The following is a 60,948-nucleotide window of genomic DNA, read 5'->3' as shown; positions in this document are numbered from 1 at the left end:
CACAGCTCCTTCCCTCTCAGGTCCCCCTCATTAGGCTTGTGCCCTTGGGAGAGTCTAGGCCACCTGCCGTGAAGTGCGCGACTTCCCTGATGTCATTTCACGGGATGTTCTGGGTCAAGGTGACCCTCCCCTTTTAACATGGTACTGTAGGTCACAGACTCCTCAGAACTAAGGCAGCCACATCTTGAGGATCTCCACAGGCACTTGAGGGTGCCACCAGCCATGGGAGAGCCACAGCCCCCCCTGAGAGCCACGACCTGGGCCTCTGGGAACATGTCCAGTGACTCGCAGCTCAGAGCATCCCCTTCTGTAACCTGCTCTGTATCAGGCTGCTAGACCAGGGGAAGGAAAACCTCTCCAGCTTCTCACAGCTCCTCTTCCCGACCTATCACTCCTAGGAGTTTACAGAGCTTTTACTTGCTGAGAAATGTAAAATCAGACACAGTTGAAAACACTGCTGTCAACAGCAAACAGCGCATCACTGTAGAATGAGTCTTTTCCTTTGGTGATTGGTCACTGTGGATGCAGGAAGCAGGTGTGAGGAGCATGGCCCGGGGATGAACAGGTAGACTCTGCAGGTGTTCCAGGTTGCTTGGTGATCCGTGATGCGCCTGTCCCTGGCAGCTATACATAGCCAGCAAAGCTTCTTACTAGAGAAACCTCTTTCCTCACCCTCTACCAGTCCCATCCGTCACCCCAAAGACTCGCTGTAAATCCCCTGGGAGTTACTGCGTCTCGGATCAGAGAGCCACCAGCTGGCCCCGGGCCTGACGGCAACCCCACCGCTGCCGCTCTCCATCCTTCCTTGTCTGTACTGGGGGAGCACGATCAGTGCTCAGCCATGGTCGACATGGGGGGCCTGGACAACCTGATCGCCAACACGGCCTACCTGCAGGCTCGGAAGTCCTCAGACGCCGACAGCAAGGAGCTGCAGCGCCGGCGCCGGAGCCTGATGCTGCCCGGGCCGCAGAGCTGCGAGCAGCTCCGCCAGGCCCTGGCCACCAACTTCCACAGTCTTTGCGAGCAGCAGCCTATCGGCCGCCGCCTCTTCCGGGACTTCCTGGCCACGGTGCCCGCGTACCAGGAGGCCAGGGGCTTTCTGGAGGAGGTGCAGAGCTGGGAGCTGGCCGAAGAGGGCCCCACCAAGGGCAGCGCGCTGCAGGGGCTGGTGACCACTTGCGCCGCCGCCCCTGTCCCGGGGCGTCCACACCCCTTCTTCAGCCCAGCTCTGGTCACCAAGTGCCAAGCGGCCACCACCGAGGACGAGCGAGCATCCCTGGTGGAGCTGGCCAAGGCCGAGGTCATGGCCTTCCTGCAGGACCAGCCCTTCCGGGAGTTCCTGGCCAGCCCCTTCTATGACAAGTTTCTGCAGTGGAAAGTCTTCGAGATGCAGCCAGTGTCAGACAAGTACTTCGAAGAGTTCCGGGTGCTGGGGAAAGGTGGTTTCGGGGAGGTAAGTGCGAGGAGCCAGGCTGAAAGATGAGATAGACGGCATAATAGAGTTCTGTTTGGCTTCTTTTTGTCTTCTTTTTAATCTCAAGGGATCTTAGAACTAATTTCAGTGCCACATGTGGAGAAAGCGTTCCTAGCTTGCTCTCACTTCTTTCTGGTTGCTGGGTGAAATAAAGTGAGAATGCCATAGGGAAAACAAACAAGATGTGGAACTGGCCTGGAATCGTGATCATGGGGTTTCCAGGAGGCAGGAACACTCTGAAATGCCCCTTTGGTGAATGATATCAAGATATCAATACAATGGGAGAGTTCCCTTCCCCTTTGCTTGTGCTCATGGAGGTAATTTGAGAAAAACTTCAGGTATCTAAGAAAACAATCATCTTGAATTAGAGTCTATAAATCTGTTTTGCACCACTGCTGTGTTCAGCTTTCTTAAGAAGAAAAAAAATTCTTTGAGATGAAATTTGCATAAGATTAGCCGTTAACCATTTCCAGGTGTACAATTTAATAGCATCTAATACATTACAATGTTATGCAACCATCATCTCTAGTTCCATTTTCAATACTCCTGTGCCCATGAACAGCTACTTCCCCACCCCAACCCCCAAGCTCCTGGCAGCCTCTGGGCTACTTTCTGCCTCTATGGGCTTGCCTATTCTGATGTTTCATGGAGATGGAGTCATACAATATGTGAGCTTTTGTCTCTGGATTCTTTCGCTGAAAAGTGTACTTTGCTGAGTCGTGTTTTGGAGGTTCATTCACCTTGTAGTGTGGATCAATACTTCATTCCTTTTTCAGGCTGAGTAACAGTCCATTGTATGGGAATACTACATTTCATGTATTCATTTATCTATTGATGGACAGTCGGGTTGTTTCTGCCTTTTGGCTATTGCGAATAGTGCTGCTGTAAATATTTATGTACATGTATTTGTTTGAATACCTGCTTTCATTTCTGTTTCATATGCGCCGAGGAGTGGAATTGCTGGGTCTTATCTTAGGGCAATTCTATGTTTCACTTTTTGGGAAATCACCCATTTCTTCATGTTTTAAGTTCCTGCCAGCAATGCATGAGGGCTTCCCTGGTGGTTCAATGGTAAAGAATCCATCTACCAATGCAGGAGACATGGGTTTGATCCCTGGATTGGGAAGATCCCCTGGAGAAGGAAGTGGCATTCCAGTATTCTTGCCTGGAAAATCCCATGGACAGAGGAATCTAGTGAGCCGCAGTCCATGGTGTTGCAAAGAATCGGGCACAACTTAGCAACTAAACAACAACAAGCAATGCATGAGTGTTTCAATTTCTCCACACTCTGGCCAACACTTGTTATTTCTTTTTTTTTTTTTAATGGCCCATTTAGTATGCGTCACATGATACCTCACTGTGGTCGAAGCTCTTTCTCCAAGAACCCTCTCACTCACAGCTTTCCTTTCCTCAGAAGCCTGCCATCTTGCCACCTTGATTGACTGGTTTCTGCCCCTCCATCCTCTGTATCCTCCACTTCCTTCCTCTCTCCACTGCTGTCTATTTCTACCTCTTCTTTTCCCTTTCCTTCTCTCCTTAAGGTATGTGCTGTCCAGGTGAAAAACACCGGTAAGATGTATGCCTGTAAGAAACTGGACAAGAAGCGATTGAAGAAGAAAAACGGTGAGAAAATGGCTCTCTTGGAAAAGGAAATCTTGGAGAGGGTCAGCAGCCCGTTCATTGTCTCTCTGGCATATGCCTTTGAAAGCAAGTCCCATCTCTGCCTGGTGATGAGCCTGATGAATGGTGGAGACCTCAAGTTCCACATCTACAGCGTGGGTGAACCAGGCCTGGACATGAGCAGGGTGGTCTTCTACTCGGCCCAGATGACCTGTGGCGTGCTGCACCTCCACTCCCTCGGCATCGTCTATCGGGACATGAAACCCGAGAACGTGCTTCTGGATGACCTTGGCAACTGCAGACTGTCCGACCTGGGGCTGGCCGTGGAGATCCAGGATGGTAAACCCATCACCCAGAGGGTGAGTGAGCCTCCACTGGCCCAAAGGTGGGCCACAGAGTCGGAGAGGAAGGGAGAAAGCTGTCCTTTCCCAGGGCAGACAGAGCCTTGGACTTAATGCTTCTAATTTTCTTGTTCCTAAACCCCTTGTGCTGTCATTTGCCTCAAGTGGTGTAAGAGGATTAGCTTAACTGGCTCTTTGAGGTCTACTTTGCTCTCCTCTCATTGGAAGCAGAGGGCAGCCTTCTCTGTGAATTGGAGGTGATCTGTGCCTTCACCATAGATGGCAAGAGCTGAATCCATAGCCAGGAGCTAGGTATGTCCCACCCATAACCACCTCCCTGGTGCCATGTTCCTGAGTCGGTAGAGCCTTGGTTTCCTCTTCGGGAAAATTTTAGGGGCTGGACCCTAAAATTCCAGGACTCTAAAAGGTAAAATTTAATAGGATAATAAATAGAAGAAAACCCAACACTTAGCACATTAAATATCTCCCTTTCCTGTTGAGTCCACATGGAGAAATGTTTTACATTGGACAAAGGTGAAATTTTAAATGAAAAGATATATACAAGTCAACAAAGGCAACTGATGTTTATTTTGATCAGTTTGGTCCAAAGAGACTTGCAGAGAATTCTTTGATTAAAAAAGGGATTATAAGAATTAATCAATTATGTTAAGTGATCAATACAAAAATCTCTCGAATTCTGACAGGTCTTTACTGTTGAGTTTCTGTGCACAAAGATGGGAGAAGTCCCAGGAAGATAAAGGCTCAAGTCAGGTTCTTAAATATGCACTTAAAACTTTGTTTCTACACAGTCTCCAGCTTGCAAGGCGGAGAGGACAATCAGGCAAGGAAGTGAGAAAAATCATGGCAAGTATGGGAAACTGCAGGTGATTTTATGTGGCTGTAATGGAAGGAATGTTGACAAGAGGTGTAGGGCTCAGATCATGCAAAGGCATTGGAATTCTTTTCTTGTGAGGGACACGAAGCTATTGAAGGAATTTTTAAAAAGGAATAACATGATCATTTTTTTTAAACACCAGTTTGATCGTAGATGGGAGGCAGGGGAGCTAGCATATGCAGTGGAGGAGGAAGAAATGATGGCGCCTGTGTAAGACATTAGGATTGATGACATTGACACTGAAGTCGCTCAGTTGTGTCCGACTCTTTGCGACCTCATGGACTGTAGCCTACCAGGCTCCTCCGTCCATGGAATTTTCCAGGCAAGAGTACTGGAGTGGGTTGCCATTTCCTTCTCCAGGAGATGTGGGCAGACGCTTTACCGTCTGAGCCACCAGAGAAGTCAGTAATTCAGAGCTGCTGGAAAGAAACTTGTTGGGATTTCAGGACCAGCTGGGTATGAGGGTGAGGAACGGGGAAGGTCCCTAGCTCCAGTGACTAGAAGGAAGAAAACAGTTATGGGAAAGCTGGAAAGTTGAATTGTGAGTGTAGTATATACAAGGCTCTTCTATGACAGGCAGGTGCTGTGACGAAAGGTCTGAGTTAGACATTGGAATTTGGAGTCATCATGGCTTGGGAAGCAGCAGACACCACTGGGTTGTTTGAGAAACAGTGGAGGAAGAGGACCAAGAAACAGCAACGTGTAGGGGGTGTGGAAGAAGAGGGATGTTGAAGAGGTTAAAGAAGTAACCTCTTCAACCTCTGTTGAAGATGAAAATGGCAGAGTCATTGGAGCTGTATCAGTTAAGTGTTGATTTCACTAGCGATAATAGAAAACCCAAATAACAGTGGATTAAACAAGAGAAAGGGTTCTTTTTCTTATGTAACAAATAGTGTAGGGATAAGGATGACTGATATTAGTTCTGCAGCTATGGGATAACGGCAGAAATCACATCTCTGTGATTTTGCCCTTTTCCGTGTGTTGCAGAATGGCTGCTCTAGCCCCAACCATCAAGTCTAGGCGGAGAAAGGAGGAAGGGTCAGGAGTAAATAGGGATGCCCACAGCAACTGAATATATCTCCTTCTAAGGAACTTCCCCTAGAAGGCCCATCTGACAGCTTCCATTTAAATCTCATTGACTAGGACATTCATCTGGCCACCCTACCTGCAGGGGCAGCTGATAAATGACTTTTTTTGTTTTTGCTTTTTTGAGAGGGAGAGAGGAGTTCTAGTTACTAAGGAAGGAGAGCAAGTAACTACTAAGGGATGTGGAGCAAGTAACTGGCGGCCTCTGCCACAGAAGCCAAAGAAAAAGAGGATTTAAGGGAGGAGTGAGGTCTGCACTGCCAAGTGCTGCCAAGGGGTCACGCAGACTGTAGGGTCTGACAATCTGGAAACCACAGTGTCCTCAGGAAGAGAGATTTTCAAGGTCAAAACTCAGATGGCAGAGGTTGGATTGACCTGGAAGTAAAGAGTGAGATGAAGGAAGGAGCAGGATGGAGTTTTAAGAAGGAAGACTGGAGATTTAGATGCTGAGACTAGAAGCAGAAGAGAGGACTTCCCTGTCAGTCCAGCGGTTAAGATTCTGCACTTCCAAGGACAAGGGGGCCTGGGTTCGATCCCTGGTAAGGGAACTAGGATTCTACATGCCTTATGACCTAAAACAAAAAATAGTGGGGAAAATAAAAAAGAATCTGGAAAGAAATTGCTGGTCGTGTAGGAAGGAAAGAGGCTGAACGACAATGGAGAAATCGAGAAGGCGGTGGAGAAGGATGGAGAACTTCAGTATCACTATCTCCTAAGTAGAGGTGGAGGAAGCAAGAATATGTGGAGGAAGCAAGAATATGGGGAGGAAGCAGAGTGTTTGCCTCCTTGGGACTTTACTATGAAAAGAGAAACATCATGAATACATGTCTATCAGTGCACAAAAAATCAGAAGCGTATTACTTCAGTATATTATTTTGAATTTGTATTGCTGATTATGCAGAGAGGAAGTGTTCCTTCTGAGCGTCCCATGTGCATGCCTCATGCTGACTGGTGGCACCATCTCCACGTGAAGGATGCTGAAGGATGAGGAGACACATAGCTCAGTCTCTTATAAATCCCTTCTCAATCTTCCTCCAGCTCTGTTCATGGGCCAAGAGAATATTTAAGGACAGTTCCTCCTGCATCCAGCTTTCTGGCTCTTTTGGAACCTGCAGGAAGCTTTTCATGCCTCCTCAATATTGTCCACTATAACGGAGGCAGTTGATGGAGTTTAGGGCTTCCCGGGTGGTGTTAGTGGTAAAGAACCTGCCTGCCAGTGCAGGAGACATAAGAGATGTGGGTTCAACCTGGGTTAGAAAGATCCCCTGGAGGAGGGCATGAAAACTCCAGTATTCTTGCCAGGAGAATCCCATGGACAGAGGAGCCTGGCAGGCTAGGATCCATAGGGTTGCACAGAGTCAGACACAACTGAAGCAACTTAGCATGTGTGCACACAATGCCTAGAAGCCTCTCACCCTTTTGCCTTTTCTGAATCCCTCTTTGTCCCAAGAGACCAGACTTCTGGGTTTAGACCACTTGCCCCATCCAAGAAAGTTTATGCCCTGGTCCTTGGACCTGCCTCTGAAGCCCAGGGGGATTTTCAGGAAGGATGGAGGGGAAAACAGGGGTCAGAGAGAAGGTTTAGAAAGCCACAGAAAGAAAGAAAAAAGAAAAGCGTTCCTCCTTCACTGTTTACTCCTCTACATAGCTAAGTGAAACTTCTCAGTATCCTACTTACTGTAGTTCCCACACAATAACGGGGCCCCCAAGTGGATTTTAAATCATTATACTCACAATCCATTTCACAGAAGAAATGAAAAGGAACATATTTTATACAGCTTCTGTAACTAACTAATGTTTTGACCTCAAGAAACCATGTAAAGAATTACTGGGTCTTCCCTGGTGGTGCAGTTGCTAAGACTCTGCACTCCCAATGCAGGGAGCCCAGGTTTGAGCCCTAGTCAGGGAACTAGGTCCCACATGTCACAGCTGAAGATCCTGCAAGCCACAGTGAAGATCGATGATGCCACATGCCCCAACTAGAACATGGTGCAGCCAAATAAAAACAACGTTTTTAAGTACAGATCTCACCATATTCCCAGAGTATGATCAGCTGAATGAAGGTAGAACTGTAAGGAAAAGTCCTGCTAAATTTTTGCATAAATGTAAGGAAACCCGCAAGAACATTTCAACACCGATTGGATCCTATCAAAGGAAGGAAAGCATGTATCATTTTGCCTTACAGGGAAATTGCATTTGTGAGATAATTCTATAACGTGGTTTAAAAAGACTTTGAACAACACTTGTGCAGAGCTGAAGGAGCAAACTGAAATGGTGAGGCATGCAGCGTAAGAAGTGAAGCGAGTGCCGTGGACCTCAGAACAGCGTGTGCACTTCTATCTAAGGAGGGAAACCACTCCTCGTGTCCAGTGGCCACACTGTGCGAACAGAGATCCAAAGCTCTGGCTCTTTTTTCTTTAATATTTATTCACTCATTTATTTATTTTGGGCTGCACCAGGTCTTTGTTTGCTGCACACAGGCTTTCTCTAGTTGCAGTGAGGGGGGCCACTTTCTAGTTGCAGTGCTCAGGCTTCTCGTTGCTGTGGCTTTTCTTGTTGTGAAGCAGGGACTCTGAGCTCACAGGCTTCGGTACTCACGGTGCACAGGTTTAGCTGCTCTGTAGCATGTGGGATCCTAGTTCCCAGGCCAGGAATTGAACCTGTGTCCCCTGCATTAACAGGCGAGTTCTCATCCACTGGGTCACCAGAGAAGTCCCCTGACTTTTTAAAAGAGAAACTGACACCTGTGAATTTTTAAGAAGTCTCTTGCTTTTAAAATGGGGACATTTCATTAAAAAGAATGCATTTGAGTCAGTTCTAATAAGGTGGCTGAAACTGGAGCCTATTATACACAGTGAAGTAAGTCAGAAAGAAAAATACCAATACAGTATGCTAACGCATATATATGGAATTTAGAAGATGGTAATGATGACCCTATATGCGAGACAGCAAAAGAGACACAGATATGAAGAACAGTCTTTTGGACTCTGTGGGAGAAGGTGAGGGTGGGATGATTTGAGAGAATAGCATTGGAACATTTATATTATCATATGTGAAACAGATCGCCAGTCCAGGTTCGATGCATGAGACAGGGTGCTCAGGGCTGGTGCACTGGGATGACTCAGAGGGATGCGATGGGGAGGGAGGTGGGAGGGGGTTTCAGGATGGGGAACACATGTACACCTGTGGCGCATTCATGTCAATGTATGGCAAAAACTACTACAATATTGTAAAGTAATTAGCCTCCAGTTAAAATAAATTAATTAATTTTTAAAATAGATAAATAAAATGAGGACAATTAATTCAAAATGAACCCAAATCATAAACTAACAACAACAACAAAATCCTGGTGAGATTAATCACACTAGCTGCCATCTGTATTCACGGAGTTTGTTATCACATTATCCATGTTTGACAATCTCTGAATATAAAGTTCAATATAGATGCTCTGAAGGCCACTATATCTTAAAGGCAAGAAAAGAATGTGATATGCACCTAGTATTGAAGATTTTTTTCAACAAGAAAATGGCATGACCAGAGTGATTCTTCTTTTTTAAAAAGTTTTATTGAAGTATATTTGATTTACAATGTTGTGTTAATTTCTACTGTATAGCAAAGATGTGTGTGTGTGTGTGTTCTTTTTCATATTCATTTCCAGTGTGGTTTATCATCAGATACTGAGTATAGTTCCCTGTGCTATAGTTTATCCATCCTATATGTACTAATTTGCATTTGGTAATCGCAAATTCCCAGTCCTCCTTTCCCCCACCTCACCCTCTTGGCAAACACAAGTCTATTCTCTGTGACTGTGAGTCTGTTTCTGCTTTGTAGAAACATTCATTTATGTCGTATTTTAGATTCCACACATAAGTGATATCAAATGCTATGGTATCTATCTTTCTCTTTCTGACCTTTTTCACTTAACATGGTGATCTCTGGGTCCGTTCATGTTGCTGCAGGCAGCCTTATTTCATTCTTCTTTACGGCTGAGTAATATTCCATTGTGTATTTATACCACATCTTTTTTATCCATTCGTCTGTCAGTGGGCATTTATGTTTCTCCCATGTCTTGGCTACTGTGAATAATGCTGCTGTGAATATAGGGGCATGTATCTTTTCAACTTATAGCTTTGTCTGGGTATACAGAGAGATTCTTTAAGAAGATGATTAACAGCATATATGATGGATTGAAGTATGTTGAATCACTGTAATAATCCCCACATGAGGTAATGAGAATTGAAGTATGGCCTGGGCTCTGAACAGCCTTACTTCCAGAGTTCAGCTCTCTGGCTTCACCTAAGTTCCATCAAGACCCACACGTGTGTTTATTTCTCTTAAATCATGGCTGTCTTCAGTGGAAGGGGGAGATTATTGGGGGAATGGAGCCACTTCTAGAAGGTGATGCCCTTTGTCTAGGGGGTCCCCTTTGTTGCGGGTAACTGGACAATGATTTAGGAAGGAAAGGTGAGGATAGTTCTGCCCGAGTCTGAGAAAGACTGAGGCAGACATACAATGAGAGGCAAGGATGCTTAAGAGCACTGGCTGGAATGCAGAAACCCTGGCTTCCGGTCCCAGACCTATCCCTCACTCACGGAGTCAGCCATCTCAAGCAGGCCCCAGGACATCCTTAATCGAAAAGATTTCATGAATCTATGAGATACTCTTTGAATTATTTATAGGAAAAGACTCATAAACTCAGAAGATGAACATATGGCCTACATTTTACTATGACTTACTGGGCTATCAATCAGGGTTCTTAAGGAACAAAGCGAAGTTACTTAAGAAAATGAAATTAATGGTTTTCATAACTGAGAAGCCTAGCAGTTTGGCCTGATCCAGGGTCTGAGCAGTGTCACTGAAAGCTCTCCCTCTGTGTCCCAGCTCTGCCCTCCTCGATATTGGTCTCACTTTCACTCTCAGGGGCTCCTACGTGGAGGCCACTGGCAGCTCCATGCATATCCTAGCAACCAAACAATCTCATAGAAAGGGAACAGTTCTTTACAAAAGGTCCTTCAAATTCCCAGGGAAGACTCTCAATGGACAACTCAAGTTACATGCCCAATCATATCCAAGTCCACCGGCCAGGACTAGGTCTCTGTTCTCAGGAGCCAGGGAGAAGTTCTGTCCTATATAAATATCAGAGACAGAGGAAAGTGTTCTTCAATGGAAAACAGGGATGGAGGGACTGCCCTGGTGGCCCATTGGTTAAGACTCTGCACTTCCAATGCAGGGATCTTGGGTTTGATCCCTGGTTGGGGAATGGAGATCCCACATGCTGCACCACAAGGCCAAAAGAAAACAAGAAAATAGGGATGGAAGAGAATGGGAATGGAATTCAGATAGACAGAAGCAGTGGATGCCCCTAATAACTGCACGATGGTTTGGAAACTTTCTGACCTCTTAATTAAGTGATGACGGCATCTAGATAGAGCCTTTGCAAAAAGATGTTACAAGGTAGGGGCTATTATTAGCTCCATTTTACAGATGGAGAAGTTGAGACTCAGGTTAAGTTACCCATCCAAAGTCACATTGCTCGTATGTGAGATGAACCCAGTTATGCCAGATTCAAGAGCACTTACAGTTTTGACTCCACCTTGTCAAATTCACAGCCAGGGCAGAATGTTGCCTCTGGTTTGTAATGCTGTAAAATACCCTCCACTGAATAAAACTCAGAATGAGTGTGTGTGATGACGTATAACTTCCTGAGTCTGGTCTGACATGTACACCAATCTCAGGCCTAGTTGAACCTCTGATGGAGTTAAGACTTTGGAAAAGGAGCCCAACCTTTACAGGGAAACGTGTGACTAATATTTCAGAGTCAGCCTCCCACAGCCCAACACAATATCATTAACCGTGGTCCCAGCCACTGTCAGTATTCACCTATAATAAATGTGATAAGCACTCCAGCCTGTTTTCAGCTGACATTCACATGCACACATTAAAACTAACTCTTGGCAGTTTTAGAGATACGAGGTAAATATAATAGGAAAATCAGGCGGTGGGGCTTGTGCTAGGACTTTTCAAGTTCAATGTTGTATGTGGAGAACAATGACCTTCAGATTTTAAGGAACATGAGTCAATCCTTAAAACTTGCTATTTTGTCAGGAATTAGAATGAAATTAGCACAGTGACCCAAAAGCTCGTGACATGTTTGGTTGCCTTGCCCTACCTCTGATCAGTTCTTCACACTCAGAAGGATGATGGGTGACAGAGTTCCAGCATTACGTTTATTTTCTTAATATTTATTTATTTGGCTGCATCTTAGTTGCTGCATGTGGGATCTTTATTGAGTCATGTGAGATCTTTCAGAGAAGGCAGTGGCACCCCACTCCAGTACTCTTGCCAGGAAAATCCCATGGACGGAGGAGCCTGGTAGGCTGCAGTCCATGGGGTTGCTAAGAATCAGACATGACTGAGCGACTTCACTTTCACTTTTCACTTTCATGCATTGGAGAAGGAAACAGCAACCCACTCCAGTGTTCTTGCCTGGAGAATCCCAGGGATGGGGGGGCTTGGTCGGCTGCTGTCTATGGGGTTGCACAGAGTCAGACATGACTGAAGCAGCTTAGCAGCAGTGAAATCTTTTGTTCAGGTGCATGGACTCTCTAGTTGTGGCATGTAAGCTCAGTAGTTGTGGTGAATGGGCTTAGTTGCTCTGTGGCACATGGGATCTTAGTTCTCCTACCAGGGATCACCTGCATTGCAAGCTGGATTGTTAACCACTGGACCACCAGGGAAGCCCTAGCTATCATATTTATTTTGAAGCTCTTATTGTGTTGAATAAAATGCTAGGGACACACTAAATAAGTCATTTTTTTTTTAATTTTTATTTTTACTTTATTTTACTTTACAATACTGTATGGGTTTTGCCATACATTGACATGAATCCACCACAGGTGTACATGAGTTCCCAAACAAGAACCCCCCCTCCCACCTCCTACCCCATATCATCTCTCTGGATCATCCCCGTGCACCAGCCCCAAGCATGCTGTATCCTGCATCGGACATAGACTGGCGATTCGTTTCTTACATGATAGTATACATGTTATCATCCCACCCTCTCCCTCTCCCTCAGAGTCCAAAAGTCTGCTCTACACATCTGTGTCTCTTTTGCTGTCTCGCATACAGGGTCATCATTACCATCTTTCTAAATTCCATATATATGTGTTAGTATACTGTATTGGTGTTTTTCTTTCTGGCTTACTTCACTCTGTATAATCAGCTCCAGTTTCATCCACCTCATTAGAACTGATTCAAATGTATTCTTTTTAATGGCTGAGTAATACTCCATTGTGTGTATGTACCACAGCTTTCTTATCCATTCATCTGCTGATGGACATCTAGGTTGCTTCCATGTCCTGGCTATTATAAACAGTGCTGTGATGAACATTGGGGTACATGTGTCTCTTTCTATTCTGGTTTCCTTGGTGTGTATGCCCAGCAGTGGGATTGCTGGGTCATAAGGCAGTTCTATTTGCAATTTTTTAAGAAATCTCCACACTGTTCTCCATAGTGGCTGTACTAGTTTGCATTCCCACCAACAGCGTAAGAGTGTTCCCTTTTCTCCACACCCTCTCCAGCATTTATTGCTTGCAGACTTTTGGATCGCAGCCATTCTGACTGGTGTGAAGTGGTACCTCCTTGTGCTCTTGATTTGCATTTCTCTAATAATGAGTGATGTTGAGCATCTTTTCATGTGTTTGTTAACCATCTGTATGTCTTCTTTGGAGAAATGTCTTCTTAGTTATTTGGCCCATTTTTTGATTGGGTCGTTAAATAAGTCATTTTAAAAAGATCTCTGAGTGTGTTTCAACTACTTGAAACACAGCAACAAAGACCCAGCATTGCTGGGTTGACAACTATATATATCACAGCCCTTATGACCCTGCTCCAAGTATTTTTCTCTTTGAGAATTTGCTTCTGAAAACCACACAGGACAGGCATTCTGGTTACTTTATTGTCACATGTTGGTCTCCACCAAAACTCCCTCAAAAAAACAATAAAATAAAATAAGGCAGAGAGTCATGAGCAAAAAGAGACATGATTTCTTGCCCTCATGGAGCTTACAGTCTAGTGAAGGAGACAGAACTTCATTTCACCCAATGAATGTAACATTTCAGTGATGACAAGTGCTGTGAAGATGTGGTACATGGAGCTTTTCAGGGAGGATTTGTTAACATGTGAGACTCTGGGGCTTCCCAGGTGGCTCAGTGGTAAAGAACCTGCCTACAATGCGGGAGCCACAGGAGACACAGTTTTGATCTCTGGGTTGGAAAGAGTCTCTGGAGGAGGGCATGGCAACCCACTCCAGTTCTTTTGCCTGGAGAATCCCATGGTCAGAGGAACCTGGCAGGCTACAGTACATAGGGTCACAAAGAGTCAGACATGACTGAAGTGAGCCCACTCGCATGTGAGACTCTGAGCATCAGCCACAGGGGAAATACAACTTACTGACATCAGAAAGAAGATAGAAATTCACTCTGCAAAGCAGTTTGGGTGCTGTCTTGGTAGGCGTCACTAGAAATTGACTCAGAAACAGATTTCCATGTGGGGGATTTATCTATCTATTTTTCAAAATTTTATTGTTTGTTTACAGCAACGCTGGGTCTTCGTTGCTGTGAGCGGGCCACTCTCTAGTTGTGGTGTGTGGTCTTCTTATTGCAGTGGTTTCTTCTGTTGCAGAGCACTCGCTCTAGGGCGCAGACTCAGTAGTTGTGGCCCACAGGCTTATTGCTCCGAGGCATGTGGAATCTTCCTGGGGCAGGAATCGAACCCGGATCCCCTGCATTGGCTTCTCAATCACTGGACCACTAGGGAAGTCCCTGGAAAGCCTTTGAAAGTGTTTAACCAAAGCAGGCAAAAAGTTCAGTATTCCGTTTTGGAACCAAATCACTTCATCTGAAGTGAAAGCAGATCAGAGGAGATTCATGTAGATTGTGGTTGTTTGCAATCCCGGTGAAAGATGATGGCAGCTCAGCCCACGTGTGTGGTGGGGTGGAGGGGGGTGTGAGGGGTAGTCAGAGCACAATATTTGATTTGGAAAGAGATTCCAGAATGACCTGGCTTCAGTAATGGTTTGGATGTGAGCTAAGGGAGAGAGGGGGTCAAGGTGATTTACTAGGTGAGGTCATGTCACAGGTACTGACTTGGCCCCGAGTACAGACAAATGCCTGTCTTCGTGAAGTCCAAGACAGGGAAGAGACCATCAAGCCACAGGGCAGTGACAGTACAGCGGGCAAGCTGTCCCAGTTGGGCGTGCAGGAAGGTCACCAGCCCCACCATGTAGTCAGGAAGGTCTTCCGGGAGGAAATGACAACCCAGGGCAGACTTGCAAGGCAAACAGAAGTGAGCCAGGTGAACCGAAAGGAAAGTGGGCTTGGCACAGGGCTCAGCATAGGGTGGTGGTCTGCAACAGAGAGGGGTTTGGGCCCCCAGAGCATTTTGAAAATGTCTGGGGACTTTTTGGTCATGAAGGGGGATCTGCTACTGGCTTCTAGTGGGTAGGGTCCAAAGAGGCTGTGAGCATCTTACGATGCGCAGGACATCCCCTTCCCCTCCCTGCCCAAAGAGCACCCTCCATGTCCATAGTGCTTCAGTGGACAGCCCTGATCAGAGGCTTAGGGCTCAGCCACAGAACAGACTGACTCTGTAGCTGCCTCGAGTGTGAAGTCACAGGGTGTGAGGGGTGACACCAAGTGCAACTGGAAAATGGGCGTATGTCAGGCCTCAGAGGGCTGGAGGAGTCGGACAAGGGCATTCGAACCCAATGCCAAGGGTACTGGGGAGCCACTGAAGATTTTCAGGCAGAGAAGTGACAAATCAGCCTTGAAAGTACAGTCAGGAAGAGGGAGTTGAAGGTAAAGAATAGGGGAATGCAGTGTTCATCAGTGAAGTCAGTGAAGTCACTCAGTCGTGTACGACTCTTTGCGACCTCATGGACTGTAGCCTATCAGGCTCCTCCGTCCATGAGATTTTCCAGGCAAGAGTGCTGGAGTGGATTGCCATTTCCTTCTCCAGGGGATCTTCCCGACCCAGGAATCGAACCCGGGTCTCCCGCATTGCAGGCGGACACTTTACCATCTGAGCCATTCTGGAAGCAGTGTTCACAGTAGTACTATTTACAAAAGCCAGGACACAGAAATACCCATCAACAGTCGGTTTAAGAAGTGATGCACACACACATTTATATATGTATATATACACACATATATTAGAATATTACTTCTCCATACAAAAGAATGAAATCCTGCTTATACGGGGAAAGTAAAAAATAATATGGGCTTCCCTGATATCTCAGACAGTAAAGAGTCTGCCTGCAATGTGGGAGACCTGGGTTTGCTCCCTGGGTTGGGAAGAACCCCCGGAGAAGGGAATGGCAACCCACTCCAGTATTCTTGCCTGGAGAATCCCAGACAGAGGAGCTTGGCGGGCTGCAGTCCATGTGATCACAAAGAGTGAGATACAGAGAACAAACCTGTAGTTACCAAAGGAGAGAGGAAAGGGAATTTGGCAGTCTGCATGGCTTGGTGTGTGGAGAACAGGTTGGCCCTGCGTCTTCCCTGGGGACTGGGCAGGCTGGCACATTGTCTGTTGAGTTGTGGCTGTGAGGAGAAAGAAGAGCCGTGAGGTCTGCAGCCTGCAGCAGGAGGGGGCTGTCTCACGAGATGATGCAATCCCGAGAACAACCAGTTGCTGCATCTTCTAATTTAATGTAGACATAGGTTAGAGGCTCAGAGCATCCTTTCAGATCAAGTGCAGCTGATGAAATGCGGTCCACAGGATCAACGAGATGGAAGGACAGTGAGTTTGTCAATCTGGTTCTGCCATTTACTATGGCTGCTGTTTATAGAAGCACAGGCTGACCCCACACCTGGGGCACCTGGCCGTGGGGAGAGTGAGGACTGACAACCAGCCAAGCCAGGCAGACTGCCTTCTAATTGGCCCAGACTTGCCACGTAGGCTGGTCTCAGCCCTGCACTTAACCCCAGGCAAGTCATGCCTCTTCTCTGAGCCTGGTTAATACTGCTCGCCTCTCAGACTTGATGAGAAGATTAAGGTAGATAAATGCCTAGCAGAGATAAGCCACTTGGTAGGCGCTCAAAAAATGATTGCTATGATTATTCTACAAGAAGCCCAGCACCGAACCCTCTGTCGTGATCCTCACTCTTGCACTGTTTCTGCCTCACTGGAAAGGCAATGGAGCTGCTCCAGGGACCTTGGCTGCTGTGCTTCTTCTCTGAGGGATGCAAAGAGCCAGCAGGACTCCAAGGCTGCAGCGGGGCGGGCAGTGGGTGAAGGGCACAGCTCGCCTGGAAGCTGAGCCCAGCAGGCACACACCATCATCTTGCTTCCTCACAGCCACGTGGAGCTTTGTGATTTTATTCTGAGCCTTTTAGAGGCATCATGGAAAACAGGCATCAGCCTGCCACTGGACAGATTCACAGAACGTGAACCCACCCAAGGACACACTCTAGTGGAAGAACTAATGCTATTGATCTCTGATGATGTACCAGGCTCATCTTTCAATTTGATGGAGTCTTAGAGGCTTCTGGGTTTTCTGTGTGTGTGTGTGTGTGTGTGTGTGTAGCTGCCCTGCCTACAGGACCAGCTTTGGCTTGGTCGTGGCTAACACCTATTGAGGGTGTGAAAGGTGCCAGACTTTGAAAAAGCACTCAGTGTGTCTTACGGTTTTAATCTTCATCACGATCCTATGAGATCAGGGCTGTGAAGCTCAGAGAGGTTGAGTAACCGGCCTGGGGGTGACCAGCTGGGATGTGCACTAGAGCTGACTGACGCCAGACTGTATAGGTGCAGGATTCGTTCTTGCAGGGACCCCTTTTCTGGATCCCCTCCTCCCAGGGCTGTCGGAGAGCAGCAAGGCCCCTCTGATGAGGTTCCCGCCCCGGCCCAGGAAGTGGCTAGCAGAAAGCAACAAGGCAGGCGGACGAGGAACAAAAGTTAGGCCGGCGGCGATCTGGAGGCTGCAGCCGGGGGCGCTGAGCACACAGGGCGGGGCCTCGGAGCAAAGTCCCCTGGGGTCCAGGGCCGCATTCCTCCGAGGTCTGCAAAGGCCACCGCTTAAAGGCGCAGAGGAGCAGCTGGGAACGAGAACAAAGCGGCCGGGCCCCCCTCGGAGGAAGGAAGGAGTGAGCCCCAGGAAACAGCTGATAGCGCTAAGCTCAGCTTGTTTTTTTTCCTCTGCTCAACAGTTCTCCTGCCACGGCAAACAAAAGATGTACATTCTGATTCCCTCTTCTGTTTGGATTGTGCTGTCGAGTGGATCTGGTCTGTGATAAACTGGGGGGAAGAGGATCCGCGGGCGGTTTCTTGCTCCACTGGCCAGTTTGCTGGGCCATCGCGAGACGCGGAGATAGCTTCTTTGACCGCCTCTTTGTCCCGCGCGGCTCAGTAAATCCAGCCCGGCCTGGCCGCACCCGGGGCCCCGCAAGACAGGCCTTTTTTTTCCCTGATGGAATTGAAGATTGCCAACTTTGCAGGTTCACTGGGAACTGGCAGTGACCTTGACCTTCAAGGACCTGCACGTACATACGGCACGCGTGCTTGGGGGACACACTATTTTTATGGACCTGTAAAACTATTAAGAGAAGAACTATGCCCTCTCAGCCCCTCTGAAAGTCCACTCCCTGTTCTCATCACCGCGGCTGAGGTCACAGTTCACTCCTGCCCAGAGCCACCCTTGGACTAAGTGAGCAAATTCCGCCCAGCCTGGACCCAGCCACTTCGCTCTCAGGGGTCCAGGGGTGAGAGTGACAACAGCTGCAGGGGCAGGGGAAACCAGCATCCAACAGCAAGAGCAAGGCAGGCAGGAGGTGTCCACACAGGTCCCCACAAGCCGGCTGGGATCCTGATGCTAGCCTGGGGTGTCCACCTTCCTCCAGGTCTGGATATCTGTAGGTGACGGGTGGCCCTGATGGGACTAAGCAACCCACATGTGATGACGGTGGCAGATGCACCCCTGCTGCCCGCTTGCAGGTGGGTGGGGGTTTGAACCTCCCTCTGGCTTCCCTGGTGGCTCAGTGGTAAAGAATCTTCCTGCCAATACAGGAGACATGGGTTTAACCCCTGGGTGGAAAAGACCCCCTGGAGAAGGAAATGGCAACCCACTGCAGTACTCTTGCCTGGGAAATCCCAAGGACAGAAGAGCCTGGTGGGCTACAGTCCATGGGGTCGCAAAAGAGTAGGACAGGACTTAGCAACTCAAGAACAACAACTGGCTTCCTGAACCCTATGAGGTCTGATGCTTGATATCCTGAACGCTGGGCATACTGTGTTTTGCCTACCAGGTGTTGACAGAGTGAACCCATCCAAGGGCACTATAAAACCATAGCAAAACAAAACAAAATGAATCAAAAGAAGTTAAACTATACACAAAAACCTCCACTGAGTCCTGTTGCTGCTGACACTTGGGTGATCCCTGCAGCCCTCGCGATGGCGGTTCTGGTCACACGGACTGAAAAAGATTGTTTTGATGCCATAGAGACTGATGTGCGGGGGCCCTTTGTAACTGCAGGAGTTAAACTGAGCTGCGAGAGGTCAGCGTGGCTGGACCCTGCCCCGTGCTGTTTGGCCCGATCTCTCCTCCCACCCCGTTATGAGGAGGCAGTTCACATGCAGAAGACAAATGGCATAAAGGGCAGGCAATTAATTTTTTCAGCTGGAGGCTGTGATGGAATTTGGGTGCTTAGACTCTGGCGTGCACTGCTAATTCCATTCTTCTCCTCTGTGAAATACCTCCACTCTGCAAGGGGGTGGTGCCCTTCAAAATTCCATCACTGATATTTTCTGCCTTTAGGGCCAAGAGGTAAATTCATTGTTCAGTCACTGAGTCGTGTCCAACTCTTTGCGACCCCATGGACTGCAGCATACCAGGCTTCCCTGTCCTTCACTATGTCCTAGAGTTTGCTCAAACTCATGTCCATTGAGTCAGTGATGATATTTTCTGCCTTTAGGGTCAAGAGGTAAATTTAGTGCTGAAAATTATTTGGAATGAGTCTGAGGTTACCCTGCATACTATTTATGCTTCAAAACACCAAAGAGCTATAGTGCCAGCTGGCCGATTCTTCCCTTATTTCCTGGAGAGGGAGCAACGTGGTCCCAGCATGGTTCAAGGTCTGGTTCCCCCCACCTAGCAGCCTCTGGTGTGGAGCAGCCCAGCCAACCTGGTGAGCAGAAATGCAGGCAGGGAACGGAGAACTTGCTGGGAAAAGGGGAAGAGACAGAGCTTAAGCAAGAATGGACCACAGTGAAGACTTAGTACTTGGCAGATGGGGAGAGGGAAGGAGGATACTCTAGAGGGAGAAAAAGAAATCCTGAAGCGAACTTGGAAGAGTAAGAAAAAGTTACCTCAGTCATTTCCACAGAGGCAATGTAATGTAGTCTGTGTGTAAATCTTGGGTGGGTGACCTTGGGCAAGATTTAACCTCTGTGGTTTAGTTTTCCACTCTGCAGAATGGGCGATAAATTAGTCTCTATCTCATAAGGTTATCATGAAGAGTAAATAAGAAATTCACAGAAAGCATTGGAGAAAATATTTAGCGAGTAATAAACACTCAATACCTATTTCCCATTATTATTAATATTTCCAATTTTTCTCCCAGCATGTGTCTCACAATCCTTTGTTCAGGACTGGCATATGCTCTCCACTTTTACCCTAAAGCTTCTACCAATCAACTGATGTTTATCCAGTGTCCTGATTAGTGATTTTAATCCTTCAAGTCACTTGCCTCTGAAATCTGCTCATTGGAAGCTTGCCACACACAGAGCAAGCTCACAACAAATGTAACCAAGTAGAATTTACCCATCATCACCATCTGAAATGCAGTAGGATGTGGTTTATAGTCATTTTTTATGCCTCTCCCACCCCGGCTCAAGAGATTGAACAGAGAGAATCCTGCCCCAGGAACTTATAGCCCAACTCAGAGCTGTAGAGGATGAAGTGCTACACACAGGGAGACCTTTAGCGGCTTTCCATCTCAACACCCATAAGGAGAGCAAGCAGACTGACACCTCTTTTGTGGGGTATTAGAGAATCTCCCTCTGGGGACACTGAACAACTAACAAAAAAGGTCTACAGGTGAGATCCTTGCTGACATGGCTTGGCATAATCACCCTACAGTGAAATCCAACAGTTGACAAGCTTTTGTCAGCTTTTTGGTCACACTGTTAAGCATAAACAAAGATCGTTTGTCACTTGAAACAAATCATCCAAAATGAAAGACAGTGCCAAAACAAACAGAAGAAAGAAACTCGTAGCAAACAGGAGCAATTCAGGGAGTGAAAAAGAACGTTTTTTAAAACCTACAATGCTTATCTTTGAGATTTAAGGGAAGATATTGCATCCATGAAACAAGGACAGATGCTGTAAAACAAAGAACATTCAGAGAAGAAAAAGGACATTTCGAAATAAAATATGTGTAAATATGTCTGCAGAACAGCATGGATAAATCTCAAAAAAACATTATGTTTAGAAAAAAGAGAAGTCAAACACAAAGAAGAATCTATCTTACAATTCCATCTATATGAAATGCAAGACTAATTGATGGTGACAGAAATCAGGAAGTGGTTGCCTGGGAAGCCGGAAGAGAAGGAACCAGAAGGGACACAAAGTAGCTTTCTACGTGAATGGAAATGTTCTTTATCTGGTTTGGGTTCTATTTGCGTGAATGTAGTCAGTTATCAAAATTTACTGAACCAATAGTATAAGATCCATGCACATTATTCTGTGTTAATTATGTTAATAAAAACATATCTGCAGAAATGAAAGTTCAGTAGAAGTTTCTAGATCTAGCTATCAACTTACAGGAAACACAAAGTACAGAGAAACATGTTAAATGACATCACAGGAATGTAGTTAGCGAAGTCTGACTGTGGGAAACTCTAGAGTTTAACCAATATTTTTTTCTAATAAAAACTTGCAAGGGTGGGTGGTGAGGAGAGACAGAAAAAATTAATTGTCACAGAGATTTAAGAGACATATAATCAATCACATTGTGTGAACCTTGTTTGAATCTAAATTTAAACAAACTATTTAGAGGCCAAGTTTACTGAACAATAGGGAAAGTGTAAACATGTCCAGATATTTGATAATATTCAAGAATTATTGTTATTTTTAAAGTGAGATAATGGTGTTTGTAGTGGTTTGGGTTTGTTTGCTTTTTTTTTTTTTAAGTGACCTTTATCTTTTAAAGATTCATAGTGAAATACTTCAAATAATATCTGAGTTAGTAGAGTGGAAGGCAATGAGAGTGAGTAAAGACAAAAGAAACAAGACTGATCATGTGTTGATAATTGTTAAAGCTGGGAGTAGAGTACACTGGGTTTATTATTCTAGAGTCTTTTCTTTAGTGTGTGTTTGAAATTTCCCGTTAATAAAGTACTTAAAAAAAAAATAGGAGAATTAGAAGAAAAACTGAGCAAGTCTCCCAGATTAAAAAAAGGAAAGAAAAAGACAAAGAGATGGAAAACAGAAGCAAAAGATAAGAAACACAAAGAATAAGTTCAGATTTAAAGAGAGAGAGCAGGAGAGAGAGAAGAAAGAAAATGATCAAAGAAATTATTTTAGCAAATTTCATGATACTGACCACTGTTAGTTTCTAGACTGAGAGGCCAGCCAGTAGCCAACATGGGATGAAAAATACCCCACACCAAAGCCTATCTATCATAGAGAAATTTCATGAATGGCTCACAAACCTCACACACTCTGACAGTCTTCACTGATGCCTCCTTTTTCTCTCTCTCTTGGTCAGTACCCTGTTGGCACCCCTTGTAGGCCAAGTTGCTCCTCCACTTTTAGAACTGGATGAAACATCATACTTTGGTATGATGCAGGACCTGGTTTTCAGGGCGACTGCTAAGGGTCTGGATAACATATCTGGAAATATAGACAAGCTAGCTTCAGCGTAACTGTCTTTTTCTTTCATGCTTTAACAATTCTGTTTTTTATTATATTTAGTCATGATATAATTTCAAAATACAATTAAACATTTACATGTCAGAGAATTCAAAATAACATTTTCAAATTGAAATATAGTTGGAATTTCCCTCTTGGGCCAGTGGTTAAGAATCCGCCTGCCAATGCAGTGTACATAGGTTTGACCCCTGATATGGGAACTAAGATCCCACATGCCACAGACTGCTGAGTCCTTGGGCTGCAACTAGAGAGTAACCTCTGAGCATCACAACTAGAGAAAGTCCACACACAGCACTAGAGACCTAGCAGAGATTAAAATTAAATAAAATTTTTTTAAAAAATGAAATATAGTTGATATACAATATCATGTAAGTTATAGGTGTACAATATGGTGATTTTCAATTTTTAAAAGTTATACTCCATTTATGGACTTCCCTGATGGCACAGATGGTAAAGAATCTGCCTGCAGTGAAGTAGACGAGAGTTCAATCCCAGGTTCGGGAAGACCCCCTTGAGTAGGAAACAGCAACCTACTCCAGTATTCTTGCCTGAAGAATCCCATGACAGAGGAACCTAGCAGGATACAGTCCATGGGGTTGCAAAGAGTTGGAAAAGACTAAGCAACTAACAGGTCAGGAAGCAACAGTTAGAACTGGACATGGAACAGACTGGTTCCAAACAGGAAAAGGAGTACGTCAAAGCTGTATATTGTCACCCTGCTTATTTAACTTCTATGCAGAGTACATCATGAGAAACACTGGGCTGGAAGAAGCACAAGCTGGAATCAAGATTGCTAGGAGAAATATCAATAACCTCAGATATGCAGATGACACCACCCTTATGGCAGAAAGTGAAGAAGAACTAAAAAGCCTCTTGATAAAAGTGAAAGAGGAGAGTGAAAAAGTTGGCTTAAAGCTCAATTCAGAAAACAAAGATCATGGCATCTGGTCCCATCACTTCATGGGAAATAGGTGGGGAAACAGTGGAAACAGTGTCAGACTTTATTTTTGGGGGTTCCAAAATCACTGCAGATGGTGATTGGAGCCCCAAAATTAGAAGACGCTTACACCTTGGAAGGAAAGTTATGACCAACCTAGACAGCATATTCAAAAGCAGAGACATTACTTTGCCAACAAAGGTCCGTTTAGTCAAGACTGTGGTTTTTCCAGTAGTCATGTATGGATGTGAGAGTTGGACTGTGAAGAAGGCAGAGAGCCGAAGAATTGATGCTTTTGAACTGTGGTGTTGGAGAAGACTCTTGAGAGACCCTTGGACTGCAAGGAGATCCAACCAGTTCATTCTGAAGGAGATCAGCCCTGGGTGTTCATTGGAAGGACTGATGTTGAAGCTGAAACTCCAATAGTTTGGCCCCACTTAATGCAAAGAGCTAACTCATTTGAAAAGACCCTGATGCTGGGAAAGATTGAGGGCAGGAGGAGAAGGGGATGACAGAGGATGAGATGGCTGGATGGCATCACCGACTCGATGGACGTGAGTTTGAGTGAACTCTGGGAGTTGGTGATGGACAGAGAGGCCTAGCGTGCTGCGATTCATGGGGTCGCAGAGTCGGACACGACTGAGCAACTGAACTGAACTAAACTGAAGCAACTAACACACACACACACTCCATTTATAGTTATTATAAAATATTGGCTATAATTCCCAGTGTTGTACAATATATCCTTGTAGCTTATTTTATATTTAATGTTTGTACTTCTTAATCTCCTATCGCTATATTGCCCCCTGCCACTGGTAACCACTATTTTGTTCTCTATATCTGTGAGTCTGCTTTTTTGTGGTTGCTGTTGTTATAGCCACTGATTTGCTGTATTTTCTTAGATTCCAAGAATAAGTTATAGCATACAGGGTTACTATTGACTAATGGCAATGGGAGATGAGAGGGAGCTGGGCAGACAGATGTCCCTCTCCTGTGGTTCCTCCTTGTGACCTTTCTGGAAGAGTCTCATGTACCCATTAAACTAGCAGCCAGTGTGGTAACATCTGACATCACATTCCCCTGCCCCTCTTTCCTTTTTGCCCTGTGCATTCTTTTTTTTTCTATATAGTTTTATTTATTTTTGGCTGCGCTGGCTCTTCGTTGCTGTGGGGCTTTTCTCTAGTTGTGGTGAGTGGGCTACTCTTCATTGCAGTGGTTTGGCTTCTCTTGTGGTAGCTTCTTTTGTGGAGTGTGGGTTCTAGGGCACAGGCTCAGTAATTGTGGTACAGGTTTTAGTTGTTCCTCGGCATGCGGAATCTTCCCAAGATCAGGGACTGAACCTGTGTCTCCTGCATTGGCAGGCAGATTCTTTACCACTGGGCCACCAAGGAAGCCCTCTCTGTACATTCTATTATGAAAACTTTCAAACATAGAGAAGTTGAAAGAATTCACAATGAGCGCCTCTATACCCATTACCTAGATTTTACCACAGACGTTTTAAACAGCTTTCAGTTCAGTTCAGTCACTCAGTTGTGTCCAACTCTTTGTGACCCCATGGACTGCAGCACGCCAGGCTTCCCTGTCCATCACCAGTTCCTGGAGCTTACTCAAACCCATGTCCATCAAGTCAGTGATGCCATCCAACCATATCATCTTCTGTCGTCCCCTTCTCCTCCCGCCTTCAATCTTTCCCAGCATCAGGGTCTTTTCTAGTGAGTCAGTTCTTCGCGTCAGGTGGCCAAAGTATTGGAGTTTGAGCTTCAGCATCAGTCCTTCCAATGAATATTCAGGACTGATTTCCTTTAGGATGTACTAGTTGGATCTCCTTGCAGTCCGAGGGACTCTCAAGAGTCTTCTCCAACACCACAGTTCAAAAGCATCAATTCTTCAGCACTCAGATTTCTTTATAAACAGCTTTACTGAGATACAATTTATTTTTTTAAATATGCATTTGGCTGCATTGGCTCTCAGTTGCAACATGCGGGATCTTTTGTTGTGACACGTGGGCTCAGTAGTTGCAGCTCATGAGCTTACTTGCCCTGTGGCATGTGCAGTCTTAGTTCCCTGACCAGGGATCAAACCCATGTCCCTGGCAGGTTCTTAACCATTGGACCACTTAGGGAAGTCCTGAGATATAATTTAAATACCATAAAATTGACCCATAAAAAGTGTACAGTCCAGTGGTTTCTAGTATATTCACAGATATGTGAACATTATCACTGTTTTAGAATATTCTCTTCACCCCTAAAAGAAACCACCTGTCAATTAACAGTCACTCTCATTCCCCTTCTCCCAACCTTGCATGCATGCATTCCTACCCAGTTGCTCAGTCGTGTCTGACTTCTTGCAACCTTATGGACTGTAGTCTGCCAGGCTCCTCTGTCCATGGGATTCTCCAGGCAAGAATACTGGAGTGGGTTGCTATGCTCTCCTTCCTGACCCAGAGATCCAATCCTCATCTCCTGTGTCTCCAGCATTGCAGGCAGATTCTTTGCCCACTGTGCCACCTGGGAAGCTCTCTCCCAGTCTTAAACAACCACTAATCTATTTTCTGGATCTATGGAATCACCTGTTTTAGACACTGCATATCAATGGAGTCATACAGTAAATGGTCTTTGGTGACTGGTTTCTTTCACTTAGCATAATGTTTTTAAGGTTATCCATGTTGTAACATTTATCCATACTTTATTCTTTTTTATATAGTATTTCATTGTATATTATTAACATTTTATATGTGCTTTATCACCTGTGCATCCATCTATCCTTCCCTCTATGGATCCATGAATCCATCTTATATCTTTTATGTATTTCCCTTTTTTTAAGTCTTTCCACAAGTCTCATTGCCTTTGCCTTGCACACCTTTCAATACAACTCATCACATTATCACATGGCCTCCCTGGGAGCAACAGAGGCCGGGAGATGGAGTACTTAGCCTTCAGGCTCTACATAGAGGGACAAAGAGAAAAGGGAGCCTGGGAATGGATTTTTGTTACCTTGGCAGATAGCATTTCTCAATTCTGTCCACATCTACCCCTCCAGATTCTCCTCCCACCATTGCATCTCACAGATCTTATATTCTAGAAATCAGAAATTCCTTAAAGTTCCCTGGGCACCCCACATTTTTCTGGACTCCAACTCTTGCACTCATCCTTTACCCAGACAACCTTCTCTGTGTGACAGCTTCTTTCTTCATAATTCAACTCAGCTGTCACTCTTCAGTGAAATATCCCCAACACACAAACACACACACACACCCTCTGGCCTCCCTTTGTTTGTTTTCCACTCCCATTTTGGCATTTACCCTCCTTTATTGAATTAACCTTTTGATCTGTCTCCACCAACCTGTAAATCCTCAAAGGCAGGGGCCAGGCCTTGTATATCTTGGTATCCCTAGAAATCGCTGCAGGGGTGGCTCCACAAATATTTGTTGGATATTGAATGGAAAAGGTCTGGTTACCATTGTTACCATTGTTTACCTACCAAACATGTTTTGGGGCATGCAGGAAAGGAAACTTGGGAGTAAGTACCTGGTTTGATACAATGATGAGTAAGACTATATCCTGGGCCTCAGAGGACCTCCAGCACCCTTTTGTTCTGGGCAGATGTAACACTGGACAAGACGCCAGGACAACAGATGTAAACTGGGACTGTCCCAGACAAACCGGAACATAAGGTCACCCAAATTACATGTCCACGCCTATGAAAACAGCAGTGCCACGCTGACTCATGACCAGCCTGTCAGACCAGTCACTTCCAGACTTTTCTTGCACGGGCCAACTACTCCTAATCAGTGCTTGGGTTATTTGTGTTTTAAATTGTTCTTATCCATGTAAAAAAATCACCCCTGAAATTTAATATTCCTAAGGTAGTACATACATTGTGCACATAAAAGAAACATATACTTGGGCTTCCCTGGTGGCCCAGTGGTTAAGAATCCGCCTTGCAATGCAGGATACATGGGTTAGATACCTGGTCCGGGAAGATCCCACGTGCCACGGAGAAGCTAAGGCTGTGTGCCACAATGACTGAGCCCACGGCCCCCTGAGCTCCGCACACCATGGAGCTCGTGTTCTCCAATAAGAGAAGACGCTGCAACTAGAAGCGCACCCTCCACGACAAGAGAAAGCCCATGCACAGCAATGAAGACCCAGTGCAGCCAAAAATACATTGAAAAAAATATATATGTATGTACTTATGCAACCAGACAGAAAAAAAATCACCCAATGAACAACAAAAACATTTTTCAACCTTTTCTGATGTACTGAATTCACATTTACAAACAGTATGCAAAACCCGTTACATAAATACACTTCTTAGTATTAACATGTGACTCTGGTCTGTCGTCTTTATTGAAAGGTTTTGGGTGTTTCCAGCCTGTGGCTATAACGGCACTATGAACATCTTGATGTAGATTCCTTTCCCTTTCTTCTGAGTCAATTCTTTGAGCTACTCGCTCCAAGTGACGTGGTTCTAGAACGAGAACGGTAGATACATCTCATTTACCTATTGCTCTGTGTCTAACCGCTCTCCTGAAAATCTGAATCAAATCACAGAGCACATCTGTTTCTCACAGCTCTGTCAATAATTGATGTTTTCATGTTTTCTGTATTAATAGGTGCTTATTGTCATTTAGGATGTTGTTAGCATTTTTAAGTGCTGCAGAGGTTTTACATTATACTTTAAACAAAAGCAGCTTAGTTTTTGTGAAAACACATTCTAATGTAAATATATACATTATATATAAGATATGTTGCAGGTATTCGTTAAGTATTTGTTGAATGAATGAGTGAAATTATGCTCAGTTACGAAGAGACAGATGCTGTGTGATTCCACTTATATGAGGTACCTAGAATGGTCAAATTCATAGAGACAGAAAGTAGAAAGGCAGTTGCCAGGGCTTGGGGAGTAGGGCCAATGGGGAATTGTTTAATGGGTACAGAGTTTCAGCTTTTAAAGATGAAAAGAGTTTAGGAGATTCATTGCACAATGTGAATGTACTTACTAGTTGAACTGAACATTTAAAATGGTAAGATGGTAAATTGTGTATTATGTGTAATATATATATGTGTGTGCATGTGGTGTGTGTGTCTTTGTGTGTGTTCAGTTGCTCAGAAATGTCCAACTCTTTGTAATCCCATAGACTGTAGCCTGCCAGGCTCCTCTGTCCATGGGATTTCTGAGACAAAAATACTGGGATGGGTTGCCATTACGCTCTTCAGGCTATCTTTCTGACCCAGGGATCGAACCTGCATCTCCTTCATTGGCAGGCAGATTTTTTACCACTGAGTCACCTGAGAAGCCTGTTAAAAATAAATAAATAAATAAATAAATAAATAAATATATGGCCAATGATCATTTGGTATATATTATCAATAGCAGTGTGCCTATAATATATAGTCATTCATGTTAAATGAAGTTTCATGTGTGGAATTTTCTGCTTTAAAATATTTGTATTAATTTTTCAGTGCAGAGACAAATAGGCGAAGATGGCTGATAATAATATCATCACATGCCAAATAGAGTAAAAAACTCATATACAGATACTACTATATGAGCATCCAATATTATCATTAAAGAGCTCAACCTTTTCAAAAATCATGCATCTAATTTTCTATTATCTTTGAATGAAAAGCAGAAGCAGAATTTAGGGGCTCTTAGCAACAGCCATGTGAATTTTTCACCTTAAGGATGAAATGAGGAGACTAAAAGAGTCTGCTGCTACTGCTAAGTTGCTCAATCGTGTCCGACTCTGTGCGACCCCGTGTGACCCCATGGACTGCAGCCCACCAGGATCCTCTGTCCATGGGATTTTCCAGGCAAGAGTACCGGAGTAGGGTGCCATTGCCTTCTCTGAAAAGAGTCTAGGTTTGATTTTGATCAAGAGATCAAAATCTCTTGATTTTCCCACTTGAAGAGTCACAATATCTCTCTCCTTAATAATGCACTCCAGCCAAGTCCTCTTAATGTCTCATTGGCTAAAATGGATTGCGTGACTTGCCCTGACTACACCAGAGGCTACTGGGAAAGTGGGGGAATAGAGCAGGTTAGATACATGGCCACTGCAAGTAAATTAGGGTTCCCTCAATAAGGAAGAAGAAGGCAATGGCACCCCACTCCAGTACTCTGGCCTGGAAAATCCCATGGACGGAGGAGCCTGGTAGGCTGCAGTCCATGGGGTCACGAAGAGTTGGACACAACTGAGTGACTTCACTTTCACTTTTTGCTTTCATGCATTGGAGAAGGAAATGGCAACCCACTCCAGTCTTCTTGCCTGGAGAATCCCAGGGATGGGGGAGCCTGGTGGGCTGCCGCCTATGGGGTCGCACAGAGTTGGACACAACTTAGCAGCAGCAGCAATGAGGAAAGAAAAGGAAAATGGGCATTGGGAAGGCATCAGCTGTGTCTGTTACACTCACATTGGTGTTTTTGTTTTGTTTTTTCGCTTGGGGCATTACAGGCTGGAACCAATGGTTATATGGCTCCTGAAATCCTAATGGAAAAAGCGAGTTATTCCTATCCTGTGGACTGGTTTGCAATGGGATGCAGTATTTATGAAATGGTTGCTGGACGAACACCATTCAGAGATTACAAGGAAAAAGTCAGTAAAGAGGATTTAAAGCAAAGAACACTGAAAGAGGAAGTCAGATTCCAACACAGTAACTTCACAGAGGAAGCAAAAGATATTTGCAGACTCTTCTTGGCTAAGACACCAGAGCAACGCTTAGGAAGCAGGTAACTATTATGTAAAGACATGATTAGTGATGTCAGCATTGCCACAGGGATTTGGAGGATACTTTGGAGTGATGATAAGGCCTTGGTATTAAATAATAGTAGTATTTTCTTATTATTATTTGCATATCGTGTGGTTAAGTATTTTCAATTCTTTCAAATACTATGAACACTTGATGTCCAACAGTCTCCAAAATACATTTTAAAGTGAAAAGTTGAGGTGCAAAGCAGCATACATTAAAAAGAAGAAAAAGAATACATAATTCAAATAGTTGCATAGACTATTTCAAGCAGAGTATACCAGGAATATATAGGATTGATTGAATTTATTTTTATTTTAACTTTTGCCCGCACTGTGTCATCAGTTTAGATCAGTCTCTTAGTCCGTCTGACTCTTTGTGATCCCACAGACTGCAGCACACCAGGCTTCCCTGTCATCACTAATTCCCGGAGCTTGCTTAAACTCATGTCCATCGAGTCGGTGATGCCATCCAACCACCTCCTCTGTCGTCCCCTTCTCCTTCCGCCTTCAATCTTTCCCAACATCAGGGTCTTTTCCAATGAGTCCGTTCTTTGCATCAGGTGGCCAAAGTATTGGAGTTTCAGTTTTAGTATCAGTCCTTCCAATGAATATTTATGACTGATCTCCTTTAGGATGGACTGGTTGGATCTCCTTGCAATCCAAGGGACTCTCAAGAGTCTTCTCCAACACCACAGTTCAAAAGCATCAATTCTTCGGCACTAAGTTTTCCTTATAGTCTAACTCTCACATCCATACATGACTATTGGAAAAACCATGGCTTGGACCTTTGTCAGCAAAGGAATGTCTCTGCTTTTTAATATGCCATCAAGGGTGGTCATAGCTTTTCCTCCAAGGAATAAGCGCCTTTGAATTTCATGGCTGCAGTCACCATCTGCAGTGATTTTGGAGTCCAAGAAAATAAAGTCTCTCACTGTTTCCATTGTTTCCCCATCTATTTGCCATGAAGTAATGGACTGGATGCCATGATCTTCGTTTTTGTAACATTGAGTTTTAAGCCAGTTTTTTCACTCTCCTCTTTCACTTTCATTAAGAGGTTGTTTAGTTCCTCTTCACTTTCTGTTATAAGGGTGGTGTCATCTGTGTATCTGAGGTTATTGATATTTCTCCCTGCAATCTTGATTTCAGCTAGTGCTTCATCCAGTCCAGGATTTCTCATGATGTAGTCTGCATATAAGTTAAATAAGCAGGGTGACAATATACAGCCTTGACGTACTCCTTTCCCAATTTGGAACCAGTCTCTTGTTCCATGTCCGGTACTAACTGTTGCTTCTTGACGTGCATACAGATTTCTCAGGAGGCAAGTAAGGTGGTCTGGTATTCCCATCTATTGAAGAATTTTCCACAGTTTGTTGTGATCCACACAGTCAAAGGCTTTGGTGTAGTCAATAAAGAAGTAGAAGTTTTTCTGGAACTCTCTTGCTTTTTCTATGATCCAACAGATGTTGGCAATTTGATCTCTGGTTCCTCTGCCTTGTCTAAATCCCGCTTGAACATCTGGAAGTTCATGGTTCACGTACTGTTGAAGACTGGCTTGGAGAATTTTGAGTATTACTTTGCTAGTGTGTGAGATGAGTGCAAATTGTGCGATAGTTTGAACATTCTTTGGCATTGTCCTTTGGGATTGGAATGAAAACTGACCTTTTCTAGTCCTATGGCCACTGCTGAGTTTTCCAAATTTGCTTGCATATTGAGTGCAGCACTTTCACAGCATAATCTTTTAGGATTTGAAATAGCTCAACTGGAATTTCATCACCTCCATTAGCTTTGTTTGTAGTGATGCTTCCTAAGGCCCACTTGACTTAACATTCCAGCACGTCTGGCTCTAGGTAAGTGATCACATCATCATGGTTATCTGGGTCATGAAGATCTTTTTTGTATAGTTCTGTGTATTCTTGCCACCTCTTCTTAATATCTTCTGCTTCTGTTAGATCCATACCGTTTCTGTCCTTTATTGTGCCCATCTTTGCATGAAATGTTCCCTTGGTATCTAATTTTCTTGAAGAGATCTCTAGTCTTGCCCATTCTATTATTTTCCTCTGTTTCTTTGCATTGATCACTGACAAAGGCTTTCTTACCTCTCCTTGCTATTCTTTGGAACTCTGTATTCAAATGGGTGTATCTATCCTTTTCTCCTTTGCCTTTAGCGTCTCTTCTTTTCTCAGATATTTATAAGACCTCCTCAGACAACCATTTTGTCTTTTTGCATTTCTTTCCTTGAGTCTTGATCACTGCCTCCTGTACAATGTCATGAACCTTCATCCATAGTTCTTCAGGCACTCTGTCTATCAGATCTAATCCCTTGAATCTATTTGTCACTTCACTGTATAGTCATAAGGGATTTGATTTAGGTTATACCTGAATGGTCTAGTGGTTTTCCCTACTTTCTTCAATTTAAATCTGAATTTGGTAATAAGGGGTTCATGATCTGTGCCACTTGTCAGCTCCAAGTCTTGTTTTTGCTGACTATATACAGCTTCTCCATCTTTGGCTGCAAAGAATATGATCAATCTGATTTCAGTATTGACCATCTGGTGTTGTCCATGTGTAGAGTCTTCTCTTATGTTGTTGGAAGAGGGTGCTTGCTATGACTAGTGAGTTTTCTTGGCAAAACTCTGTTAGACTTTGCCCTGCCTCATTTCATACTCCAAGACCAAACTTGCCTGTTACTCCAGGTATCTCTTGACTTCCTACTTTTGAATTCCAGTCTCCTATGAGATGGTGATGGACAGGGAGGCCTTGCGTGCTGCGATTCATGGGGTTGCAAAGAGTCAGACACGACTGAGCAACTGAACTGAACTGAAGTGACTGATGATGAAAATGATATCTTTTTTTGGGTGTTAGTTCTAGAAGATCTTGTAGGTCTTCATAGAACCATTCAGCTTCAGCTTCTTCAGCATTACTGGTTGGGGCATAGACTTGGTTTTCTGTGATACTGAATGGTTTGCCTTGGAAACAGACAGAGATCATTCTGTCATTTTTGAGATTGCACCCAAGTATTGCATTTTGGACTCTTTTGTTGACTATAAGGGCTACTCCATTTCTTCTAAGGGCTTCTTGCCCACAGTAGTAGATATAATGGTCATCTGAATTAAATTCACCCATTCCAGTCCATTTTAGTTCACCGATTCCTAAAATGTTGATGTTCATTCTTGCTGTCTCCTGTTTGACCACTTCTAATTTACCCTGATTCATGGAACTAACATTTCAGGTTCCTACGCAATATTGCTCTTTGCAGCATTGAGCTTTACTTCCATCACCAGTCACATCCACAACTGGGCATTTTTTTCACTTTGACTCCATCTCTTCATTCTTTCTGGAGTTATTTCTCCACTCTTCTTCAGTAGCATATTGGGGACCCACCAACGTGGGGAGTTCATCTTTCAGTGTCATATCTTTTGCCTTTTCATACTGTTCCTGTGATTCTCAAGGCAAGCATATTGAAGTGGTTTGCCATTGCCTTCTCCGTGTTTCATATGGGATCTTAGTTCCCCAACCAGGGCTCAAACCCATGCCCTCTCCAATGGAGGCACGAAGTCTTAACCACTGGATAGCCAGGGAAGTCCCAGGATTGACTGACTTTAAAAAGAGAGAAATCGAGAGAGCTGGTGACAGGGATAAAATTGACAAAATAACAATTTTCATTAGGTAAACTTACTAATTCTTAAATTTTGAGCTATGTGAATAAGTTACTACTCAAAAAGGAGTAAAAGTAAAACTTAAAAGCCATCAGTACAGATAGCCATAGTTCTGGGAAATTCTGCCCTTTTTAAAACATCTCTGTAAAATATCATCAATCAGTCAATAGATATTCAATAAGTATATATGATGTTGCCAGGTATGTTAAGTACAGTTGAAATCAGTTTTGAGAAAAGTCAAGTTTTATTGCTTACAATGAAATAATAAGATCAAGATATTTTAGAAGAAAAAATTAGAAAAGCTGACTTATGATAGCACCCTCGGCAGCAAATAATTGTAACACCCTTATGGCAGAAGGTGAAGAGGAACTAAAAAGCCTCTTGATGAAAGTGAAAGAGGAGAACGAAAAAGTTGGCTTAAAGCTCAACATTCAGAAAAGAAGATCATGGCATCTGATCCCATCACTTCATGGGAAATAGATGGGAAATAGTGGAAACAGTGTCAGACTTTATTTTGGGGGGCTCCAAAATCACTGCAGATGGTGATTGGAGCCATGAAATTAAAAGATGCTTACTCCTTGGAAGAAAAGTTATGACCAACCTAGATAGTGTATTCAAAAGTGGAGACATTACTTTGCCGACTAAGGCCTGTCTAGTCAAGGCTATGGTTTTTCCTGTGGTCATGTATGGATGTGAGAGTTGGACTGTGAAGAAGGCTGAGTGCCAAAGAATTGATGCTTTTGAACTGTGGTGTTGGAGAAGACTCTTGAGAGTCCCTTGGACTGCAAGGAGATCCAACCAGTCCATTCTGAAGGAGATCAGCCCTGGGATTTCTTTGGAAGGAATGATGCTAAAGCTGAACTTCCAGTACTTTGGCCACCTCATGTGAAGAGTTGACTCATTGGAAAAGACTCTGATGCTGGGAGGGATTGGGGGCAGGAGGAGAAGGGGACGACCGAGGATGAGATGGCTGGATGGCATCACGGACTCAATGGACGTGAGTCTGAGTGAACTCTGGGAGCTGGTGATGAACAGGGAGGCCTGGCATGCTGCGATTCATGGGGTTGCAAAGAGTCGGACATGACTGAGCGACTGAACTGAACTGAAGGGGGAAAACCAAGATTTTTTGAGTCACAGAGATAGACTCACATCCCAGCTCTGCTACATGCTGGTCATTTTACCCCCAGCAGTTGAATTATTTTCTCTGAGTCTCAATATCCTAATATATAAACTGAGATTTTTGTGGGTGTGATGGTTAATTTTATGTCTCAATTTGACTAGGCCACAGTACTCAGATATTTGATCAAACATTATTCTAGATGTTTCTATGCAGGTATTTTTAGGCAAGATTAATATATATCCACATGAGTAAAGCAGGTTATTCTTCATTATGTGAATGGGCCTCTTGCTATCCATTTGAAGGCCTTAATAGAAAAGAACTGGCTTCCTGGGAGCAGAGGGAATTCTGCCAGCCCACCATCTTTAGACTTGAACTGCACCTCTTGCCTGAGTCTCCAGCCACACAGTCTACCTTGCAGAATGTGAACTTGCCAAACCTCCACAGTCGCCTGAGCCAGACTTTACAATAAACCTCTCTCTCTCTCTTTATCATATACATATTGCTGGGAGAGGAAAGAACTTTTCTTCTACCTTCCTTAGGTTTAGGAATGAAGGCCTGAAAATTAAACTGCCAAAAGATGATTAACAAGAGACAGATTTTTATTTACATTCACACTCGGAGTTCACAGAAAATTGTGGCTAGGAGGCAGTTAGAATTTCAGGCTTACACACCATCCTAATAGGGAAGGTGGATGGGAAGGTTATGTACCAGAAAACAAATGATTTCTTTGAAATGGTGGGGGAAGGGCACTTATGGGAGAGCAGTTGACTTTTAGAAAAGATAAATGGCCCTTAGGAGACTAGATGGGAGATATGATATCTTAGTTAGGTGTGGTGCTGACTGCTCTCTGTGGTGATGAGTCAATCTTTCCTGATTTCAAAACTCTGAAACTCCTGGGGAGACGATTTATGAGTTAGGTAGTTTTCCAAGGCTCTACTTATCTTAAAGGCAGACAAGGGGATTTCAAAACCTGCATCTGTTGACTCTCAAATACCTACAGCACAGCTCAGTTGTGTCTGATGCTTTTGACCCCATGGTCTATACAGTCCATGGAATTATCGAGGCCAGAATACTGAAGTGGGGACCTGGGTTGGGTAGCTTTCCCAACCCAGGGATTGAACCCAGGTCTTCTGCATTGCAGGCGGATTCTTCACCAGCTGAGCCACGGGGAAGCACAAGAATACTGGAGTGGGTAGCCTATCACTTCTGCAGCAGATCTTCCCAACCCAGGAATTGAACCGGGGTCTCCTGCATTATAGCCAGATTCTTTACCAACTGAGCTATCAGGGAAGCCCAGTTTTTATGTCACTGACATGCATTCCGGACCCCTTCAACATCCTTTTGGTTCTGTTTTTCTGAAGAACCCTAACTCACTTAGTGGGATATTTTGAGGCTTAGATATAATATATGCAAGGTTAGATTCTTTACCATCTGAGCCAACAGGGAGGTTAGATATAATGTATGTTAGGAATCATTCAATAAGTGATAGCAATTATTAAGTAGTCCTAAGAGTGATATCAGATAATGTTTTAACTCATCTATGAGCTTATGTGTCTTAAATTACTTGGATTGAATTTTCAAAATCTAAAAACATATAACAAATAGAAAGTTACAACCATAAAGTAATATGACTGATTTTTAACATTACCAAAACTTGGGGGGTGAAATTAAAATCCTCTGAGTAGTTTTCATGGAGACTCTAGCACAAGGCTACCTTAGCTTACGATGCTTTTGTATGGAAGCAAGCTTTTGATTTTTGACCTGATTTTTTAAAATAGTGAAACAAAATGTATTTATAATGACTTTCAAAACATTTCAAAGATAACCGAACTTACAAAGGAGTATTTTGAAATGAGATGAAACCCTACATTGAAGTGGAGTAAAATGTGGAAGTGATTTTCTTGTGTAGATTTCAACATGGTTGTTTTAGTGTGGTCAGAACAGGCTATGTTGTGATAAGAGGCAAATCCCAAAGTCTCAGCCACTTTAAACTAAAGTATTATTTCTCATTCACACGAAGTCCTTTATATGTCCAGTGGTTCTCCAGCGTATTTCCTTTCAGAGCGGTGACTCAAAGCTCCAGGCTTCCTCCATCTTTCAGCTCCACTGGAACCTGTGGCTTTGGGTTGCTATGGCAACACGAGTGCATGTAGAAAACCTAGCTTTGTCCTGCCTCAGACCCACTTCACAGGTCAGTTCAGACACACTTCTGTTAGCCAGAAAGAATCCTTGGGCCCTCAGAGCCAGGAGGCTGTCTTGTATTGCCTTCTATCTGCCCAGGAAGGAGGAGAAGAGAACTGAATATGGAGACCACTGGTCATCTCTGCCATCCTGCATCTCAAGCACCTGCGGCAGGTGGGGAGGCGGGGCGGAGAGAGGATGTGATGTGTCAACGGTGGTCAAGGCAGTGGAAGAAGTGAACAGTCTCTTTAGATCACCTCCCTGAAGGGAACACGACCCACTTGTTGTGTTTGAATAAAAATCTATCTCAATACTTTATAAGCACACTTTGAGTCTATAAAATGAAACATTGACCAACCTCTTTAGGAACATGCCACCTTAAAGCACCATATCATGGCCTGAAGCTGCTCTGTCAAGCGAAACCTTTTTAAAAAGCATCTGTTGTTGTGACTGTTTTGAATAAAAACTGTTTACAACATTAGAGAGAAGGCATATAAAAACCAGCTGTTCAGTGAAAGAGAAAACCTTCCAACATTTTCGTTTCAACTCTTTGTATTTTTTTAAACATTCATTCAGACGAGATAACATTTGATTAATGTCGTGGGCATCCTCCAAAGACAGCAAATGCCTAGACAGAGTGTTACACAGCGGAGAGGTCAAGTGTGCCCCTCCCCGTTGCATTCACGAGCATTTGAAAGAAATTTAAAACCCTGCTCTTTAGACATCACTCAAGGGAATCTCCTCTTTTGCCTTTATGTGGGGTCTGTGAGTTAATTTTGCAGAGAGACCAAGAACTTTTTTGATCATCTCACAGGGACTCCACACAGGGTCAACTATGGTGTTTTCCAATAAAATTAAAAGTGAAGACTTAAGTACTGTGTAGGATTTATTCTGATCAGATAGGCAGACAAGGACAAATAACCATGTAAGTCTCTGACTTAAGCGCTTCTCCAAGACACAATTTTAGGCCAATTCAGGTTCTTGGCAGACCAAACCCCACAGTGTGGTCCTTGTGTATGGGCAGCTGGTATCTTTTCTTCATTGACTGTTACCAAAAAATCCATTGTAATCTGTGTGGGGTTTGGTAACACAAGAGCCCCTGTTAGTGCTCTGAAATGTATTTAATAAGCCGGAGAAGTCCCCCTGGAGCTGCTGATTTGGCTATTAGAAAAGGTGCTGCTTCCTTCAATAGCTTCTTCTATTGGTCCAAAGGGCACAGCATGATGATGGGTCAAAAGAACCCTGACCAGGGACTTCCCTAGTGGCTCAGGGGTTAAGATTCCCACTCCCACTACAGAGGGCCTGGGTTCAATCCCTGGTCAGGGAACCTGGAGCTCCCATGAGACAAATAAAGATCCCATGTGGTGCAACTAAGACCTGGTGTAACCAAATAAATAAAACTTAAAAAAATAAAATAAATTTTAAAAGAGCCCTAAAGAAAGCTGCCAGGGAAATGTTTAAGAGTCAACTGACCTTTACACTATTTCTAATTACACAACTGAGGCTAAACATCACTCGTGCCAAAGAACCAAATGATGAGCCTCGTGGTGGCCTAGACACAGAGGGAAAGGTGCGGAAGTTGGAGAGCCTAGTCTTCTGTTGTTAGCATCAGCAACCAGAGGCATTTATTGGAAAGGGGTGAAAGGCATGGGCCCTGCCCCGCTAAGGGCATCTGGTAGGAGATGTTGAGGAACATGAGGAAAACCTCAACATGGCCCATCGTTTCCTTGTCTATCTGTGACTAGTTGCAAAAAAGGCAGCAGTTGGTCATTCTTAATGGACAAACCAAGGCCATCTGGGCCTAGTTGAGATACTAGTTGAGAACTGTGTATTTTGGGGGATTTCCCTGGTCGTTCAGTGCCTAAGAATTTGCCTTCCAATGCAGGGGACACAGGTTTGATCCCTGATCAGGGGATTAAGAGCTCACATGCCATGGGGCAACCAAGCCGGAGCACTCTGGAGCCAGTGCACGGCAACAAAGACTGCCTGTGCCACAAGCAACTAAGAACCAATGCAGCCAAAAAAACAAAGTAAATAAATATTTTTTAAAAAGAATTTTAAAAGAGACAATCATCAATTTAAAAAACTGCATTTTAAAAATTATACATCATTTTAAAACCTATACATCATTCTATTGATGCATAGTGTTAATGTCTGCTATACAGCAAAGTGATTCAGTTAAGGTTAGGTGAAGTCACTCAGTCGTGTCTGACTCTTTGTGACCCCACACACTGTAGCTTAACCAAGCTCCTCCGTCCATGGGATTTTCCAGGCAAGAGTACTGGAGTGGGTTGCCATTTCCTTCTCCAGAGGATATTCCCAACCCAGGGTTCGAACCCAAGTCTCCCGCATTAGACTGCATTAGGCAGACGCTTTACCATCTGAGCCACCAGGGAAGTCAGTTATACATATATAAATATATTCCTTTTCATATTCTTTCCCATGGTGATTTATTACAGGGTACCGAATATAGTTCCCTATGTTACCCAATAGGACTATGTTGTTTATCCATTCTATGTATAACAGTTTGCATCTGCTAATCCCAAACTCCCCATCCACCACCCTCCCCCCACCCCTTGGCAACCACAAGTCTGTTGTCTAGATTTGTGAGTTTCTTTCTGTTTCCTGCATAAGAAAACTGTGCATCTTGATGTGAAGACTGGCTCGGCAAGTTCCCCATGGTTACTGAACCCTGGGCGCTCTCCTTTATCCAAGTTAAATCTGCTCAGAGTGACTTTAAAGCTGCCCTCTTGACCTCTGGTACAGTGCATTCATACCTGCCAGCAGCCATCAAGGTGGTACGAGCTCCTTTCTCATGGCACCTGGTCCCATCCTAACTCCTCTGTTGTCTTCAAGACACACAGACCTGAGGTTCATTCCTGATATACTTGAATAGAATTTAGCTCTAGTCTAGTTCTGGCACATTTAAAATCTTATCTGATACCAACCCCCATTCCTTGAATATACTTTGATAAAACTGACTAAACAACAACAAAAGAAAAAAATCGTTTGAACCTGGTACCGCAAAACAGCTCCCCCCCGCCTTTTTTAAACATTTCTTGAAAACTTGGACTTAAGAAGAATCAAGAGGGGATTTCCCTGATGGTCCCTCCTCACTCACGATGCATAGGGCCCAGATTCAATTCCTGGTTGCGGAACTAGATCTCACATACCACAACTAAAAAAATATATGCCATATGCAGCAATTAAAATATGGTGCAGCCAAATAAATATCTTTCTTTAAAAGAAAAGAACCAAGAGAAGTGTATGGTAGACCACCCTTGATATAATCCCCAAAGATCTCCACCTCTTGCTGTCCACATCCTTGAGTAACCCCTTCCCTTAAGGATAGGCTGAGCCGACTGACTTGCTTCTAACAAATAGAATAGGGTAGAAGTAATGAGATGTCATTTCCAAGATTAGGTAATAAAAAGAAGAGGCTCACATGGTGAGGGGGGTACTTTCCAGTAACCATGTCAGTGAGCTTGGAAGCAGATTACCCCTATCACTGACCCACTAGTCAAACCTTCAGATGAAACCACAGGCCTGACCAATAGCTTTACTGTGATGTCACTAGAGACCTTGAGCCAGAAGTGCCTGGTTTATCCAAGTCTATATACTTGCCCCACAGAAACTGTGAGATAATAGCAAATGTTTGCTACTTTAAGTCACTAAATGTTGAGGCTATCCGTTACACAGCAAAAGATAAATAATACAAAAGGTTACATGACTAGAAACACACTTTTCCCCCTTATTCTAAGGCAAATACCAGAATAATTTCTAGCCTTTGGAAGAAGGGCTTGATAACAAATAATGATAGTCTTGAGTACCAAATGTATGTTCATTTATGCTACTAAAAATTGCTAATGGGTTAAAGTCTTTAAAGATTATTGCGGCAGTTAGGGGAGGTAGGTGGGGTTCTTAGAAATTGTGTCATATGAACAGTAAGGAGATATGACTGCTATCTTTTAAAATGTAAGTGGTGATCAGGTGAGGAAAGACATGCTTAACTTGTTCTCTCTGACCCTGAAGGACAAAGCAAGGGATGTGACTGGAAGTTGCAGGAAAGCAGGTTCTGGCCCCACTGAATTTTGCTGAAACACCATGAACAAAAGTCATGCCGACTGCTTGACTCTAAAAATTACATCTAAAGTGAAAGTGGTTTACAAACAATGAAAATGCTACTGTATGCATATGGTAGAATTGGGTGATTTTTAAAGATGTTATTTTTCTAAATTATTCTTTTTATATCATCTTTGCAATGAGAATGAAATGTAATTCTCAGAAAAGAATACCACACGCTTTGTATTGCTAGAAGAGTTCCTCTTTGGGTTTGTTACTATGTCTCAGGCTGACCATCTCCTTTCTTCACAGAGAAAAGTCTGACGATCCCAGGAAACACCATTTCTTCAAAACCATCAATTTTCCTCGCCTGGAAGCCGGCCTAGTTGAACCTCCATTTGTGCCAGACCCATCAGTGGTTTATGCCAAAGACATCAATGAAATCGATGATTTCTCTGAGGTTCGAGGAGTTGAATTTGATGATAAAGATAAGCAGTTCTTTCAAAGATTTGCAACAGGTGCTGTCCCCATAGCTTGGCAGGAAGAGATTATAGAAACGGGACTGTTTGCAGAATTGAATGACCCCAACAGGCCCGCAGGTTGTGGGGAGGGTTCATCCAGGTCTGGCGTATGTTTGTTATTATAAGTTGTTATCTCTACCAGACCAGCAGCAGGAGTCTCAGCTGACAGAATCCTCGAATGTTCCTAATACATGAAAATCTGTTGTGGAAGACTGATCAATCAGGAGGGGCACCTTAACTACAGAACAGTTCAAAAGACAAATGAACTCACCACTAGGACATATTTGCTCTCCTTCCTTCCCTCCTTTCCTTCCTTCTTTTCCTTCCTACCTTACTTCTTTATTCTTTCTTCCTTCACAAAGAAAAGTACAGTCTCGGTTTTCACTGAGTGCTGGGAAAAGGAGCCCTCAGATTTGTTTTGATAAAGTAAAAGCCTGAGCCTTCGCCGTCATGCCCTTGAAAATGACGTCAAGTCCTAGGAACAGAGGATGGAGCTTTGAGGTGTGCTGAGAAAAATGAGCATTTGCAATTCTTAGTAAATAATCATTTTAGTTTTTCTTTGTTTATATCTTTTCTTCCTTTCATCTTTCAGTATTTCTTCTGCTTCTGTACTCATGAAAAGGATTTTAAACCTGAAAATAAATATTTCTGATTTCCTTCTCCCCTGTTTAAAAAAAAAAAGGAGTGGATTGTAATATCTTGGAAATATTTCAGATCACAAAATAATTTTTGATTTACAGAATGTCTCTTTTTCATATTTTTGAAATATTCTACCGTTATAATGTTGAAGCATGTTAAATATAGATACACATGATGTCTGTGGATTAAAGTATTCTGTAAATTGAGTTCTTTAAGTAGTATTCTACAAATTGCTTACTTGTATACTTCCATATGCCATTGCTTCCCAATTTTTGCTGAACTTTGGAATCACCCAGAAGTCTTTTAAAATACTAACGCGTTAACTCCCACTGCCAGATTTTAATCCATCTGGGGTACAACCTGGGCATCTAGATTTTCATAAGCTCTCCAGGTGATACCAGTGTGCAACAAAGTTTGGGATCTACGGCCATGTATTATATATGGATCCTTGTTTGGATCACTCAAAACCCCAATCAGACATTTTGACAGCAATCTCCCAAATACTCAAAAAAATGCATAACTTGGGCAATTGCACTTAAATGAAGTGAATATAATCTATATTCGTCTTGTAGATTTTCTTGCCCAGGCACACTTTAGTTCTTCACACATATCTTGGGAAGTAGATCTCTTGATTGTTTCAAGACCTAAAGGAGAAACATGGGCCTTGAAACTAATTTGAACACATGGTGGCCTTCAATTCAAGTGGGTGCCCAGCCAACACTCTATAGGAGCATTGTACTTAATCGCTCAGTTGTGTCTGATTCTCTGAGGTCCCATGGACTATAGCCTGCCAGGTTTCTCTGTCCCTGGAATTTTCCAGGCAAGAACATTGGAACAGGTTGCTATTTCCTTCTTCAGGGGATCTTCCCAACCCAGGGGCTAAACCTGCGTCTCTTGCGTCTCCTGCATTGGCAGGTGGATTCTTTACCACTAGTGCACCAATTAGCACTTCTCAAAAGCACAGCCAGGATTTCCCTGGTGGTCCAGTTACTAAGACTCCATGATCCCAATGCCCAGGTTTGATCCCTGGTCAGGGAACTAGATCCCACATGCTGCAACTAAGATCCCAGTTGAGACCTGGCACAGCCAAATAACTAAATAAAAAAAAATTTTTTTTTTAAAAGCACAGCCAAAGTAAGAATTTAAAAGCTGATATATATATATATGTATATATATATATATATATATATATTTGACACAAATATATCTGGAGTGATTTTGTGTGTGTGTGTGTGTGTGTGTGTGTGTGTGTCTGTGTGTGTGGTATGTGTCCATAAGGCAATCTTGTTTGTCCCAAAGCTGAGAAACTTGGCTGAACTTATTTTAAAAGTTTTGTCCCTTGAGTAAGGGAGCCAAAAATTACAAAAACACTGGCAAAAATTCTTTTGGTTAATTGGAATCCACCTAACAGTAATCCTCAACTACAAGACTCAACTACAACATCAACGATATCAGGAACCAGGAAGAAGAAATCCCCTTGGAGTTGAGTCCTGGGTTAGAACACCTGCCATTCGCCCTCCTACTCATCCTCTATCCTCACTGAGCTCCCTGAAGCTCCAAACCCTACCCTAGAGACACCACAGAGTCCTGAGTCACCCAAGCAAAATACAGGCGTGTCCACCTAAAGCAAGAAAGTAGATTACAATTTGATAAAATGTCAGTCTGTTTAACAAAAAACGAATCAACAGTTAACAGAAACCTAATTAACCACAGCATTCCAAGAATAGACATCTCAAGATTTAGCTTTATAAGCATTAAACATTTTTTTAAAGTGATGTCTACTTGCATTCATTGTTTTGAAGTGAATGCCTACTGGTTTTGATAAACTTCAAAAGCAAATCTGTTTCACTTTTTAGAAGTAACTCAGGAAAATAATTGAGTAAGATAACCATGTTCAGAGAATCCGCCTGCCAAGATAGGAGACTCAAAAGAAGCAGGTTTGATGCCTGGGTGAGGAAGATCCCCTGGCACAGCACTCCAGCATTCTTGTCTGGAAAATTTCATGGGCAGAGGAGCTTGGTGGGCTACAGTCCATGGGACCACAAAGAATTGGACACAACTGAGCACAGCAGTACATTTAAACAGTCACCAAGTAAATATGTGTTGAACTCTAATTACATTGAGCCCTATACTGGGTAGTATTGGGGACACAGCAGAGAAATAAGACAACCATCTAAGAAAGGCCATGTGGTGTCATGTAGAATGCAGATTTCTGTGGGTATATTACTCACATTTTAAAAGAGGAAACTGATACTCAGAAATGTTTTGTAGCTTTTCCAAGGTCACACAGCTTGACAGGGTTATTGAGAAGACATGATGCAGAAATAATAGAAATAATGTACAGCAAGCACATAGCCTGTGTTGCTGTTCAGTCACCCAGTCGTGTCCGACTCTTTGTGACCCCATGGACTGCAGCACGCCAGGCCTCTCTGTCCCTCGCTATCTCCCAAAGTTTGCCCTAGTTCATGTCCATTGCAACGGTGATGCCATCCAGCTATCTCTTTCTAAGATCACGGTCAGGAAGTAGCAGCAGGTCAAATGACTCTAGGCTGAGGAACAAACTATCAAGAGCTGAACCCACATCTTCATTAAAAGTTACAGAGGAGGTAAGAGAGGCAAGAGAGCTGGTTCCTGGGGAGTGGTCGAGAAGGTAGTTCTTTACACACAACAGAAGAAAAATCTAACTGCGATAAGTGGAGACACGGCAGCCCATCTTAGGCCTTATGCCTATCATATGCCAGGTGGGGATTCACCTGGGCCAAGTCAGAGTGAAGGAGGCTCATCTTTCCAAGGACAGGGCAGGAGAAGGAGAGACCTCTTTTCAGAGATTAAATGTTGGAGAGAAATAAGCAAAGGCTAAGCAGTCTGCTCAGGTTGTGGGTGGGATTCAAAACTTAAATAAGATGGGACTTTCCTGGTGGTCCAGTGGCTAAGACTCCATGCTTCCAGCTCCCAATGTAGGGGACCCAGTTTCGATCCCTGTCTGGGAACTAGATCCCACATTCTACAATTAAGAGTTCACACGCCACAACTAAAGATCAAAAATCCCGCATGTTGCAACTAAGACCCGGCACAGCCAAATAAATAAATATTTAAAACAAACTTAGATACATGCAACCAGATATTTCATCAAAGGAAAGAAATGATTTTTTGAAAAAGGGTGGTACTTGCCTATTCTTAAAAAATTAAAATGACCTCATGTTTTTAGAGAAAAATTTTATAAACAAAATGAAACATTGGGGAAACAAAAGCATATATGAGTGAAATATTCATGGAAAGAAGAACCAAGAAGTCATTTTTATTCTTCTAGTTTGTCAGGGATTGTTTGAAATGTTTGTTTCTTAAAGGAGATTAGGACTTGAAGGACTTGGAAGTGCCTTGCAAAGCAGAAGGTAAGGATGATGTTTTCACAGAAAACAGTGATGAATGCTTGATCTTAGATGTAATTTTTCTTTTCTTTTCTTTTTCTTTTTGGCCACACTGCACGGCATGCCAGATCTTAGTTCCTCGACCAGGGAACTATGCCCCCTGCAGTGGAAGCACGAAGTCTTTACCACTGCACCACCAGGGAAGTTTCTGATTTTAGAACTGTAAGCAACAAAGTGTTAAAAAGTATTCTCAGAACTTCCCTGGTGGTTCAGTGAGTAAGATTCTGGCTCCTATGCAGGGGACCCCTGCTCAGGGAGCTGGATCCCCACATGTGGCAACGGAAAAATCCACATTTTTGATCTTTAGTTGTGGCATGTGAACTCTTAATTGTGGCATAAAGATGCTATATGCCACAACTAAGACCCAGCACAGTCATAAATAAATACATAAATATTTAATACATTTTTTAAAAAAGTATTCTCAATTGGTTACTTTGAATATCAAATTTAAGATGTTTCTCATTTGGGTGACCAGGCATGAATGTGAAATAATTGAATAATTTAAGCTTTGCTTCTTGGGAATTGCTCATATGAAATCATAGAGGAAATTCCCTGGCAGTCCAGCAGTTAGAATTCAGTGCTTTCACTGCAAACACCAGTGGCCTTGGTTCAATCCCTGCTTGGGTAACTAAGATCCCACAGGCCATGTGGTGCAGCCAAAAAAAACAGGCAGAAAGAAAAAAGAAATCATAGAGAATTCTACATCGATTTTAAAAGATCATTATTATTATATTGTGTTTATCATAGGGGCAATTTAACATATATTAAGTTTTAGACAGTAAAACATGATGAAAATAATGAAAAATATATAATCCTTGCTTCTTAAATGATTGTTCTTGGCAGTTACAAACCTTAAGGAGAAAAAAAATCATAAAGGGAAAAAAATAGATCCAAGATTTTGGGGGGGTGGTAGAGGGGAGCCTAGAAGACATACCTTATGAGCCATTTTGATTATCAAAAAAGTAAAAAGACTGAATTTTCTTGGATCATCTGGGAAAAATAATTGCAGTTGTTTAGGCTTCATTCTTTTAATAAATATTCTTACAATAATGTGCCAGGCCCCATTTCAGTTTGAGGAGATATTCTGGGGTTTGTCCCTTTAAAATTTTTAGATTGGAGGGTGCTTTCATTCACTTTGTATTTCACTAAAACTTTATATCTCTCTGGGGAAAGATGAATTCTGGTTTCTTCATTTTTTCCTAAGTTTTCTGCACTGAACATTTAAACTTAAACTTGAATATTAGAACTTAAAATTAAAACTTCCTTTTAAAAATCAAGAAAAAGTAAGCAAAATATAACTGGACCTGGGTGTGAGCCCAGGCTGGCTCTGGCAATAACCAACCCCCAAGGACCTCCTTTTGCAAAGGAGAAAAGGAAAGATACATCCATTTGAATGCAGAGTTCCAAAGAATAGCAAGAAGAGATAAGAAAGCCTTCCTCAGTGATCAGGGCAAAGTAATAGAGGAAAACAACAGAATGGGAAAGACTAGAGATCGCTTCAAGAAAATTAGAGATACCAAGGGAACATTTCATGCAAAGACGGGCTCAATAAAGGTCAGAAACGGTATGGACCTAACAGAAATAAAAGATATTAAGAAGAGGTGGCAAGAACATAGAACTGTACAAAAAAGATCTTCACGACCCAGATAATCACGATGGTATGATCACTCACCTAGAGCCAGACATCCTGGAATGTGAAGTCAAGGGGGCCTTAGGAAGCATCACTACGAACAAAGCTAGTGGAGGTGATGGAATTCCAGCTGAGCTATTTCATATCCTGAAAGATGATGCTGTGAAAGTGCTACACTCAATATGCCAGCAAATTTGAAAAACTCAGTAGTGGCCACAGGACTGAAAAAGGTCAGTTTTCATTCCAATCCCAAAGAAAGGAATTGCCAAAGAATGCTCAAACTACTGCACAATTACATTCATCTCACACGCTAGTAAAGTAATGCTCAAAATTCTCCAAGCCAGGCCTCACCAATATGCAAACCATGAACTTCCAGATGTTTGAGCTGGTTTTAAGAAAGGTAGAGGAACAAGAGATCAAATTGCCAACATCTGCTGGATCATTGAAAAAGCAAGAGAATTCCAGAAAACCATCTATTTCTGCTTTATTGACTGTGCCAATGCCTTTGACTGTGTGGATCACAATAAACTGTGGAAAATTCTGAAAGAGATGGGAAAACCAGACCACCTGGCCTACCTCTTGAGAAATCTGTATGCAGGTCAGGAAGCAACAGTTAGAACTGGACATGGGAAAATAGACTGGTTCCAAATCAGGAAAGGAGAACGTCAAAGCTGTATATTGTCACCCTGCTTATTTAACTTCTATGCAGAGTACATCATGAGAAATGCTGGGCTGGAAGAAGCACAAGCTGGAATCAAGATTGCCAGGAGAAATATCAATAACCTCAGATATGCAGATGACACCACCCTTATGGCAGAAAGTGAAGAAGAGCTAAAGAGCCTCTTGATGAAAGTGAAAGAGGATAGTGAAAAAGTTGGCTTAAAGCTCAACATTCAGAAAACGAAGATCATGGCATCCAGTCCCATCACTTCATGGCAAATAGATTGGGAAACAGTGGAAACAGTGGCTGACTTTATTTTTGGGGGCTCCAAAATCACTGCAGATGGTGACTGCAGCCATGTTATTAAAAGATGCTTATTCCTTGGAAGGAAAGTTATGACCAACCTAGACAGCATATTAAAAAGCAGAGACATTACTTTGCCAACAAAGGTCCATCTAGTCAAGGCTATGGTTTGTCCAGTGGTCATGTATGGATGTGAGAGTTGGACTGTGAAGAAGGCTGAGAGCCGAAGAATTGATGCTTTTGAACTGTGGTGTTGGAGAAGACTCTTGAGAGTCCCTTGGACTGCATGGAGATCCAACCAGTCCATCCTAAAAGAGATCAGCCCTGGGTATTCATTGGAAGGACTGATGTTGAAGCTGAAACTCCAATAGTTTGGCCCCACTTGATGAAAAGAGCTAACTCATTTGAAAAGACCCTGATGCTGGAAAAGATTGAGGGCAGGAGGAGAAGGGGATAACAGAAGATGAGATAGTTGGATGGCATCACCAACTCAATGGACATGAGTTTAGGTAAACTCCGGGAGTTGGTGATGGACAGGGAGGCCTGACATGCCGCAGTTCATGGGGTCACAAAGAGTCGCCCACTACTGAGCAAGACTTCCCTGATGGCTCAGTAGGTAAAGAATCTGCCTGCAACATAGGAGACACAGGGTGTGCAGGTTCGATCCCTGGGTGGAGAAAATCCCCTGTAGGAGAAAAATGGCAACCCACTCCAATATTCTTGCCTGGAGAACCCCATGGACAGGGGAACCTGGCAGGCTACAGTCCAAGGGCTCACAAAGAGTCGAACACAGCTAACCAACCAGAAGCATACAAGGACCTCCTTCCCTGCCAAAAGGCATAAGTTAGCCTGGGTACAAGGATTAAGTCCAGGACTCCTGGTCTGAGGCTGGAGGGTCTTCCTCAACAGAGCCAGAAGTTAGTGCCTAAGGTTGGGCCAGATTATTGGTTCCACAATCCAGACCATGAACTGTGGCTAGTTGTGGCAAAATTTTGACAGAACCTCAAAGGAAAAAACAAAAGGAGAACGTAGTAAGTTTTTCAAGCACTATGCTCTTCAAAATATCTTCTTTTATCAAGTAGCTAAAATGTCTCCTTTTATGAAGTAGTTAATATTTGACAGAAGTAAAAAATGCAGACCAGTGACCAACCCTCAAGTATTTACTTCCCTGGTGGTTCAGACGGTAAAGCGTCTGCCTACAATTTGGGAGACCTGGGTTCGATCCCTGGGTGGGGAGGATCCCCTGGAGAAGGAAATGGCAACCCACCCCAGTACTCTTGCCTGGAAAATCCCACAGACGGAGGAGCCTGGTAGGCTACATGACGGGGCCGCAAAGAGTCAGACACGACTGAGCGACTTCACTCACTCATGCTATTCAAAATATCTTCTTTTATCCAGTAGCTAAAATGTCTCCTTTTATGAAGTAGTCAATATTTGACAGAAGTAAAAAATGCAGACCAGTGACCACCCCTCAAGCATGTTTTGGAAATTTTGCTGACACATGAGATTTCAAAATCTGGAACCCCGTTGGACTGGATGACCTTGAAGGGCATTCCAACTATAGGGAAACTATACTTCAGTGCAAAATGATGCATTGTCTAGAGGAAGATCTACAAGTTTTTTCTGTGAAAGACATGATAGTAAATATTTTAGATTTTGTGGATGGCAACTACTTAACTCTGCCTTGTGGTGGCAAAGCAGCTACAGACAAGGGAAAGGTGTAAACATGTCCGTGTGCCAATAAAGCTTTATTTACAAAAGCAGGTGGTGGGACTGGATTCAACCCACAAGCTGTGGTTTACTGCTTGTAGTCATAAATGTCTTATTAAACTGACTAGATTATCTGAATCTAACAGAGCTATTTTACAATTCGATAAATTATAAATAGCTAACTGAGATGTAAATTAATTCTTGATTATCTATGTTCAAATGACCCTTTCCCACTGAACTAGTTAGGGCTATGATAACAAAGTACCATAAACTGGGTGGCTTACACGAGGGAAATTTATCTCAGTTCTGAAAGCTAGAAGTCTTAGATCAGGGTGTCATTGGGGTTGGTTTCTTTTGAAGCCTCTGTCCTTGCTTTACTTGTAAATGGCCACCTTCTCCTTCTGGCTCAGGGCTCTCCTTCTATGTGGGTCTGTGTCCTAATTTCTTCTCCTTATAAGGACAACAGTCATATTGGATTAAGGCACCCTGATGACCTCATTTTAACTTGATTACGTTTTTTAAAGACCTTATCTCCAAATACAGTCACAGTTCGAGGTACCTCGGGGCTAGGACTTTAACATTTGGGGAGATACAACTCAGTTTATAACACCCTTGAAGCTAATTTTATGTCCATTTGCTCATTCATTTCAACATTTCTTTACCCCATATGAACCTGTGGGTTTTATTACTTCTTAAACTGGTTGTAAGGCCAGTTTCCCCCTTAAAGAGTTAAAGTCTAACATGTGTTCATTTTTATTTCTGTATGACAGTCATGACTTTAACACTCCCCCTCTATTTTTTGAGGATTATCCATTAACACAATGCAGAATGTCACAATGCCATTAAGGAACCTGGGGTATATTTTGAAAATTCAACTTCCATAAGCAAAAGTTCTCAACAAGAGCCCCGTCTCTTTTTGTTCTCTTATGAAACACACAGCAGAGAGCAGAGCCCCTAGACAGAGGGCTGGTGGGAGCAGTGGTGAGCCCAGAAAGCTGCTAGCATTTCCCAGGAAGTCTGGTTGAGGTGCAGGGGGCCAGCTGACTATTCCATATTTTTAAGCCTATTCTCTTCATCCTGGCACTCCCATCTGCATGGCCAGCTGTCAGGCACATTCCTGCCATGCCCGCTGTTCCCGCATGCAGCAGGGGAAGCTTTCAGGAAAGAGGAACAGGGAGCAGAGAGCCAGGGGCCACAAGAATCAAAGACAGCTTCATAAGTTCACCTGCTCTCAGGGCGGGGCGCTGAGCCTGAGGCCACAGTGCAGACATGCGTTCCAGAGGCACACCCAGAGGTGGGCCGCATTTCAGAGTCCCTGGACTAAAGATTCCTCTCCGAAGTGTGCCAGTTCAAATGCAGGATGTCCTGTTACATTTGAATTTTAGTAAACAATTAATTAGTGGTTTTTGCTAGTATAAGTATATCCCAAATGTTGTATGGGACATACTTATACTAAAAAGTCTCAAATAAATAAATATTTTTTAAAAGTCTCTTGTCCACAAGTGTACAGAATTGACTGAGGATAGTCACTGGCCAGGACTAAAGAAAATGCAGGAAAACTCCCAGCACAGCACCTGACATACAAGGCTCCGCCTGGGTTGCTCAAACTTGTGGCTTCTCTCCTCCTACACAGCTGCTGTGAATTTTTTTTTTTTTTTTTCTGACAAACCCAAATGTGTGCTCTAACTATCTCTATCTTTAACTCACCTAAAGAGTTGGCCAGGCAGCATTACCAGCATTGCCAATAATAATAACACAACAAAAACTCCTATATATTGAGCACCTACAATGTGCCAGGCACTGCACTTAGCGCTTTTTGGGTATTATTCCCAGTGCTCACAATCGCCCAGTGAAGCTGGTATTATCTGCATTTTATTGAGGAAGCAGAAAAGCTCCAGAATTTAATGGACTTATCCAAGTACAGAGTAAGTGCTGAGTAAACCCAGGTCTACCTGATAGCTCTTGTCTATGTGGTCACTGGTTTCCCAGGTAGGAACTGCCCCTGTTCGACTCCCTGAAACATCTCCCCTGGGGTTCAGAGCAGAGTCAGTGGACCAGGCCCAAGGAGGAAATAATTTTTTAAAAGATGTATTTTATGGGTTCTAAATGGACTAAGAAGTTGGGCCAGGGGGAGAACTAGGAGTGAGGTGAGTGGGGCAGCTGGAGCACAATATTTAGAACATCTGAACAGCACTCTCTCTCAGGATCAAGCCAGTAGGTGCAGCCTGGAAACCTGCACAAAACCGAAACGAGTGCTTCCGCCACAAAACGGAAGAGAGTACCTCAGTCAGTTCTGTACCTTGGAACTTTCCTTCTGCCAGCCCTAACTCTGGGCCTGTGGCCTAGCCAGCTCAGGTGCAGAAACACAGAAAAATGCTTTTGAAACATTTCTTGATTTCTTTGCATCTTCAGAAACAATCATTTACTTTTATTCATACAACAAATTCTAATTTAGGACTTACCATGTGCTAGGCCTGTTGAGGAGACAGGAATACTACCTAGGATAGACCATAATTGTCCTGAATTTGGCTGGATATCTCTGTTAGGCAATATCAATCAATAATTTTTTTCCTCCTCCTCTTGTCACCCTTTAGTGGATGTCAAGGACCCAGAGGCACAGTGGCCAGGAGGTAGGTAGTTAAGAACAGAAATTCACTTTCCCCTCTTCCTTTCCTCTTCAAAAAATTTCTTGCAAGGACTTCCCTGGTGAACCAGTGGTTACGAACCCAGGCTTCCACCGCAGGAGGTGTGGGTTCAGTTTCTAAGATGCCACAGGCTGCACTGCATGGCCAAAAAATAAAATCTTTTTTTTAATCAATAAATTAAAAAATTTCTCCCAGGTTTATGCTTTAAAATTCTTCTTCTTACAAAGCTGTGAAATTAAGACTTGTAAACTCCTCATTACATCTCCCCTAAAGTGGAAAGTTACAGGCAGACCAAAAGACAGATCCAGATCAGATCTTGGTGAATGTTGTTTTAACAAATGCCAGCGGAATGAAGGGGCAAAGCCTGCCCTGGCACATGTCATAACTGGTAACAAGGCAGACAATGGTGAGACCGCAGCTCAACCAAACAAACATGCGGATGCCCTTGTCTGCGCCTCGCTTCCCAGGGAGCTGGGTGCCCTCCGGCCCTCGCCTCTGCTTGGCTGTGTTCTGGGCCAGGCTCATAAAAACAGCACAGCAGATACCACAGGGCAGAACTGGGCCCAGACATGTGGGGTTTTCATGACTGTGATTACTTTACGACTTTATCAGCCACATTTCCAGTCACGGTTGAGTGTTTAATCGATTCTAAGTCACTTAAGACTCCCATGCAGTTTGTAGCCTTGAGGCCGCCTTGCCTCTCCCTCCTGCAGAGCATTTTGGGGCAATTTGTCACTCACTGTGCCCTACCTTGCTCTATGTAGGGGTGCAGAAAGGAAGAGAAATAAATCTGTTCATTTGATTTGGGAACAAGTATTTAAGAAGATGGCCAAAACCATTGACTGGATTCTGAATTCTCTGTGACATACTGACATGCTCTATCTGCTCACATCTCCCACCCCCTTTCTTTGATGAAGAGATAGCTCAGCTCATTCACCTCAGATGTTACATTAAGTTGGAATTTTCTCTTTTTTTAAGATTTATTTATTATGTATTTAGTTATTTATTTTTGGCTACATTTGGGTTCTCAATGCTGTGAGTGGGCTTTCTCTAGTTGTGGCAAGAGGGAGGCTCCTCTTTGTTGCAGTCCACAGGTTTCTCATTGCAGTGCCTTCTCCTGTTGTGAAGCACCGGCTCTAGGGTGCTCAGGCTTCAGTAGTTGCCACTCGCAGAATCTAGAGCGTGAGCTCAGTAGCTGTGGCACACTGGCTTAGTTGCTCCTCAGCATGTGGGATCTTAATTCCTGGACTAGGGATAGAACCCACATCTTCTGCATTGGCCAGGCAGATTTTTAACCACTGGACCACCAGAGAAGCCCAAGTTGGTACCCATCTTGCCAGTGACTGTAAGTCACTATAAAAGTGACTATAAACCAGCATCCCTTCATATAAGGAAGAAGGAGGGACAATGGGAAAGACTAAAAGCAAAATGCAGGACTTCCCTGCTGGTCCAGTGGTTAAGATTCCATCTTCCAATGCAGGGGACAGTGGTTTGATCCCTGGTTAGGGAACTAAGATCCCACCTGCTCTGGGGCAGCTAAAAACCCATGTGTTACAACTAGATAAAGCCCGTGCACTGCAATGAAGACCCAACACAGCTGAAAAAGCAAAATGCAATTCCAAATCAAAGCTTACTTCTAATCATACCCCTGCCTGCCCCAAATACCGACTCAGGGAGATTGTGAGTGCATGGAAGATTTCCACTGGAAAAAATTCCAGAGAGAAATTGTTTGACTCTGTTTTGCAAGACATGGACTATTAAAATATTGTGTCATGAGGCTGTGTCTGCACTGGCCCTGCAGCATGCTTACCTCTTCCCATCTCTAAGGTCTGGGTGACCTCACTTCTGTAGCTTGGATTAGATCACAGTGGGTGTGTCTGCATCGTGAAAATTGGCAAATCCTACAAAGCAGATTTATTTTTTTCTGAAGAGTTAGTTTTTAAGCATTTACCAGCTCTTCACTGACTTGTCCCTGGTATATACCATGTGTGGTTAAGGTATGACTCTGCCTGGGACCCCACAAGTTCTGCCCCAAGCTTTGCTTCTATTTGCAAGGGGTAGGACAAGGCTGTAGGGGAGAAAGAGTCACAAGCCACTGCCCAGCGGGGATACTCACCAGGAGCTGAGAAATGGCAAGGAAAACTGGATGTGAGGCTTTGAACACCTGAAAGATGACACTAAAAGAGCATGAAAGAAGGGAAATCACCAAAACCAGAAAGGAAAGGAAGGCAGGGAGAGGAAAATGGGCCAAGTGGTCTGTAAGTTCACTACAAAAATTCTACATGATGTCCTGAGGTGTCCCATGGAATCATCACTCCACATGGAGGACTCATTAAAATTGTGATGAAGCTAATGTGGGCATGAGGTTTGACAGAAGTTACTTCATGTTAATGGGATCTGCCACCTCTTCCATACATACTTCCATGAATGAATGAGTGTAGTCATTCAGTCATGTCCAACTCTTTGCAACCCCATGGACTGAAGCCTACTAGGCTCCTCCATCCATGGGATTTTCCAGGCAAGAGTACTGGAGTGGGTTGCCATTTCCTTCTCCAGAGGATCTTCCCAACCCAAGGATCAAACCCAGGTCTCCTGCATTGTAGGTCGATGCTCTACCAACTGAGCCACCAGGGAAATCACACACGTCCATACACATGTTTAAATCAAACATGATTCATTCATCCAGAAAAATATAAAACACACAGAGTTAAAAGCATCCCCAACAGGTTCCCAAGAAAGACATCCTTCTGCTAGGCATTCTGGTCCTTCAGGCACAAATCACCACCACAAGCATCAGCTACAGACCTAAACCATAGACCCCAAAACCACAATTTCGAGCAGCTGAGCTGTCACTGAGAAAATATTAGAACTCCTTCCTGCCTAGTATGTTCCCCCTTTTGAAACATTTCAGATTGAAGAATCAGGTATTAGGGTACGTGGTAGGCTGATTAATAGCCCCTAAACATTAGTTCAGTTCAGTCGCTCAGTCATGTCCAACTCTTTGCAACCCCATGAATCGCAGCATGCCAGGCCTCGCTGTTCATCACCAACTCCCGGAGTTCACTCAGAGTTGCGTCCATCGAGTCCATGATGCCATCCAGCCATCTCATCCTCTGTCGTCCCCTTCTCCTCCTGCCCCCAATCCCTCCCAGCATCAAAGTCTTCTCCAATGAGTCAACTCTTCGCATGGGGTGGCCAAAGTACTGGAGTTTCAGCTTCAGCATCATTCCTTCCAAAGAAATCCCAGGGTTGATCTCCTTCAGGATGGACTGGTTGGATCTTCTTGCAGTCCAAGGGAGTCTCAAGAGTCTTCTCCGACACCACAGTTCAAAAGCATCAATTCTTCGGCTCTCAGCCTTCTTCACAGTCCAACTCTCACATCCATACATGACTACTGGAAAAACCATAGCCTTGACTAGACGGACCTTAGTCAGCATAGTAATGTCTCTGCTTTTGAATATGCTATCTAGGTTGCTCATAACTTTTCTTCCAAGGAGTAAGCGTCTTTTAATTTCATGGCTGCAATCACCATCTGCAGTGATTTTGGAGCCCAAGAAAATAAAGTCTGACACTGTTTCCACTGTTTCCCATCTATTTCCCATGAAGTGATGGGACTGGATGCCATGATCTTAGTTTTCTGAATATTGAGCTTTAAGCCAACTTTTTCACTATCCTCTTTCACTTTCATCAAGAGGCTTTTTAGTTCCTCTTCACTTTCTGCCATAAGGGTGGTGTCATCTGCATATCTGAGGTTATTGATATTTCTCCTGGCAATCTTGATTCCAGCTTGTGCTTCTTCCAGCCCAGCGTTTCTCATGATGTACTCTGCATAGAAGTTAAATAAGCAGGGTGACAATATACAGCCTTGACGTACTCCTTTTCCTATTTGGAACCAGTCTGTTGTTCCAGGTCCAGTTCTAACTGTTGCTTCCTTGCCTGCATACAGATTTCTCAAGAGGCAAGTCAGGTGGTCTGGTATTCCCATCTCTTTCAGAATTTTCCACAGCTTATTGTAATCCACACAGTAAAGGCTTTGTCATAGTCAATAAAGCAGAAATAGATGTTTTTCTAGAACTCTCTTGCTTTATCCATGATCCAGCGAATGTTGGCAATTTGATCTCTGGTTCCTCTGCCTTTTCTAAAACCAGCTTGAACATCAGGGAGTTCACGGTTCACGTATTCCTGAAGCCTGGCTTGGAGAATTTTGAGCATTATTTTACTAGCATGTGAGATGAGTGCAATTGTGCAGTAGTTTGAGCATTCTTTGGCATTGCCTTTCTTTGGGATTGGAATGAACACTGACCTTTTCCAGTCCTGTGGCCACTGCTGAGTTTTCCAAATTTCCTGGTATATTGAGTGTAGCACTTTCACAGCATCATCTTTTAGGATTTGAAATAGCTCTACTGGAAGTCCATGACCTCCACTAGCTTTGTTCGTAGTGATGCTTTCTAAGGCCCACTTGACTTCACATTCCAAGATGTCTGGCTCTAGATGAGCGATGACACCATCGTAATTATCCGGGTCATGAAGATCCTTTTGTACAGTTCTTCTGTGTATTCCTGCCATCTCCTCTTAATATCTTCTGCTTCTGTTAGGTCCATACCATTTCTGTCGTTTATCGAGCCCATCTTTGCATGAAATGTTCCCTTGGTGTCTCTAATTTTCTTGAAGAGATCTCTAGTCTTTCCCATTCTGTTGTTTTCCTCTATTTCTTTGTTTTGTTTTGTTTTGTTTTCCTCTATTTCTTTGCATTGATCGCTGAAGAAGGCTTTCTTATTTCTTCTTGCTATTCTTTGGAACTCTGCATTCAGATGCATTTATCTTTCCTTTTCTCCTTGGCTTTTCGCTTCTCTTCTTTTCACAGCTATTTGTAAGGCTTCCCCAGACAGCCATTTTGCTTTTTTGCATTTCTTTTCCACGGGGATGGTCTTGATCCCTGTCTCCTGTACAATGTCACGAACCTCCGTCCATAGTTCATCAGGCACTCTATCTATCAGATCTAGCCCAAATGTTAACCTTATATGGCAAAAGGATCTTTGCAGGTATGATTAACTTAAGAATCTCAAAGGACTTCTCTGGTGGTTTAGCAGTTAAGACTTAAAATGCAGGGGACTTGGGTTCAATTCCTGGTTGGGGAAGTAAGATCCCACATGCTGAGGAGCAGCTAAGACCAGGTACCACAACTAGAGAGTCCCTGTGCCACAGCAGGAACTCCTGCATGATGCAGTGAAGATTCCACGTGTCACAGCTAAGACTTGTTGCAGCCAAATAAATAAATGTGTTTAAGAAAAAGAAGAATATTGAGTCTGCCTGTGGCTGTTGGGTTCCATTCCAGAGCTATAGTAGTTCTAGCACCATGTGAATGGCTGACTGAGGGCTTTCAGTTTCAGATCTTGGGGTCAAGTGAAAACAAAACAAAACAAAAAAATGTTGAGAAATGGAGATTATCCTGAATTAACAGTCACATCCCTCCTTCGAAATGGCAATCCACTCCAGCACTCTTGCCTGGAAAATCCCATGGACAGAGGAGCCTGATAGGCTACAGTCCATGGGGTCGCAAAGAGTTGGACATGACTGTGCGACTTCACTTTCTTTCTAAGAGGGATGCAGAAGGAGTCAGTCAGAGGAGAAGACTGTGGGATACACGGAAGCAGTTGCTGTTGGTACAGTTAACCCATGTTAAGACAGAGGAAGGGGTCATAAACCAAGGAATACAGGAAGCCACCAGAAGTTGAGGAAAGCAAGGAAATGGACTCTCCTTGGATTCTCAAGAAGCAACCAGCCCAACCAGCACCGTGACTTTTAGCCCAGTGAAACAGATTTTGGACTTTTGGCCTCCAGAGCTGTAAATGAATAAATTTGTCTTAAGTCACCAAGTTTGTGGTAATGTGTTATAGCAGACATAAGAAACTAATACAAGGTCAGATGTATTTTTTCCTGGTCTTGGAATTAGAGAATTTTCTGAGGCTTTAGGAAAATTAAGAAAATAAAAAGGTCAATTATTCTGCAAAGAAACAACTATGAATTGCATCAGTTAGCAAACCATGTCCCCTATTCTCCAATCCTGTCCTGGACCTTACCCCAGGGGAGGGCAGGGTTGGGTTTTTTTTTTTTTTTTTAAGGCTTTTTGGGAGGAAGGACATGAGGGGAAAAGAAAGGCAGCCTACCCAACAGCCATCTTTCCTCCTTCCTTGTACACAGATGCCAAATATTGCTCAGGGAAGCTGCATGCCTTTACCTAGAAGATGAATCTTGATTGGTTTAAGCCCAGGATCCCTTTTACCAATAATTGGTCTAGGCATGGTTATGTGACCTCTCCTTGGCCAAAGAGAAGTAAGCAAATGCCTCTTGAGATGTTTTCTTGGACAGATTTTTTTGGTCCTTGTTTCGAATAAAAAGAACCACAGGAAAAAGAAACCCCTTTGTCCTCTTCTTTTTTTTAATGTTTAAGTGATAAGGGGACAATGATGCTTTGCCCTGAGTTGGCCATCTTGAGACCATAGGGTAGGAACCTGAGGATAAGAGCTAACACATGAAGAGGCAGAGTGGCAAGATGGAAAGGCCTGTGGTTGGTTTTTTTTTTTGTTGTTTTGTTTTTTTTGCTGTTTTCCAGGCCCTTGGCAGTAACAGCACAGGGTCCAAACTTCTGGACCACCAGGGAATTCCTGGGGCCTAGGTTCTTCATGATACTACTGAGTTGTCAAACCTACCACCCTCAGACTTCTGAAGAAGATAACAGACTTAAGGTTTAGATTTGCACTGATAGTAGAGGTTCTGATTACTTGCTGCCAAACATACTTAAAGAATAAAAGAAGGAAGGAAAGAAGGAAGAAGAAAAGCCAGAGGGATACACAGCATGCCTTTACAGAAGGAGCAGTCAGAAAACAAATGCACGGAAACAGAGAATGGAGGAGTGGTTACCAGAGAGGAAGTGCAGGAGGTGGGGAGGAAGGTGAAATGGGTAAATGAGATCAACTGGATGGTGACAGATGGACACTAAAGTTTTGGTGGTGAACTTACTGTAGGCTATCCAGAAGTAGAAATATAATGTTGTACACATGAAACTTGTATAATGTTATAAACCAGTATAACTTCAATAAAAATTAAAAAACCAGTATAACTTCAATAAAAATTAAATGCAAAAATTCACCAGTAAGTGTTCAGTTTGATGAAGTTTGTATTAGATATATAATTGTGCAACCACCACCACAATAAATATATTGAACTTGTGAATCACCCTTAAAAAAAAGTGGACTCTCAGTTCTACAGCTGCTGCCAGAACTTCCAAAGTGAGACCTCAAAGTAGACTGAAGACACCCTGTGGGGGCCTGAGGCACCCAACACACCTTTGGCTGTAGAACTACATCTGCTCTCTCTTTGCTCACCAAAATCCCTTTCCAAACCCTGGGACTAGTTATCCAAGTGCAGACAAAGAGCTGCCAGCACCAAAACCATGAGAAAAGCATGCAGTGGAAAAATCAGAGTCATCACAGGAAAAACTGTGATAAACTTACACAATTTCATATCCTACTTCAGAATTTAGTGTTTTGGATTTGGATTATATATGCTCAGAGGCACTTTTCTTATTTTAACCACATCACATAGCTTATGGGAGTTCTCTGACCAGGCATCGAACCTGGGACCCAGAATGAAAGTGCCAAGTCCCAACCACTGGATTGTCAGGGAATTTCCCAGGGGTGCAATATTTCTGATGCTCAGAGGGGTCCATTGCACTGAACCTTGAATCCTGATTCTGTTACTTGCTAGTCATATGACCTTGGGTTTTTTTTAATTTTTTGCCTTTTTCCCCCATCTCTAAAATAGGGTAATGAGGCTAATACTAGCACCCACCTCTTAGAGTTGTTGTGAGGCTTCAGTTCAGTTCAGTCCAGTCGCTCAGTCGTATCTGACTCTTTGTGACCCCACGAATTACAGCACACCAGGCCTCCCTGTTCATCACCAACTCCCAGAGTTCACTCAGAACTCATGTCCATCGAGTCGGTGATGCCATCCAGCCATCTCATCCTCTGTCGTCCCCTTCTCCTCCTGCCCCCAATCCCTCCCAGCATCAGAGTCTTTTCCAATGAGTCAAATCTTCGCATGAGGTGGCCAAAGTACTGGAGTTTCAGCTTTAGCATCAGTCCTTCCAATGAACACCCAGGATTGAGCTCCTTTAGAATGGACTGGTTGGCTCTCCTTGCAGTCCAAGGGACTCTCAAGAGTCTTCTCCAACACCACAGTTCAAAAGCATCAATTCTTCGGCCCTCAGCTTTCTTCACAGTGCAACTCTCATATCCATACATGACCACTGGAAAAACCATAGCCTGAGATGAGTGCATATATACACAGTGTTTGGAC

At 43.5% G+C, this 60,948-nt stretch overlaps 1 protein-coding gene across 1 annotated transcript; it reads left to right on the top strand.

Annotated features, from left to right (window-relative positions):
- Nucleotides 1–841: 841 nt before the first annotated feature.
- On the top strand, nucleotides 842–42,398 carry GRK7 (G protein-coupled receptor kinase 7). Its single transcript, XM_004003290.5, has 4 exons — nucleotides 842–1,453; nucleotides 3,016–3,453; nucleotides 29,741–30,015; nucleotides 41,366–42,398. Exons 1-4 carry the CDS (start codon nucleotides 842–844, stop codon nucleotides 41,697–41,699), a joined length of 1,659 nt encoding a protein of 552 aa, XP_004003339.1. The 3' UTR covers nucleotides 41,700–42,398.
- Nucleotides 42,399–60,948: the final 18,550 nt, after the last annotated feature.

Source organism: Ovis aries, chromosome 1 (assembly GCF_016772045.2).
Source record: "Ovis aries strain OAR_USU_Benz2616 breed Rambouillet chromosome 1, ARS-UI_Ramb_v3.0, whole genome shotgun sequence".
Taxonomy (NCBI): Eukaryota; Metazoa; Chordata; class Mammalia; order Artiodactyla; family Bovidae; genus Ovis; species Ovis aries.
This window is presented reverse-complemented; position numbering and strand designations above follow the sequence as displayed.

Coding starts and splice junctions, on each gene's coding strand:
- GRK7 (XM_004003290.5), top strand. CDS start 842: ATGGTCGACATGGGGGGCCTGGACAACCTGATCGCCAACACGGCCTAC. Junction 1,454..3,015: donor GGAAAGGTGGTTTCGGGGAG/GTAAGTGCGAGG, acceptor TCTCTCCTTAAG/GTATGTGCTGTCCAGGTGAA. Junction 3,454..29,740: donor GTAAACCCATCACCCAGAGG/GTGAGTGAGCCT, acceptor GGGGCATTACAG/GCTGGAACCAATGGTTATAT.